This window comes from Schistosoma mansoni, assembly GCF_000237925.1.
Source record: "Schistosoma mansoni, WGS project CABG00000000 data, chromosome 3 unplaced supercontig 0105, strain Puerto Rico, whole genome shotgun sequence".
NCBI lineage: Eukaryota > Metazoa > Platyhelminthes > Trematoda > Strigeidida > Schistosomatidae > Schistosoma > Schistosoma mansoni.
The window spans coordinates 563677-635765 of NW_017386009.1; the positions used below are offsets into that span (position 1 = coordinate 563677).

General features: G+C 36.6%; 1 protein-coding gene and 2 non-coding genes across 3 annotated transcripts; all 3 read left to right on the forward strand.

Moving 5' to 3' along the window:
* Positions 1-12896: 12896 nt before the first annotated feature.
* Smp_131780 (bruno-like rna binding protein) lies at positions 12897-49771 on the forward strand. The gene is made up of 11 exons (XM_018791297.1): positions 12897-13196; positions 29410-29538; positions 31530-31609; positions 34507-34610; positions 36287-36657; positions 36937-37557; positions 38352-38423; positions 39820-39927; positions 41033-41176; positions 42914-43021; positions 49267-49771. Exons 1-11 carry the CDS (start codon positions 12905-12907, stop codon positions 49284-49286), a joined length of 2049 nt encoding a protein of 682 aa, XP_018645511.1. The 5' UTR covers positions 12897-12904; the 3' UTR covers positions 49287-49771.
* On the forward strand, positions 16485-16551 carry Smp_tRNA_02117_Pseudo_TTG.1.1. Its single transcript has one exon. It is a non-coding gene (tRNA).
* Positions 22143-22223, forward strand: Smp_tRNA_02244_Ser_CGA.1.1. The gene has a single exon. It is a non-coding gene (tRNA).
* Positions 49772-72089: the final 22318 nt, after the last annotated feature.

A 72089-nucleotide genomic window follows, 5' to 3' on the forward strand; every position in this document is an offset into this window, starting at 1 on the left:
TCTACTTTTGCTTGTATCTACTTTAACTAATATATTCTTGTAATAACATCCTTTGTGTTGAACAGTCTTCAGAGCATCCACGATCCCTTGATATGTCGATGGGGCAATCCACGTAAGGTGCTGATCGCGAGGTGTGAATTCCAAGTTAGCTTATTCGTTACACCGTTCCCGTCTACCTCGAGTAGGCCTCCAATCATTCGACATAGATCATCAACGTTGATGGTCCACACTATAAACCAACTTATTATTCAGTATTTTTTTTGCATTGAGGCAATAAGTATCAAACGTAGATATAGAATACATTGCCAATTTGAGTTGCAGTTGATCCAATATGGATGATGGTAACAACGATTAACGAAGTTGGGATCTTAAATGCAACTCGCTTATTCTAACATAGAAGATACCATTAGCTGAATCAATCTTCAACACTCCTATCTCTTTTCCGAAATCGAAGAGAAACCTTAACTAGTTATTCTAAAACTGGAAAGAAATAAGCGAGACTATTAGTAATGATGACACTGAATGATAATCTCACAATTTTACTAACTGAATGAAATCCGAGATGTGAATCACCAGATATCAACTCATTCATCTAATGGCAGAGTGTTTGCTACGATGTCAAAAGACTTTAAGCTTAGTATCCAGTAGAAGATTGTAAATGCAAATAGCTCAGGGTTTCTTTAATAACATGGGACAGTTTACTGTTCATTCTTCGCTAACGTTCAATGGTTGTCTGTTTAGAGTTAGTCCATAATTAAAAGGAGTACCCACCTCATTAAAGAGAAGGAAGACCAACAGATTGAATTGAATGCAATATCGTTAACACTTGTGGCAAACAACTACCCTGATGAGCTTTCAAAGAAGATTGTTAAAAATGAAATGAAATCTTAATTAAAGTGTATACCGAAAAAATCGAAGAACATATGGCAATCCCATATCGTAATGAAACATCAGAAGAAATCAAGAGGATTCTAAACAAACATAACATAAAAGTGCATTTTTGGGCCAGTGACACCATATGATCAGCATTAGTGAAAGCTTAAGAAAGGTTTTCAAAGAAAGAACAACAGAATGTTGCTTATGAGATCAACTGTCATGATTGTAATTCAGCTTGTATGGAAAAAAAATCATCCAGAGAGTTGAATATCAGGTTGAAGGAACACAAATGATGTTTGAAACATGTTACCAAATTCTCAGTCGATCTGAAGAAACTTGAGAATAGATCGACTGTAGCTTCACATGCGTTGGAAATAGAGCACAAAATCCACTTTGAATGGACCAAAATAGTTCAGCAAAAGTTTTGAACACATAAAGAAGGATTGACAGCAGAAGCTCTGTATTAATGGGTTAGTAAGAAGTCTGAACAGAAACGATGGTATTCAACTAGTTACCACATGGTAAGTGTCCATTAACAAGTAATTAGACCCTAAATCTATCCAAGTTGTTTATTTCGTCTGCATCGTTATTCTGAGAGAAATTAATTAAGATATTTTAGCATTACGATTATATATTTAATGATTCTTATTTTACTTGCACATCGACGTTTCAAAAAAACATTTTCAATTTACACTTTTATTTTTACTTCTAATAAAGTGACACACATTGAGGAAATCACCCAACTGCGTCACAAGACAAGCCCTTACATGGAGTCCTGAAGGCCAAAGAACACATTACGTCGCGAAATGAAAACAGATGTGAGAAGAATGAACAAAAATTGGATAGAACTAGAAAGGAAGGACCAGGACAGTGTGGGTTGGAGAATGCTGGTCGGCGGTCTATGCTCCTCCACGAGGGGTAACAGGCGTGAGTAAGTAAGTTTATCTTTACTTCTAATTGAAAAAAATTAACACCGAATGTCAACTATTAATAATTCTAACTTACACATACACACACACAATCATTCATTCATTTATTATCACATTGTTAACTGTTCACATGAGTCACATGTAACTAGCTCAAGTTATCCTACTTACTAAAGTCAACGTCTGATTTGATTCGATTGTTAAGCGCTATATATTTCTTAGATAATTTTGGTTTTTAGATTGATATCATCAACAGATGAATGTTAGGTCACCACTGAAAAATTGGAAGCACTAGACGGCCATTACGTTCTCATGTGGGACTCCTCAGCAGTGTGCAGTGTTAGTCTAACATTCATCCATTCATTATATCAATTTAAACTCAACAATCTCCAAAACCCTATACTGATAATTATCATGTACTCACTAGTGACTGACTTCAAGAGATTTTTCCTGGAGTTCTAGTGAGAAGCAGTGAGCATCGGAGTTCAACCGGGTCTGTTGTGAGATAGTAACTCACTAAAGACAATAGTGGACGGTTGCTCAATTTCGTGGATTGGTTAAAATTAGACATTAACACCTCTGGATGCCGGCTCAGTGATCTAGAGGTTAAGTGTTCACTCACAAAACTGAAGGTCCTATGTTCGAGTCTCATGTGGGGGATCGTGGGTGCTTACTGATGAGTAGTCCCATACTGGAACGAAACGATCGTTCAGTACTTCCAGGTTTTCAATGGTTGTCTAACATTCATCGATTAATGATCTCAATCAAAAACTCACAATCTTCACCACCTTATACTGAGGATTTCGATTTTCATCATAACTCTGAAGAAGTTTAGACAAGTTTTCTGGACGAAACGTTAGAATTATTTATATTCGAATTGCTGAGTTTATCTAACAAATATAATTTTCACAAATAATGTCTTCTTCATACTCGGTACCCTATATCTATCAAACTATTAGTTCAAATTTTGACGAATATTCGCATGAAATACTTTACTATCCTTACACAATTGACTAAATCTTCATTGTTCCACTAGAAACTAGATAAATTAGACAGAAATATCGAACAATTGACCTATGTAAGATACGCCGTTCAAATATATGAAATAAACTAAAATACCCGGACGTACATATATACATATGGGGGGTGAGAGATAGAGAGAGATGGAGAAACAATCAGCCTTTAAAATCAATAACTGAGTGTATTATTTGCACTTAAATTATCGTATGATTTACTTCATAGACAATATGACTAGTGTATTTACTGACACAGATCAGATATTTATTAATCCTAAGGATTAAAAAAAACACTAGTCCACCATAGATTAGATTAGAGTTTCATTTGTTTATTTAAACACATAAATATTTGTACAAAGGGGCACCAAATACATATGCGTCACACAAATCAAATGAGATTTGTGTGAGGGCTGTGATACTACCTATGTGCCCTGACCGACGCAGGTGGTTTTCTTAGAGGGACACAGCCGCAACCTTTCACCTAAAGATCTGATCCACAAGGCAGTGGAGCATCGTGAGGAGATGCAGTAACATGGTAGACGGTGACCAATGATTGATTCATACGCCATTTGTCGCCTCAGAATACTGGAGCCCACGTACACCATTGGTTTGGAATCAGGGTTTTACAACTCCCCTAGGTAGAATTTCCGTGTCCACTAACCCGGTTAAAGTGCCGGACATTCGCTCTTCGTCCTCTCACTTTCGTAAACAACAGTAATGCCAAGAGAAGGCAGTGAGTAGGTCTTCCCTGACAGAGGCTATATACGCGTGGCCATGTGAGAGCATTTGGAGAGGGATAGCGGACTCTCCCCACTCTCGGCCGTACCAGGGCATTTGGGGGCTTTATTATATACCATTGACTATATTACTGAACAAACTTTATTGCATCTTAAATTATCCACTTTAGAAAAATGAATAAGAGTTGAATTCCGCAAAGTTTTTTTTTAGATGAAAATAGTAAAGATTAGTAATGAAAAAACCACGTTATATATTTAATTGATTGAAGTGGAAAGTGTAATAAAGGGAATCGTGGTTCTGTGATCTGAAACGGTCAGTTTATCACTAGATCAAAAGTGAAGATCTTTGATTTCATTTTCAGTTTGGTCATAAGTGTTCATTGACTTGGAGATATTGACTCCTACGAAAAGGTATTTCAATGCCATTCGGTTTATTAGATGATGTCAATCAGTGATGGATATCATTTGTAAACTATAAAATCTCTCTACAATACATCTTAGCAAATAATAATACAGTTTTTTATTACTTACTTACTTACTTACTTACTTACTTACTTACTCCTGTTACTCTCAATCGAGTATAAACCGCCAACCAGCATTCTCCAACCCACTCTGTCCTGGTCCTTCTTTTCTAGTTCTATCCAACTTTTGTTCATTCTTCTCATGTCTGTCTCCATTTCTCGACGTAATGTGTTCTTTGGTCTTCCTCTCCTCCTTTGGCCTCGACGATTACATGTGAAGGCTTGATTGGTGACGCAGTTTGGTGATTTCCTCAATGTGTGTCCTACCCACATCCAGCACTTCTTCCTGATTTCTTCCTCCACTCAATGGAATCTGGTTCGTTGTCTCCCATAGTAGGTTGTTGCTGATAGTGTCTGGTCAACGGGTCCGAAGTATTTTGCGTGGACAACTGTTAATCAACACCTATATCTTCTGGATGATGGCTTTCGTTGTTCTCCACGTCTCTGCCCCATACAGTAGAACTGTCTTGACATTTGTATTGAAAATTCTGATGTTGGTGTTGGTTGACAGACAATTGTTTTGAGTTCCAGATGTTCTTCAGTTGTAAATATGCTGCTCTTACTTTGCCGATCCTCGCCTTCACATCTGCATCTGATCCACCGTGTTCATCGATGATGCTGCCTACTTATGTTAATTTGTTTCCTAATGTTGATTGAATTAAATCAACCATTTAACGATATATATCCACTAATCTACCTGATTCCAATCTCTTTTTTTTAAGTTAGATAGTTTAATACAAAAAAAAACAGGAAGTTCTATTTTTTATCTACATTTCATGATTTATCTATAATTTTGATAGAAATAATACACCCCCCCCCCGCGGTGGAATTCGAATTCCTTTTGTTCATTTATCCAATGTCTTAGATTGTTTTTTTTTCTTTTTTAAAAATACTCATATGATCATTCAACCTTATGAAAAGAAAACTAACCATAACTAACCGTTATGTTACCTCTCATTTTAGTCACGGTTGATATGAGTAAGGACATGTACTTTTTCCTGTCATTATTTTATAAGTACACGTGTTGTTTAGAAATACCTCCTTATTTATTTTGCCATTATTGTTGTACTGTTTATATATTAGGGAAATCTTTATATATATACCCTTATTTTATCATGTGTTTATAATCAATAATCATTGAGTTTGTTACCGCCTTCATTCATTATAATTCCCTAAAAGTTTATACTGACAATCATTTGCACTTTTAGTCTGTTCAGTTATTTTTGTCCTCCAAGGTTACTGAATGGTTTAATAACAATATTTGAACTTTCTTGTAAAATTCCAATTTGTAATTGTCATAGATTTGAACTTAATCAGAAGGGGTTTTGTGGAGATTTCAGTATTTTTCATAGTTGAAATCATGAATCAATTGAAGGTAGACAACTATAGAAAACCTAGAAGCACTGGACGGCCGTTTCGTCCTGTTATTCGAAGGTAGGGTCCTGGGTTCGAATCTCGTGGGGCGAGGTCATGGATGCGCACTGCTGAGGAGTCCCATGACAGGACGAAACGGCCGTCCAGTGCTTCCAGATTTGATCTTAGTTGAGGTAAAAATTAAAACTAAAGAAAACTGAATATCTGTTTCGTTCTACTAGGGGTCTCTTCAGTTGTGCTCATACACGATTCCACATACCATCTTCAGATCTCACATTGAATGCTTAATCATTAAAACCATCGGATAGGTTTTCAAGGCTACGATCCCACCATCAGTTAATTTGTGATATAAAGCAGTAATCAGGCTCATTCATCTTTTTTCTTATTTAAGCATAAAAGCATAGGCAAAACGGGGCACTAAAATATATATGCGTCACGAAACAAAATCGAAGTTGTAAAGAGATTGTGAAAGGGAGGTGAGCATAATAAAAAAAGAATAAAAATGAAAGAAAATTTGTGTGGGGGAATAATAATAGTAATAGGAGAAGCACTTCAGCTAAGAAAAATACAATCAGAAAGGATTCTTTTAGTGAAAGAAGTTCCTCTCATTTATATAGAGAAAGTAAAAGAAAGTTACAGCAGGATCGTGACTGGTTTCTATTCTGAGACATGTCTGTTAATGTCTCAAAATACTGAGTTTTAATATCCCTAGGATCCTAACCAGGGAGTCATAAAGACGTAATTAAGGTTCTTGATCAACCATCTTCAACTAAGTTTCCCCATTAAAACTAGAAAAATCAGTATCAATGTCGAAAATCTACAAAACTATTTATTTTGGGGAGTGTGTTTTTTTACCGCTATATATGATTTCAATCCGTCATTCAACTTCTTTGATAAATATCAATGTGGGGTTGTGGAGATTGTTAAGTTTTTGATTGGATCATGAATCGATGAATGTTAGATCGCCATTGAAAAACTGGAAGTACTGGAAATCCACTTCGTTCTAGTAGGGAACTCCACATCAGTGCTCATCCATGATCCCGCACACGGGACTCGAACACAGGACCTATAGGTCTCGGGCATGAACGCTTAACTTCTAGACAACTGAACCGGCGTCCAATGGTATTAACGTCTAAATCCAGCCAATCCACGAAGGTTAGGATACCGGTTCAGTTGTCTAGAGGTTAAGAGTCCATGCTTGAGACCGATAGGTCCTGTGTTCGAGTCCCGTGTGTGGGATCGCGGGTGAGTATTGCTGAGGAGTCCCCTACTAGGATGAAACGGTCATCCAGTACTTCCAGTTTTTCAATGGTAATCTAACATTCATCTCAATCAAAAAATTCGTTGGTACAACTTGGCACTATCTTGATCACAAACGATTATAGGTATCAATACCAAGGTTGGACTCGATAGTTTCAAATAAAATGATCATTGAATAGAGTAAATCAACACAAGTTTAAAATTGTGTTGATTTAATGTTGGTCATTCATTTACTCTGAAGGAGTGGCTTTCATTGAGTCACCAAACGTCAGAAATACAATTTTTCTATATATTGGGATATAACAAAAGTATATGTTCCAAAAAAGATTACGTATATTGTGGTTCCCCATTGGGCTGAGATAATTGCAAATAAAGAACAACAATGCCCTGGTACGGCCGAGAGTAGGGAGAGTCCGCTATCCCTCTCCAAATGCTCTCACATGGCCACGCGTATATAGCCTCTGTCAGGGAAGACCTACTCACTGCCTTCTCTTGGCATTACTGTTGTTTACGGAATTGAGAGGACGAAAAGCGAATGTCCGGCGCTTTAACCGGGTTAGTGGACACGAAATGTCCACCTAGGGAAGTTGTAAAACCCTGATTCCAAACCAATAGTGTACATGGGCTCCAGTATCCTGAGGGAACAAATGGTATATGAACCAATTGTTGGTCACCGGCTACCATGTTACTGCATCTCCTCACGATGCTTCACTGCCTTGTGGGTTAGACCTTTAGGTCAAAGGCTTCAGGTGTGGCCCCCCAAGGAAACCACCTACTTCAGTTTTGACACCTGGTCAGTATCATAGCCCTCACACAAATAAATGAAATGATGATTTCTACTGACAATCTTATTCATGTGCTTTTTATATGCCAGACAATTCACATTATTATTATTATTATTATCATTATTATTATTTACCATGTCGCTTATTCACTCCCTTTTATTCACAATTTGTGTATCCTTTCTTTTCAACCTATGCAGTAGCTCGCTCATGGTGGAAACTCTGTCCTATCTAAACGATCTCTAGTCGCTGTCTGGTTGAAAGTACATGCTTCCACCGATTACGAATACTGAAGCAGTCTTTCCGAAACCACGTACGCCGTTCAAGCTGGCTTCCTTCAACGTTCGCACACTAATGCAGATCGGACAACAGATAGGGCTGGCTATGTCTTTAGAAGGTCTTAATGTTGACGTTTGTTGTCTATCCGAGACCCGTATTCAAGACTCTAGTGAAGTACTACAAATTCGCTCTCCATCTGTCCACTCAAAAAGCTTGTTACACGTGCGTTTACCCTGTGGCATCTTCGTCTGGTCTTGCTGGCGTTGGTGTTGCACTAAGCGCTAGAGCTGAGGCAGCACTAATCGACTGGGTCCCCATTAACAGTTGGTTATGTGCTGTCAGATTAGAAAGTTCCATCAAAGTGAGAAGAAATCGGCGTGAAAAACGATGTCTTTCGTCATCTCCGCCTATGCCCCTGACAGATTGCAGCTTGGATGCAACCAAGGGTGAGTTCTACCACCATTTAACTGTTCTTCTTCAGAAAGCGCGTTCGACAGATATTGTAGTATTAGCCGGAGACTTGAATGCACAGGTCGGGCGTCTAGCCACAGAAGAGAGTCGTTTAGGTGGCCGATGGGGACTTATTGGTCGCAGCACAGATAACGGGGACCGTTTGCTGCAACTGTGCACAGACTACAACCTGTTTCTGGCTAGCACTAACTTCCGACACAGTCATCGCCGGTGTGCCACCTGGCGTCCTCCCTCTGCATCTCAAGCCTGGACTCAGATTGATCACATCGCGGTCAGCTACCGCTGGCGTGGTTGTCTACAAGACTGCCGCTCCTTTTGGAGTACCGATCTGGAGTCTGATCATGCCCTGGTCTGCGCCAATCCTATCTTACTTTTCAGTGGCCGAAAAATTGACCGCCATCAACAGATTGTTTGTGGTGCATATGTATCTGGTGCCCCTTTGTACCAATATGTATGTGTTTAAATAAATAAATAAATAAATGAATAAATAAATAAATAAATAAAAGAACAACTGAGCTATTCTAATACAAACAGTTCCATTGAGGATTCAATAATGGCAGCTGGCAAAAAACATTTCAATAGTTTCCTGCTAACACAAAGCGAGAACGAAGTGTAAGAAAAAAATGATATTCTAACAGAAGAACTTGAAACAGTATTTTCATAGTTGAAATCATGAGTCAAATGAAGTTAGACCACCATCGAAAACTTGGAAGCACTGGACGGCCGTTTCGTCCTATTATGGGACAGATAAGGCAATTAAAAGTAACGGCAACCAATCAGAAAATGGCATGGAAAAAATTGATCTAGAAAAAAGTCACTGGCGGTTAGCGTTCCTGGTTAGACTTTAATACAATCAATCCCATAGTAGCCTTAGTATAACTATATTCAACAATCGTTAGTTTTTTCCCAAATATTCATTTGAAAAATGTTTTTTTTTAATTATTACAATTCCTGTCTATTTAATTTAATGAAAAAAATCCTAAATGTTCCATCCTGTCTTCTCTCTCCTTTACCCTAAAAAAAAACTGATTACCTCCCGGCAATTTCATCAAAAAAAAACATGTTCAGTGAATCGACCAACTACCACTTCAGAAATTAGGAAATGAATGGAAAATTTAATACATACATAGTTCTCTTTATCATTTTGTAAAGAGTAAAAAACAGATTCTAGCGAAAATCTTTGTTCTTGGTCTTTTCAAAACATATGAAAAACATTCACTTAGTATTGTTTGTTTGAATCTTCCCATTGATGTTTAGGACTGCAGCTGGTCAGTCTCTTATTGGCCATATGTGCATACTGTGCGTATTGCTTCGATATAGCCTAAATTCACAAGCATGGTAAGCAAAGATGGATAGTGGCTAGCAGTGGAATCCAGGACGTGATGGCGTTTGAAGCGACTGGGTCCTAGTCCAGAAGTGAACATCTACTCTGAGATACAAGTACATCCAGCTGACGAGTCCCAAATAGCACGAAACGCGCGTCCTGAATTCCACTATTAGTCACTATCTATCTTTGCTAATCATGTGAAAAACACATAGAATATTTTCGAATTAATACAGATAATGAACTATCACGCTATATATATAGTTGAGATCATGAGTCAATTGAAGCTAGACCACCATCGAAAACCTGGAAGCACTGGACGGCCGTTTCGTCCTACTGTAAGACTCCTCAGCAGTGTGCATCCACGATCCCGCCTCGAGAGATTCGAACCCAGGACTCATGATTTCAACGATATATAAAAATTACTAAAAATCTCCACAAACAACCCCCTTATCACGGTATACGTTAATGTGGTCACACACATGTATGAAGAACACTAAACTAATCAAGAAAGTTTGTGATTGAATGATTGTAATGATATAGATTACATAAGGGAACACAATAAGTCAAAAGTAAACTATGATATCATAATTACTGAGAAAAAAATAGTTTACAAAGTTACTAATGGGATATCAATAAATTTTAGACAATTGTGAAGAAATTATGATAAACTAATTGTTTTGAAGCTTATGCTGAGGCCTAGGAACAACACTGAAAGTTTTATAATTAGATTCAGTCAGTCAGTCACAACGTAGAACTTCGTACGTACATACATCAGTTCGAGCTGCCATACCACATTAACACACAGATGCAGTTGTCGATTCAAACCCCATATTGGTAGAAGTAGTAAGAGTATAAACAGTAATCGGAAAGATTAGGGTTTGATGTTATTGAAGGAGTATAATTCAATGAAATAAATTTGAAAGAAGAAAAACGAAAGAGACATAAAGAATTCAGAAGATTAGAGTTTTTGGGAGAACACAATGAGTGGATACACCTTCGCCATTGCAAAGGATTTTGAGCCATGTCATTCAAGGTCTCTAACCATCGATTGCTATCATCTCGCGAATCCCAACCAGGTAGTCTACACCTACCAACATGACTCAGTCCACTTGTCTGTGACTTCATGGATTTATGCCATGTTTTGGTCTGGCCGCCCCTAGCTTTCTTCCAACCTACTCCTACACTATAAAACATTGCACATCGAGGCAGTCGGTGGTTGGGTATACGTAACACATGTCCCAGCCATCTCAACTGATGAAGTTTCACTACTTCATCAATCGATTTGCCATCCTTACCCAGTACCCGTTTCCTAACAACTGCATTACTTATTTGATGGTCCCAGGATATACGAGCAATGCGTCGAAGACACCTATGATCAAATACTAGTAGCCTACGAATATCCTCTACTCTTATCGGCCATGTTTCACTGCCATAAAGTAGGACGGAACGAACTGCTGCACAGTAAACCCATCCTTTTGTTGCTAGACGGATATCTCGCCTACGCCATAAATGACGCAAGTTGGAGAAAGCTAGACGAGCCTTCTGTATCCGTGCTGAGATTTCTTCACACACCAGACCACAAGGGCTGATGAGACTCCCAAGATAAGTGAAGCAGTCAACACGCTCAACTACTTCACTCCCTATCATTAGTTCAGGTGCCGATGCAACCCAATCCGGAAGTAACATTATCTACATGAAGTAGAAATGTAGGCTATGATTATTTCTCACTATCCTAAAGCTTATTTTATTTTAATCTTCGAATATTAATGAAGGTTACTGACCTCCCATTATTTATATTTTGAACTTTAATTGTTCATGCCTTCTTCCTATACGTGAATCTTGAGCGATTGTCTTGGCATACTACTATGTCACAAGTCTTAGTATGTATGCAATTTGTCATTTCGATTTTTGGCATATATGCATCCTGTGTGGATTGCCTCGAAATCACCATTAAGTCACAGGCATTATGAGCAGAGACGGATGGTAGCTAACAGTGGAACCCAGGACCCATGTTTCGTTCCGGATGTATCTGAATTCCAGAGTTGATGTTTGCTCTGGGACTTCATTTGTGATTACTGAGATTTGAAGCGATTTTATGTCATGCGTACTGGAACTCGTTAATTAGAACCACGAATACTGAGCAAAGGTCTCGCTTCACTACGGGACTAATCAGTAGCAGTACGCACACATGACCACGTCGGAGATCAAACCTATAACTTCCTGTCACGGTAGTGGTGTTTTAACATTTAGACTATTGTATAATCAATCCATGCTATTGTACTGTTGGGGAACCTATGAATTGAGTCGAACTACTATAGTAAATCGTTACAAGTTACTGCGTATGGCCAAATGACTCAGGAACTGTTCATACGACTATCATCAACATTCGAATTAATGGTTGAAATACGAAAAGTCGCGAACAGTTTTTTAGGAATAATAATAATCGCTTTATTACCAGAGAAGTAAACCATACTGCATACCTTTCAAACAATCAAATGCGTCCCCAGGAAAATAAACGTCTACACCTTTTAGTGTAAGTGGTGAACAAAGCTGTTATAACAAACTCGAATACTTGGACAAATGGTGGAAAGCACAGCACTATTGATGGTTAAACTATAAACATATGTTAACCTTATTCAACAAAGCATATAAACTATCGAAATTACGACCTAAACCGAGAAAACCACATTGGTGGGCCAATTCTTATGGACAATCACATGTAAATTACCATGCTGACCCTACATGATAATCCAGACTAACCAATAGAAATAATGGGCGTTACCATGACATTCATGACCCTTTTTTATTAACCAATAAAAACTCAAATTATATTGTGTGAGCTATTCGGATACGACAAAATGAACAATGAAGACACGCAGGCTTTCTTTTTGAGCTAGGGGAGTGGGTCAGATAACGATAATATGGGTAACGAATCAAAATTTAGAGTTGAGGGTACATGTTGTGCTATCTTCCTGTCTGACTACATATTTTGTATGTATATTGATATATGTCATGTATATATATATATCGACTATGTGTTTGTTTGCATGTGATTGTTATCTGTCTGTTACATGTGTATACATGTGATCGGGACAGTCAATTTGGCCTGTGAGAATTATTATCATTGTCCTGACTAAAGAATTTTTTGGGCGTGAAATTCTGTTGTTGTTGTTTGTTTTTGCGTCACTAAGGTGGTTTTTTGCTGTTTTCACATCTGCGACATTTTGTTTGTCGCCTCTCAAAATCTCATCTCAGGAGTAGTAATCCTTACAATTAGATTGTGAATTGATAATAATAATAATACAAAACCTGGGATTTAATTTAATCTAATAACAATGATGATGACGATGATGTTGGATCATCATTCCACTGAACATCATAATGGTTTAGATCCGAAATCTGATACAGATATTGGGATAGTTAATTCTAATATGTTATGTGAATCTAGACGACCAAGCTCTAATATACCTAAAGTAAATGGAGATTTCACACATAATACTTATCATTCTTCACCAACATATGTTTATCCAATTGATCGACATTCTGCTCCAGCATCTACAAATAAATCAATTTCACGTCAAGTTACACCAAATGATTCGTGTCATGAAAGTACTTTACGTTTACATGGTAAGTCATTATTTCAATCTTAGTTTTATGAGATGATGTACCTATTGTAAAACATCCAATTAAACCATTAATTTGGCTTATTTTTGGTGTTATATGACTAATTATTGGTCGTTCGGATATCAGTGTGTAACAGTGCAATTACGGATAAAATCAAGATCGGTTTTCGCTTTGCACTATAATTCAGATACTCATTGAGTCCCGATATCCGAAAGACTTAATGAAGGGACTAACTATTACTCAGTATTTGATTCCCACACGGCCACTCCCACAAAGCCTCTGCCAAGGAAGACCTACTCACTGCCTTCTCGCGGCGGTGTTGTTTACGAAATTGAGAGGACGAAAAGCGAATGTCCGGCGCTTTCACCGAGTTAGTGGATACAGAGGATCCACCTAGGGGAGTTGGATAACCGTGATTCCAAACCAATGGTACACATGGACTGCAGGATTCTGAGGGAACAAATGGCGTATGAATCAATCGTTGGTCACCGGCTATCATGGGACTGCATCTCCTCACGATGCTCTAGTGCCTTGTGGATCAGACCTTTAGGTCAAAGGCTCAGGGTGTGACCCCCTAAGAAAACCACCTGCTTCGGTCTGGTCAGTATCATAGCTCTCACACAATTAAGTGAAATGAATGTAGTTTATTATATTTTCTGTTTATAGTATGATTATTATTCCTGCAACACTTAACTACTAGAGTTGTTCACTAGTGATCACAATTATTCGGATTTTACAATGCTTATTATGTTGCACATTTGTATCAAGCTCTTTGTCGTTTATAACTGAATAACTCCAGATTATCCGTAAACTTCAAGTAACGAATATGGGACATATCCTATTATATAGGTTTGAATAATTTTTTTCCGGTTAACGTTTTTTTAGCGAGTTCGTTTTCTACAGGATGGGGTCGCTAACCATATGCCTAACCCTCCTCCTTTACCCGGGTTTGGGACCGACAGTAGCTCCCTGAGGAGCTACAGACGGAGTTCCTATTATATAGAATTGTAATTAATGACTAATTAATTTGTTGTGAAGATGAATTTTTCAGGGTTAATCGAGTACGTATCTATATTCAATGTAGATCGACAACCATCAGTCAAGTACCTGACTGAGCTGGTATACGTCACATTATTACAGTGGGAGCAAGTATTATTATTTATTTCAGCATGGTAGTTACATAGACGAAGGGATAAATCCGGTTAGTATGAAATAAACTGAAGATAAGGAATATCTAAAACGACTCCACTTACACCAATTTCAAGGGATAATTGAATACAAAATGACCAATTGCAGTCGTTCATAGATTTATTTATTTATTTAAAAACAAATATTGGTACAAGGAAGCACCAGATACATATGCGCCGCACAAATCTCATTCGATTTGTTTGAGGGATGTGATACTGCCCAGGTGTCCAAACTGAAGCAGATGATTTTCTTAGGGTGCCACACCCGGAGCCTTCAACCTAAAGGTCTGATCCACAAGTCAGTGGAGCATCGTAAGGAGATGCAGTCCCATGGTAGCCGGTGACCAACGATTGATTCATACATCATTTGTTCCATCAGGATACTGGAGCCCATGTAGATTATTGAAATGATGTGCTTATTGCATGATAAATGCAGTACATCTCCAAATTTAAAACATTCATAGGATAATGTGTCCTCGTACAATCGATTCGTTGTAGGTTTGTTTTAAAATGATATTTTAATATGCATACAAGTTTTCAGTTTTTTTGAAACCTTGTTTGTTTGTCTTGTTCTCTCATAAGCAAAGGAAATGTGGATTACAGTCGTATACATAAATCTATAGGTGATAACAGAGTTAAATGAATTAGAAATTCTGATAGATCATGTACATTTCGGCTAATAATGTATGATCTATGTTATGCAGGAAACATACACTTCCTGGGAAAGAACTGTATATACACTATACGTAAAGTGGTAACTTGTCACCAAAAATTAAAAATTCTAATATAACTAGCTATTGGTTGTGTGTGTGTGTGTGTGTTATCGGTATGGTCGCTGGAAGCAAAATTTATTATCAATAGGGGTTTTGTGGAGATTTGGTATTTTTCATAGTTGAAAGCATGAGTCAATTGAAGCTAGACCACCATGGAAAACCTGGAAACACTGGACGGCCTTTTCGTCCTATTATTATCAATAGTTTACTCACTTCCAATCTCATAAAAAGGCTGCTCTGTACTGTTGATGATCATAGTTGGCTTTTAAGAAACTCCAGTTATTTGTACATACTAAAATGTAAATAGTTTGTTATTTTCAGCTTTGTTTATCTATGTTGTAGTTTCTGTATTCGCAACCGTTAAATTATGCTCCCTGACTTCACTTCAGTGCTAAGTGGTTGTAGGTAGTGGGCAGTAAACCTTGAATGTGTAGTTTTATGCTAGCTGACATTCGTCAGCATAGCGTAAATTGTGTTCTCAATGGAATTCTTAACCTTGTCACTTAGTTTTTACAATCTGAGACGTTACTCTTGTGATATTCTCCCCACGAATGACTTATAAGATTAGGGTATTTAGACTGATTAGTCACTGGCTTCACTTCAGTTGTTTTTGACTAAGTGACTGGCTATTTTATAGATTCATTCAAATCTTTAAAATAAGTTGTTTTTAATTATATCGTAATGAATGCTTTATAGGGTTTGAAGTAATTGATAACTGCTTTGTGTGTTTGTGTGATAAGTACCGGTTGTTGGTTGTTAGTACATACGCAGTATTATGTTAGTTAGTCGGCTTAAACCAAAATCCTAATCAAGTTTATCTTAATATAGCTTGTAATTCGTTTATCACTTTTGCTTGTTTCTTTTGGAGCTCTAGATTCATACTTGTTCTATATCCATCATTTGTTTCAGACTCGATTTTTCTTGGTAGATAATCGTACTCTGTTTTGGTTTGCATAAGTTCAGTAATACATCGATGGTATAATAGTAGTTCTAGGGTAGGCCAAAACAAAACGTGGTAGCAATTCATTTAGTCATTGACTGTTGATCTGAGCTAGGTTGTTAGATACAGGCTACTTGCTTGTGGTCTGTGATGATTGTTATGGATGACTGAAGATGTTAAGTGACATTACTGAGAATCAGTCTCAATTAGGGAGATGCATTTACTTTTTTATTCTCATTTAGATGTCTTGTTTCAAAATAGTCTTACGTCATTCCACAAATTCATTCTTTTAACCAGTTGCAGTCCTAACACATCGATGGGTAGATTCAAACGAACAATACTAAATGAATTTAAACTTCACCCCATCTCACAAGCAAGTGGCTATCAGGACTCAGTGGCCGAGTGGATAACGCGATGGCGTTTGAAGCGAAAGGTACTAGGTTCGAGTCCCAGAGTGAACATCAACTCTGAGATGCAGGTACATCCAGCTGACGAGTCCCAAATAGGACGAAACGTGCGCCCTGAATTCCACTACTTACCATATTTTTGCATTCGTTGAATATTTCTATATCCTTTATCATAATTCATTCGCTATAGTTTCAATATAGTTTTTGCATACTCCTCCATTGACCTGAACATTTACAGGTCATATGCAAGGGTCTTATTCATTATTCATAAAGATGTTTCTACAATTTCTGATGTGTTGACCGTAGTCCAACCTTATAACCTAACCATTTCAATATCTTTCATTCATGTGCGTTTCTTTGTTGTCCCATTTCTAATTTTTGCCTCTTCCCCCTTTTTGTCTTCTTTCTGGTGACTGATTTCTATTTATTTTATAAAATAATGTCTTTATTCATTTGAACTATGAATAAAGTGCCTTTGTTCGTCATTCTATCTATCTATCTATCTAGGAGGAATCTTTGTTCTTCTAATTCTCTACCCTGTTCTTTTTTTTTCTCTTCATTGTTGAAGTGCTGAATTAATCCACATTGGATTGTATGAGTCAAACGGGTTAATCAAATCCTCTGCCCTCAGAATAATCAATAAATTTGTGTGTATATACATATATATGAATGTGCGTGTGTACATGTGCGTGCGTGCATGCATTTACTAATTTCTATGTGGCAATTGTCTAACATTGTAATGGTGTTGTGATACAGTCATAGGTTGAATCCTATCAATTGAGGTCAAATCCACCATCTGGTGAATGTCAAATGTATATTTGAGACTGAACTGTTATCGTTTTTATCGCCATTGTGGGTTCAATGTTAAGCTTGAAACTTTTTAAGATAACATCAGCTGGAGAATTAGGAAGAGACGTACGGTTGATGTCAGTGTATTATGGGAATATCCATCAAGTAACTTGTTTGCCTAGTACGGATTTATTATGCACGTTTTAGTGTAATTTTTGTGAGATGAAAGCTTAGTAAAACGACTTGAGTGAATAATTCGACATAGTTATAGTGTAGATCGCTAAAGAGGAAAATGAGAAAAGACACTGGAGATGAGAGGACATTCATTAAGGAAATCATTAAATTACACCATGAGACAAAACCTGACTTGGAATCCTGAAGGCAAAAGGAAAAGTGACAAACCTAAAACACATTGCGTCAAGAATTGGAGGAGGACATCAGAATAATAATGAGTAGTGCTTGGAAACATTGGAAAGAATGGGCTAAAACAGAGTTCGTTGAAGAACCCTGGTCGGCAGCCTATAATTGCGTAGATCAGTTCCAAAGCATACCCAATGAATATAGAGTACCTTGACAATTGAGTCATTACCTATTCAATACATATTGTATTTATTTATTTAAACACATAAATATTGGTACAAAATGGGCACCAGATATATATGCGCCACACAAATCTCATTCGATTTGCTTGAGGGCTGTGATACTGCCCAGGTGCCCAAACTGAAGCAGGTGGTTTTCTTAGGGGCTCACACCCAGGGCCTTTGACCGAAAGATCTGATCCACAAGTCAGTGGAGCATCGTGAGGAGATGCATCCCCATGGTAGCCGGTGATCAACGATTCATTCATACGCCATTTGTTCCCTCAGGATACTGGAGCCCATGTGCACCATTGGTTTGGAATCAGGGTTTCCCAACTCCCCTAGGTGGATCCTCTATATCCACCAACCCGGTTAAAGCGCCGGACATTCGCTTTTCGTCCTCTCAATTTTGTAAACACCCCGGCCACGAGAATGTAGTGAGTAGGACTTCCCTGTCAGAGGCTATATATTCGCTGGCCATGTGAGAGCATTTCGAGAGGGAGAGCTGACTCTCCCCACTCTCGGCCGTACCAGGGCATTTGGAGGCATATTGTATTTAATGATTGATGTAATGTATCAATCGGACATTAATTATATATTCTTATCTTTTTGTCTAAATGGGGTTTAATGGTGACATTATCTGACCGAAAAGGTTACATACCTTAGTTTTCTACCACTATTTTTCCGTGTACGTATTCTTTTCCTTGATAGTGCTCAACCAACTATTAGTATCATATGCGACAGTGCTCTTTTTTCACTGAGTTTATTCACTGATTCTGTCTACCATGTGAAGCAAGTTTTATCTATTTATTTATTTATACACATAAATATTGGTACAAGGGGTTACCAGATATATATGCGCCACACAAATCTCATTTGATTTGTGTGAGGGCTGTGATACTGCCCAGGTGCCCAAACTGAAGCAGGTGGTTTTCTTAGGTGGCCACACCCTGAGCCTTTGACCGAAAGATCTGATCCACAAGTCAGTGGAGCATCGTGAGGAGATGCAGTCCCATGGTAGCCGGTCACCAAATATTGGTTCATATGCCATTTGTTCACTCAGGATACTGGAGCCAACCCATGTGCACGATTGGTTTGGAATCAGGGTTTTCCGACTCCCCTAGGTGGGCTTTCCGTGTCCACCAACCTGTGAAGCAAGTAGAGCGGTGTGTACAACTTCCATAATGCCTATTATATAATTATGGTCTATTTCAGAAAAAATTCTTAGATCATTCGATGTCATCAGCCGAAAATCATGTTTCTCACTCAATAATGAGTATTCCTCTGGAAATGTATGGAAGCTGTTTAAAAATCTCTAGTTTCAAAGAAACAACAACAAAACAAGTCCATTATAGTGTACACGCTATTTTTATAAAATAGGTCAACGCCCTTAACTAGTGTGACGAGAAACTGTTTTGAATACTTTTCCTTTTTTCTCTCTCTCCATATTTGGTTCTTCGTAATCTGTTAAATGAAAATGCATTTGTGTAATTTTACGAACTTCGGCTGTTCTCAGTGAATGATTTGGACGACTCAATACATGAAGATTTATACTGAGTTTGTAAAATACACCTAATTTAATGGGTTGTTCATAATTTTATACCTTCAGTTATCTCAGAAAATTAATGGATCACGGGTTCCTACCGCATTTTTTCGGACAGTTATTCATGTAGTATGTTTAGTCCTCACACAGAAACTGGCTGAAATTCGGTTACATATACCTGTCATTAGTAAATGAGTGATATGCTTTCACATGGCCACGCGTATGCAGCCACTGATAGGAAAGTCCTACTCACTGCCTTCTCGCGGCGGGGGTGTTTACGAAATTGAGAGGACGGAAGGCTAATGTTCGGCGCTTTAACCGGATTAGTGAATACAGAGGATCCAACTAGGGGAGTTGGAAAACTCTGATTCCAAACCAATAGTGAACACCGGATTCAGGATCCTGAGGTAACGAAAATCGTATGAACCTATTGTTGGTCACCGGCTACCATGAGACTGCATCTTCTAACATTGCTCCACTGTCTTGTGGACTAGACTTTTATGTCAAAGGCCTCGGGTGTGGCCCTCTAAGAAAACCACTTGCTTCGGTTCAGGCACCCAGGCACTATCCCAGCTATCACACAAATCGAATAATTTATGTGGCGCATACCTTTTTAGTGCCTCCTTGTACTTATGTTTATGTGTTTAAATAATAATAATAAAACTTATGTATTCTGAATGAAACAATTGTAAACCTCTCGCTACCCTTGTAACCTCTATATCTCATTGTTCAATTATGTAATACTTGATATTCACAATGACAAGTTCCTTTTTTATTTTTACGTGTTTTTGAGTTTCACTCATATTACTATGTTATTCTGTCAAATTTTATGGTTGTTATTACGTAACTTCAATACCCATTCTATAGAGACGTGTCTCCATGTGTTTTAAATTTTTTTCGGAAGTTCTCACAATAACAATAAATAATCCACTTTTTCACGATACAATTCTTCCATACATGTTTTCGTTATTCTGTGATCTTCATTAATATGATATTCGTGGATCAGTTGAAGTTAGACATCAACACCGTTGGATGCTGGATGGCTCAGTGGTCTATCGGCTAAGTGCTCCGGTGCGAGACTGGTAGGTCCTGGATTCGAATCTCGCGGTTGCCGGATCGTGGATGCACACTGCTGAGGAGTCTCATAATAGGACGAAACGGCCGTCCGGTGTTTTCAGGTTTTCGATAGTGGTCTAGCTTCAATTGACTCATGATTTCAACTATGAAAATATGATATAAATTATGTAAATCGATTGTAAATAATCATCTTTTCTAGTCTGTAGCTAAAGCGAATCCCCTTATTCTTGTTTTATTCAAACTATTTGCGTGTCATTTTTTTATTTGCATTTGCTCACTTTTGTTCATGAACTGTACCTTTATTCTTTGAACTCACTGTATGAAGAAACAACATTTTACTGCATATTTACTACTATCGTACTCCACTTTACCTATCTTAGATTCTGACAGATTCACTGTACAACTTTTCACAAAATGAAGTAGACAGGTTTATTACTTGATGATCGTTAATTGTGATTTATCAAGGTTATAATTCCTTTCATACTTTGTCTGATACTAATATTTTCTCAAGGGCCCCAAAATGCCCTGGTACGACCGAGAGTGGGAAGAGTCCATTCTCCCTTTCCAAATACTCTCACATGACCACGCGTACACAGTCAGTACCAGGGAAGGCCTTCTCATGGCACTACTGTTGTTTACGAAATTGAGAAGACGAAAAGTGAATGTCCGGCGCTTTAACCGGGTTGGTAGACACGGAAAGTTCACCTAGGGGAGTTGGAAAACCCTGATTCTAAACCAATGGTCCCTCCAGTATCCTGAGGGAAAATGGGCTATGAATCAATGGCTAGTCACCGGCTACCATGGGACTGCATCTCCTCATGATGCTCCACTGCCTTGTGGATCAGCCCTTTAGGTCGAAGGCTCCGGGTTTGGCCCCCTAAGGAAATCACCTGCTTCAGTTTGGATATCTGGGCAGTATCACATTCCTCACACAAATCAAATGAGATTTGTGTGGCGCATATATATCTGGTGCCCATTTTGTACCAATATTTATGTGTTTAAATAAATTTTCTCAAGTGGTTAGTAAGATAAATAAGTTTGAGGAATTTCAAGTGTTCCCTAACTAATTCGTACAATCAATAATTCATATGTATGCATTAATCAATAGGGTTGGTTACACAAATAGATAATAGATCAGAGGGGGGTTTTGTGGATCAATTTTTTCCATGCCCTTTTCTGATTGGTTGCCGTTACTTTTAATTCGCTTATCTGTCCCACAATATGATGAAACGGTCGTCCAGTGCTTCCAGGTTTTCCATGGTGGTCTAACTTCAATTGACTCATGATTTCAACTATGAAAATAGATAATAATCATTCACAATTCAATTACCTTTCGAACTATTTTGTATGATGTCATGTTTTTTTTTTAATTTTCGAATCCGTGATTTGTATTCACATTGCACTTTGATTAAAAAAAAAAAGAAAAATAACGATCGATATTATGAGTTTAATCATTTTTAGTTTTTTTTTCTAATGAAAAAACAAGAAAAAAAATGTTTTTCCTATTGTCATGTATTAAGAAAGTAATTTAATGTCTTATTTGTACTCATTGAAGATGTTTACTTTTATGTGTATAATCAATGATCGATTTTTGTTAGTTCATTTTTTTGAATGTAACTATATCAGTACAATATCACTATAACAACGTAATGGCGGTCACGATGGCCATGCGGTTAAGGCGTTGAACTCGAAATCGAATGGAATTTCCCCGCGCAGGTTCGAATCCTGCTCGCGACGAACAATACCTGCCTCAGTTTGGGCACCTAAGCAGTATCACAACTCTCAAGCAAATCCAATGAGATTTGTGCGGCGCATATGTATATGGTGCTTCCTTGTACCAATATTTATGTGTTTAAATAAATGAATAAATAATGTAATGGTATATGTTTACTAACTGTAATAATCATCTTCGAGTTATATGTATGTACGTATGACTACCATGCACGATTAGAGACTTAGGTATTTCATCTCAATATGGAACTCGTCCAATAATGAGGTTACATGACTGATTGGACACTGAGTCGAATCCAAAACATTCAGGTTGTACACTGACCACCTAACCTGTAGATTATTGTGTTGATGATATACAATGATATACATTGTTAACTTATGTTAATGTGCGATGAAATTGATAAAAATCTGTAAACACCACTAAATAAATGAACTACACTAGCCCATTCATAACAGTTTACTATTATTATAATTGTTCAATCTACAACCAACGTGGCACAAATCCATGAAGTCACTGACCAATGGACTGAGTCATGTTGGTAGGTGTAGACTACCTGGTTGGGATCAGCGAGATGATAGCAATCGATGGTTAGACACCTTGAATGACATGACTCAAAATCGTTTGCAATAGGGAGGTGCATCCACTCTTTGTGTTCTACCAAATTCTAATCTTCTGAATTCTTCATGTCCCTTTCTTTTTTTCACTTTCTATATTTATTTCACTGTATTATACTCCTTCAATAACATCTTCAAACCCTAATCTTTCACATTAATGCTTATACTCTTACTGCTCCTACCACAATGGGATTTGAATCGACAACTTCATCTGTGTGTTAGTGTGGTATGGCAGCTCGAACTGATGTATGCATGTACGAAGTTCTACGTTGTGACTGACTGGCTGACTCAATCTACAATCACAAACATGACTTTGACACAAGAGTGAATGACTAGCACACGTTTTGTAACAAATGACTGCAAATATTAGTTAGCCATGTATTAATTTTCTAACGACTATAACTGTCCATGTTGTTTGTATTATCATTATGATGATGCCGGTTGATCAGTACTATTAATGACACATTTGAATGCTTTACATAATATCCATCATAATTTATTAACCAGTTTGTATTGTTCATCTTTTATGCATACTGTCTCCAAGTTGACTGCATAGTTGTACTTTAAGCAGCTTTTGTTCATGATCTCAGCTCATCATCGTTACTGTGAATGGATTTTACTTTGAAAATCAGACGACCTTAGTTATATATAACTTTGTCCCGTTTCCTGTCAAATGACTTTTTAATGGATAGACATTAGGCTTTTTTTTCGTAGTTACCTGATCTCTTGTTTTCTTTTGTTGAAAGATAATTGTTGTCTTGTTCCCATATGTTTTGTACGAACAATCAGCTAGAAAGTAATGTCTTGTACCTCTGTCATGTGAGAAAAAATCATTGTAAAACAACATCAAAAGTTACTGACTTTATTCACATTAGCTTAGTAAGTAGTATCTAATTCCATTTTGTCTTGTTCTTACGCTAATCGGATTCTGTAGAATACAATACGATACAATTAGTAACCATTTCTGCGAATCATTTACCAAATACATAGGCATATAATCGGTTTTAAAAAACCACTAGGGATATGAATCATATTTCCGAACTGGAAGTAAGTTTTACGAGATTGAAACATCAGTCAACCCCAGGCAACCTAGAACTGGACACATACATGGATTAGTTCAAGTTACCACTTCATATTACCACAGTAAGATGAAACTATCAAGATAAATCCCATAGAAGTAAAATTAACAACAGTGTGATAATAGAAAAGACTACTTACTTACTTACTTACTCCTGTTACCCCCTCTCCATCAAACCCTGTCTCTGTCAATCCTTTCCAGTTCCTATTCATCCTTTTCATTTCTGCTTACAGTTCTCACACAGTATGTTCTTCGGCCTTCCACTTTTCCGTTTACCTTCATGATTCCAAGTTAGGGTTTGCTTCGTGATGCAGTTTGGTGATTGCCTCAATGTATGTTCTACCCACTCCCAATGTCTTTTCTTAATTTCCTATTCATCTCGAAGTTGGTTTGTCCTCTACAGTAGGTCAACGGGCATTCAGTATCTTATGTAGACAATTGTTTATAAATACTTGTATCTTTTTGACGATGGGTGTAGTACTCGAAGTTTCAGCTCCATACAGTAGGACTGCCTTGATATTGGTTGACAGTTGTTTTGAGGATCATATGTTCTTCAATTGTATAAATACAGCCCTTGCTTTGCCACAAAAGATTAACGATAGACAATATGATTCAAAAGAAATGAATAAACTAGCGGAATAAAAAGTATAAGATGATACTGTAGTGTCGGTTGATATGTTAAGCTCATATACCTACCTTATTCTAGCTTCAGGACAAGTCAATTTACCTATCCATTATGAGTCACGTTTTGACCTTGTTAATTGCTCACTTATTAACCCTGACTATTTTCATATGAGCGTATGTGTGTGTACACTTATTATCGTATTTATTACAAGTCTGCCATTTAGTTTTATCTGAGTATAAATATTGATTAACTCTTGATAAGAGTTGGCTTACCCTCTATCTCCAATGCATGTCATTTTCGCTTCGCTCTCCTCTATTCGCTTCATCCCTCTGATTTCCTGTCTAGATCAATGCGTGTTCAAAATATATGTATTCAAAATCTATTCTCGTATTTGACTTATTTAACTCCGTTATTCACCAACACGGATTAAGTCATGTATTACATACGAGGATAGACTGGATGTATATTTCGACAACAGTCATTCATACGATCTATTTCGAGTCAGATTTAGGTCCAACAATACATTTGAAGTTCAAGATCTTAGGGAAAACAGAATGAATGTATCTACGGCATTGTGAACTTTTCTAAACCATGTCACACAAGGTATCTTACAATTATTTACAACAATTGCTATGACTTAACCGTCTAATCTGAACCTACCAGCATGGTTTAGTCCAATAGTCAATGACTAGATAGGTTGATGTCACAACGTGGCTTAACTGTCCGTAGTTTTGCTTCCAACCTAATCCTAGAACGGGCAAATTCTCACGTCGAGGTAGTAGGTGGTCGGACATACACAGCACATGTCCCAACCAATTCAGTTGGTGAAAACTCATTACCTCATCAAACGTCTTGCGGTCTTCATCTATTATCCTGCTTATAATCTCAGTATTACTCATTCGATGCTGCGCTCATATGTGAAATTACTCGTTGGATGCCGAGTACCGTTACCAGAAAACTTACAACTCTACGTTATTAGTGTAGTGTAACTGCTTATACTTTAAATGATGTCAGATTAATAGGAAACACTGGGCCTAGATTTTCTGATGGTTGGTACTAATTAACAAGATCGATTTTTGCACTATATGGAGGACTGGTTTTATATGTGAATGAAACATTGTGTTGTATACAACTATCTAGGTAGGTGATTGGTGAGATACTTGTTAAAACATATTTCTTGCGTTTATCATTCAAAAAATCATTATTCACTATTTAAATACATAAATATTGGTACAAAGGGACACCAGATATATATGCGCCACACAAATCTCATTTGATTTGTGTGAGGGCTATGATACTGACCAGGTGCCCAAACTGAAGCAGGTGGTTTTCTTAAGGGGCTACACCCGGAGCCTTTGACCTGAAGGTCTGATCCACAAGTCAGTGGAGTATCGTAAGGAGATGCAGTCCCATGGTAGCCAGTGACCAACGATTGATTCATACACCATTTGTCTCCTCAGGATACTGGAGCCAACCCATGTGCACGATTGGTTTGGAATCAGAGTTTTACAACTCCCCTAGGTGAACTTTCCGTGTCCACCAACCCGTTGGTAACACTACTATTCAACCAGTTGAAGTATGAACAAACCAAATCAATAAAGCACCAAATTATGCAATCTGAAACAAAAATTAGTTGTTAACTAGCAGTAATTAATTTGATCATTCAATGCACATTAAAAGCATTAAGTATGATGTATTGTATTGGTGAATTCAGTTACTACATAGTAACAATGAAATAAATAAGCAAAATCCAATTTGTTAGTTTTATTTATTATTCGATAGAAAATAGACTTAAATCTAATCTGCCTTGTGCATCTTCGCTATTTTCTAAAATATCCTTCCTGTTTTTATTGATTTTGTTCCCTTATTCATGTAGCTCACTCTCCACCATTAATTTGTATCCTCTAAAGATATATATGTATATATATAATCATACGTGTGTATAAACATGATCAGATAGATTTTGCTCAAACGCATTTTTCCATGGCTACAAGACATGTAGTCAACTTTGTTATTTGTTTGTATGTGGTTATCACGTTTGTTTTTTTCGGCGATGTATTACAGAAAGCTAAAATATGAAAAAAATAACCTACGTTACTAAATAATCACTCTCCTCATTTTTGCCTGTCCGTATGCCTTCTAATATTGTATGTTTCTAATGTAGACATTCGGTGATCATTTAATTAGTCTCATTAAAAAAATTATGAAAAAAAGTGTTTAAGGTTTGAGGATATATTAGATGAATGAGGTTTGTAAACTTTTTTTTGGATTAAATGAAACACATCAACTGTTACTTTGTATTATCGTGTAGCCCCCAAATGCCCTGGTACGGCCGAGAGTACGGAGGGCACGCCCTCTCTCTCGAAATGCTCTCACATGGCCACGCGTATATAGCCTCTGCCATGGAAGTCCTACTCACTACCTTCTCGTGGCGGGGGTGCTGTTTACGAAGTTGAGAGGACGAAAAACGAATGTCCGGCGCTTTACCCAGGTTGGTGGACACGGGAAGTTCACCTAGGGGAATTGGAAAACCCTCATTCCAAACCAATGATGTACATGGTCTCCAGTATCCTGATGGAACAAATGGCGTATGAATCAATCGTCGATCACTGGCTACCATGGGACTGCATCTCCTCACAATGCTCCACTGCCTTGTGGATCAGACCTTTAGGTCAAAGGCTCCGAGTGTGGCGTCTTAAGAAAACTACTTGCTTCGGTCTGCGCACCTGGTCAGTATCATAGCCCTCACACAAATCAAATGAGATTTGTGTGGTGCATATATATCTGGTGCCTCTTTGTATCAATATTTCTGTGTTTAAATAAAAATAAATGAATAAATAATTGTGTGACTGATTTATTATTCTCGGGGATCTTGGATTAACAATACGGTTCATTAATGGTCAGTATTTCCATGAACTGATGCTATCTGTTGGTTTGATTGTCCGTAGTTTTCTTACAATTTATTCCTACTCTATCTAAGATTCTTTGTGTAATGGCTAAGCACAGGAAACATTCATGACCACCCTAGTCAATGAATGTACTCAGTTTCACCAACCGATTCTTCAGATATAACTAGTACCTCATTGGTCACTCGATGATTTGAGCATACTTGAGCAATGCTTCGAAGACATTTATGATCTACTTTCGTAAACCATGCTTTACAACTCCAAAAAACAACAGACCAGACTGCTATAAAATATAATTTGTTCTTTGGTTTGTAGGCGGACATCTCAACTACACTACGAATCAATAACATCACAGTTTACAATAAGTTTTTTCAAAAAAAATCGAGTTTTAAGCACTTAACATAGATCATTAACTTTTCATAACATCACTCTATGATCTGTACTAGAAACTATAATATACTTTTCAAACTCTTATCACCCTGTCCCGATAGTTACCTTTTCTTCGATATTCATTCTGTCACAACAAGAAATCGATTTCAGCTTTGCTTTTTTCTTAACATTTTTCTGACAAGTTTATTTATGACTGTTGAACTTTAACTGATGATATAGTGGAATTAAATCTTCGGAATTTCATAACCACTTTTCTTTTTATCGATTGCTTCTAAAAAGCAAAACAACACAAAACCAACAAGACAAAGCTGTTCATTTCTTTCTGAATTGTTCAGTTAGATAATTCCCTTGAGGATTTGAATGTAACCAACTTGGTCTCGTTTGCAGTTACGGGTATGGGGGCTAATATCACTTCCCGGCATCCCACACCGTGGAAGGGTGTTTCCCAAGGGAGCTGAAAAGAAAGTTGGATTAGTGTTGCTCTTAACGACCTGGGAGCGTGACCGCAGTGCCCAAGGGACAACTGCTTGAGGTCGGTCACGCACGGCTTTTTTGTAGGGGATTTTTGACGTGTTAGCTCCGTCATTCAAAGGTCCTTACCGCCGGAGACGGAAATCCGTGGGATAAGGCGAGGTGTGCATTTTTAGGGTCGACCTTTTCTAACCCCACCCCTCCTTGTGGGAAGGCAGTATCGCTGTTATGCTGGTTGTCTGAAGGAAACACCTTACTGCCGTCAAACCTCTGTACAGTCGGCAGTACGACTTCGCCTTCGGACCTAGAGATTGCTGCTTTTAGTCTTACTGCTCTTCAACCGACCTGTCTGGCATGGTAGGACGTTGAGGAACGATTGTTCCAGCCAGTATAACTCGATTGGTTCATCACGATAGGCAAGCCCGACCACCACGTCAAGGTAGCAGTAACGGTCGGGAGATAATTCCAGTGAAAAGTGGTTGTATTCTAATTGTGTTTTGTGGTTTGCACAGCTTTCACCTTGTTTTCATGTTTCAAGAACTTTTTTTTATTTCGAACTTTTCTTTGACAAAGCAGACCTTCAAGCAGAATATTTGTTCTTAATTATCATTCAATTCACTGCAGATCTGATTCGTGTGATAGAATATGAAATTCCCGGTTCTGTCTCACATACTGACCATGGTCAGCAATTAATTGGAGATGTTTGTTGACACTTTTTTGAGGAGTTAAGCTTTTCAATTTCATTGATATTGTTATTTCCCTTATCTCTAGTCTCATTAGTTCACTGATTGTTATCTGTAAGGATTGGTGAATCGTATTGATACAAATTTGTATCGTAACGCTTAAATGTATGTCTCTCATTTTGTTATAACTTAACTGGCTGGGCTAGGCAGAAAGCAGGGCCGATACGCACTCTAGACTGCTCGTACGGTTTTCTTGTATCACTGTTCCAATTGATAATTCGCTGCTCTCTGATTGGCGGTCTTATCACGTCATACATTAACTGGGCATCCACTCGGCCACAAGTTATAACACATTCTAACATTTCACTAGATTCATTGTAATATTGAGATACTTATTTATTTCTAATATTTAATCTTTTACAGAAGATCGTAAACTATTCGTTGGTATGTTGGGAAAACATCAAACAGAAAAAGATATTCAAAATTTATTTGCACCTTATGGACTCATCGAAGAATGTACAATTTTACGTGATCAAAATGGATTGAGTAAAGGTAATGTTTTGTCCAAATTATTGAATCTTATGCTTTGATAAGTTTAAACAAAGCAAAAACAACAAGGTTTACAGGATAAAATGATTTCGTCCCTATTCATGGATCCTCATCAGTTGCAAACAGCTTGTAGTTACAAGGGATAAAATAATTATAAACAAATGGTAATTATGCTTTAGTTAGTCAAGTTGAGATGAATGTTTGAAATGCAACCGAGAATCATTCTTATAGGAGTAGACCACACAATGTAATTTAACATGGTTAAGGTTGATGAGCACTTATGTTCTAAAATTAGTAATACAAAGTAGAGGGTGTGAGCTTATTAAAATGGAGGGGGAATGTAAACGTAACAGAATCAATAAAAGGGTTACATAACTGACCCAGATTATTAGAACTAACATCAAACTCATCTATGAGTGTAAAAAAAGATTATGCAAGATACATGTATCATTTGATTGCAATCACAATCTCAATCTTCCCTGTGTACGTTGATCACGTTGGAAATGTCTGATAGGGATTGTGTAGTAAACGATTGATAGTAATGGTAATAATGCTGTTGATGAATTAACCAGATCAATAAAGTGAAACTACATCTACTATGTAATCCGCTGCAGATTGCATATCTGTCCAGGATATTCTTCCCATCTCTTATAGTGTTAAAATGGGTGGTTTTTATTTCAGTTTTATCTCAGTAACCAAGTACAGAATTCGTTTTTAGCCATTTTTTCGAGTACTCAAACTGAATTAGGCGGAGCAAATATGAAAAAATGATTGATACATACTCTTTGGATATCGAAACATTATTGATATCTTCATCCACTACGGTCAAGATTGTTTTCTTCTCTTGCCTACGCTATTAAGAAAAAACAGCAACTTCGTTATTGTATTCGTCAAATGGTCGATAACCCACGTGAATTCCCACATTCTTAAACGTCCAATCAAAACACCAGAATACTCATGACTATTTTTACTATTCATAACTCATGTCACCGCACGTATAATAAGAGAATTTTCAATCCACGTTTAACTAACCGATTTGTAGTTTATTGGCGGTCAAAGATGTAACAATAACTAATAGTTATTTATTCATTTGAATATATAAACATTGATACAAATGGGCACCAAAATATATATACTCCACACAAATCATTCGATTTGTATGATAGCTGAAATACTGTTCACGTGGCCACTCCACAAGCCTTTGCAATAGAGGACTAATCCACAAGGCGGTCCCATGGTAGTCATTGATCAAGAAGGGATTCATACACCATTCGCTCCCTTAAGATGCTGGAGTCGATGTGCACCATTGGTTTGAAGTCAGGGTTTTGCATCTCCTCTAGATGGGTCTTCCATATCCACGAACCAGGTTAAAGCACTGTACATTGGCTTTTCGTCCTCAATTTGATAAACAACATCCGTGCCACGAGAAGGCAGTGATTAGGACTTGTCTGACAGTAGCTGTATACGCGTGGTGACGTGAGAGCATTTCGAGAGTGTGTGTGTGAGAGAGAGTGGACTCTCTCCACCTTCAGCTGCACCAGGGCATTGGGGGGGGGCATGTAATGCAACAATAACTAATATGTGACAAGTTAGCCTACCGATCAGAAGTATATGAAAAGTTTGATAACCAGTCGACTAAGGAGAAAGAATGGACTACCTACCAAAATTTCATATTTTCCTGCTTTTTTTTTCACTTCATCTTTACAGAGGAAAAACAATCATAGCTAGTCAAATATACCGGATAAACTAATGAATATTTCATTGTTGTTATCACACATTTTATGTGTTTTGTTTACAAGAAGAAGAAGCTGAAAAAAATAGACCATCATTCAATTTCACCTAGATTATCAGACTAAATCTCTATAGGAATACCCCCTGTATTGTTTTTCGAACAGCTAGCTGACTGTTCGATGGTATCACTTTTCAATTGTTTCGTCATTTGGTTTGTTTGATTTTTTTATTTGTGTTACTATTGTTTTTTTTTGGTTGTACAGGTTGTGCTTTTGTGAAATTCTCCTCGAGTACAGAAGCGGCTAACGCTATCGATCATATGCATAATAGTCAGACAATGCAAGTAAGTTTTGTATCCATGGTCTTTGTTTTATTGTTTTTTTTCACTTCATTCCGTAATTAATCAGTCGGAGTGATATATTCCTATGTGTGATCATTAATATGACATTAGGTGATTGAAATCGGATGCTCCGTTTTAGTGCGTTGTATAATTGTGGATCCATTTAGTGTTTAAATCTCTTTGAAACGCAATGGTGAATATGGTATTATGATAGAGTCAGTGGAGTGGTGTTGTAGAGATAGTTGCTAATTACTATGTTGGGTTTATCATTCAATTGACTATGTTTTCAGAAAATCATTCCGTTAATTTCAATGTAACCAATTGAATCTCGTTATGATTAGATCTCTTATGCACGCACACAAGAAATAATGATCAGAGTTGAGTATTGAAGCCCCTACTTGGTAGAGGAGTTACAGAATAAGTAACTGGGAACGATGTTTTTTATGAAATGTCAGTCAACCAATTATTCACTCTTGATTATAAGTGAAACTTCGCCTGTAGTTCTTCTAGAGTTACTGCCGGTCCCGAACCCGAGTAAAGGAGGAGGGTTGAGCATGGGGTTAGCGACCCCATCCCGTAGAAAACTAACTATAACCGGAAGAAATAATTTAAACCATTTAAATTCTGTCCTGGGGGTTGAAAGAAGAATTATGACGCCTCATAATGAAAACTGACATCATTCAGCTTGCACGCAACTTAACGATTCGGATTTCGCAGATCACCTAGCCCTCCTATCCCATACACACGAACAAATACATATGAAGATAACTAGTGTAGCAGCAGCCTCTACATCAGTACACCACAACATATACAAACGAAAAAGCAACATCCTCAAATACAACACGGAGAACACCAATCAAATCAATCACACTTGGTGGAGAAACTCTGGAACAGGTGAAAACTTTCACGTACATGACATGGTCAGCATCATCAATGAACAAAGAGAATCGGATGAAGATGTTGAAGGCAAGGATTGGAAAAGCAAGGACAACATTCCTACAATTGAACAACATATGGAACTCAAAACAACTGTCAACCAATATCAAAGTCACAACATCAAGGCAGTCCTACTGCAAGGAGCTTAAACCTCGAGAACTACACCCATCGTCAAAAAGATACAAGTATTTATAAACAATTGTCTACGCAAGATACTGAATCTCCGCTGACCGGATACCATCACGAACAGCCTACTATGGGATATGACAAACCAACTTCGAGCTGAATAGGAAATCATGAAAAGACGTTGAGAGTGGATAGAACATACATTGATGATATCACCAAACTGTATCACGAAGCAAGCCCTAACTTGGAATCATGAAGGTAAACGGAAAAGTGGAAGGCCGAAGAACACACTATGGGAACTGTAGCATACCTGAAAAGGATGAATAGGAACTGGAAAGGATTGCCTAGAACGGGTTTGTATGGAGAATGCTGGTGGGTGGCCTGTGCTCCTTCACGAGGGATAACATGCTTACGTGAGTAAGTAATCACATGTAGCGTTTTGGAAGATTTGCTACTAAAGGGAAGGGTAAATTCGTGGAATAGGAATGTCCAAGATAATTTTGATATTTAAGATCTAGGGAAAAACAGCCTTGTGACAAACAGTGATGAATACAATATATTGATAAATCTTGAAATTAAACTATACGACTACCTGGTTGGGATTCGCGAAATGATAGCAACCGATGTTTAGAGACCTTGAATGACATGGCTCAAAATCGTTTGCAAGGACGAAGGTGCAACCACTCTTCGTGTCCTACCAAATTCTAATCTTCTGAATTCTTCATGTATCTATCTTTTTTCTCTTTTCATATTTATTTCACTGTATTATACTCCTTAAATAACATCTTCAAACCATAACCTTTCACATAATGCTTATACTCTTACTACTTCTACCACTATGGGATTTGAATCGATAACTGCATCGATGTGTTAATGTGGTATGGCAACTCGAACTGATGTACGTACGTACATACGAAGTTCTACGTCGTGACTGGCTGACTGATACGTTTGCCTCATCCATTTTTGATTTTTCAACTGAATGGTAAATTTTACCTTTTATCATAGTTACTAGCGTTACCCTTTTTAATACAAAGAAATGTGACGTACTAACCAAATACCTAGTTTCATTTCCTCTTCTACAAGTCAATATTTATTGTACCTTTGACTACTACTACTAGGCAGTCCAAATTACAAAATATGGTATATTGAATGTCCAATCTTAATTTTGATATCAATACACATAATAAATGATTACGTATGTCTGTCTTCATATGAATCTGTAACTTTGATTACATCATAAAAACGTGTTGAAAAAATCAGTCTCAATGTTATAGTTTATCATGAATGAATCGTTCATAGTATTGCGGTCTAAGTGACATCATGTATATGTATATTCAAATGTCCTATAGTTTGCTGGTCATCAGATTTCTGACCTAGTCTGGCGTTGTGTGTGTGTGTGAGCAGTTACTTATGATCTAATCATGTCATCGATATTATTATACTTAGTATCATTCAGATTTGGTGACCTCAATGCACCACTGTTATATTGATTAGCGTTCAGTGTATGGATTTAGGGTGTTTGTTTAAGGATACAATCAGTTTAAGCAAAGTAATTTTACGAAACGTGCTAATTCTGAAACGTGAATATCAAATATTTACGGAATTCTAGCCCATAAGTTGATGGGTGTCCAACTCACCTTTTTTTTAATTTTTTGTTTACAAAAAATAGATACCAATTGACAATAAGGAGGGCTATCGATAAGACTATTAAACCTTTTTTTCTTATTAAGGATTGACCTAATTATAACAGTTATCACGATAATGTTTAGTTATGCAATCTGAAATGTTTAAGTATATACCTTAAATTGTCATGCTTGTATTTTGGCCACTTTTTTCAGGGTGCTTCTTCTCCGTTGGTTGTCAAATTTGCCGATACAGAGAAAGAACGTCAAGTACGCAAACAGCATCAGCAGAGCACGACAAACGGTTCTTGTTCTCCGGCGTCAGGACATTCTACCACGACAGGGATGACTAATGGTCACTTAGATGGATCTCATACATCAATGCAACAATACAATCAACAACAATCTCTTCGAACTCCACTTACGAATATCACGGAGGCATCTAATATGGCGGTGGCAGCGGCCGCTGCAGCAGCCGCGGCTAACGCATTTCAACAATCACTTGTTGCATCTAATATCCCGCCAGGGTATTTACAATTCCCAGTAAGCCATATATCTTTTATAAATAGCATTGTTACTTTCACAGCTAGATCACATAAAAATTTTTTAGAAAATATATCGGCTTTTAAAGATGTGAATGAACTTTAAAATAAAAGTTTTACCGTTCATTTTCCGGGCGAAATTCCACCCAATCGTTACAGAGGCTGGATTTATGCTTATATGTGTTCTAGGAGTACATGGGTCCGATCTTTATATTTTAGGTCTGAATGTAATGTATAATTGTTTAACTGGGATTTAATACTAACAGGGGTGGAGACCATCTTGCCCTCCCAAAACGACATCTGTTTGTTTGTGTACTATGGGATGCATAGATCGATTGAATTTATGTTCCAGATGTTCATTCAGTGTATACTTATCGAAAAAGATCGGTTTTTATCTGACTTTTAGGTCTAAATATCGTGAGTTCCAATCCCTGGTGGAATGAGTGGCGATAAAATGACACTATTGAAGTATTCTTTAGTGTTATGAAACAGCTGACTTACTGGCCGAATAGTTACTTAGGCTTGTTAATTTGCAATTCATCATGATTTTTGCAATAATTACTAATGAAACTGATAGAATCACTCACCAACTGCAAGCATATGTAGTCATCTTTCACACTTGTATCAGATTCTCCAGCCAAAACTGAAACTTATTTTGAACCTACAAAATTGCTACATGAAAACCGACTATCAACAAACCATCACTGTACAGTTGGTATGTGATCTATGCAATTAATATAATGATTTTGTTTGAATTTCATTAGAAACTAGCTAAGTCAAATAATTTAGTTTCATAGTTATTTATTTTAAACACATAAACATTGATACAAAGGAGCAGTGGAATATGTATGCGCCACATAAACCTTTCGTTTTGTATGACGTCTGGAATACTGCTCAGGTGCCCAAACTAAGTGAAATGGTTTTCTTGGGGAGCCATCCTCCAAACTTTTGACCTAAAGGTCTAATCGACAAGGCAGTGGAGCAACGTTGGGTCGTGCAGTCCCATGGTAGTCGTTGATCAAGAAGGGGTTCATACACCATTTGTTCCCTCAAGACGCTAGAGCCGTTGTGCACTATTGGTTTGGAGTCAGGGTTTTCCATCTCCTCTAGATGAGTCCTCCATACCCACGAACCAGGATAGAGCATTGTACATTGGCTTTTTGTCCTCAACTTGATAAACAACATCCGTGCCTCGAGAAGGCAAGGATTAGGACTTGTCTGACAGTAGTTGTATACGTATGGTGACGTGAGAACATTTCGAGAGTGTGTGTGTGAGGGAGAGTGGACTCTCTCCACCTTCAGCTGCACCACGAATTCTGAAGGCAGCAAAGGTAACTTACATAATTAAGATGTTTTATGTTCTATGTTAAAGTTCGTTTGAACTATATTTGCATCGATATATTGTTTTCGTTTATGCAGCCCGGTTTATTTCCTACCGCTTCATCAAATGCTAGCCCTGTTCCTAATGGTTTCCAAAATTCAGTCACTCAATTTACACAACAGCAACAACAACAACAGAGTCAAGTAGCCCAGCAAGGATCAGCTTCGGCTTATTTTAATCCTATGGCAGCTTTTATGGCGGCTGCAGCTGCAATGCAATATGCCAATCCACAATTATCAACTGGTATAACAGAAAACCAATCAAGTCGTTCAACATCTATTCCACTACAACTGAATACGATTGTTAGTCATCCTACAATGGGTGTTGCTCATCAACATAATCCACTTACAGGAACTAGTCATTCAGTACCGAACGCTTCAGCGTTAGCATCATTGGCTGCCGGTTGTCCAGCCACTACTTTACAAAATAATACACTTCCTCAATGTAAGTTGTTCGTGGTTTTTTTCCATTTCAAAAAAGATATATAACACTTACTTTTGTGTAGCAACCTAATAGATGACAAACTATAATAGACAATTAAATCTGGATATTTTAGACAGCTATTAGCTGTCAGATTCACCATTAAGATATTTCCAGTGTTTTAACTTAAATCTTGGAAATAGTCATATTTGAGGTATTTACCAATTTAATGTGTTTCACACGACTTTGTTCTTCATTGTTAAATAAATAAATCCTATTCTTTTTTTGTCTTCTTTCAAAAAGTAGCTTCATTGTTCCCGTTGACAGATGTCGCTCTATTATCTCCAGCCGCTTTAGCTGCTCTTACTCAAGTTGGCGCGGGTGCAGTTACTGGAGGTTTATTAACTGAAGCTGGAGTGTCCGGTAATAACGAGTTTAACAATGCATTTGGTACTGGTTTATTAGTTTCTGCTTCACCATCCACAATATCACCGTCAAGTTTCGCCAGCATAGGTAATGGTACTAGCCAAGGTCAGCAATCAGTTTCTATCTCTTCATCAACTGGTAGTGTTTTACCAAATGTTTCTCTTGGTGCAACTGCTAATATTTTGGTCTCATCTCCAGGAATGGTTACTCCGGTTGCTTCTACGCCTCCTACCGTTAGTCCAGCTATTTTACCATCACCAATAACAAATGAGCCTGTAGGTTTGTATGCAGCCGCTGTCGCTTTACAGAATCCAACTGCAGTAGGCCATACAAATCCTAATGCATTACAATTTCCTCAACTACATCCATCGTTTGCAGCTGCTGCTGCCGCCGCCGCTGCTCAATCAATGACACCATCTCCAGTGAACACTGCACTCAATTCGTACTTGACGGAAAATGCAGCGCTACAAGCTGCGGCGTTAGCTGCTGCTGCAGCCGGTTAGTTTCTGTGCTCTTTTTACTTACATTGGTCCTATGTTTTATGAATAGTTTCTTTTGTAATGAGATTGAATACTTACATACCAAAATATAAACACAAAATAGATATGATAAATTATCAATAGGCGATTGAAGGAAATCAGCTTGTAGTTCACTCAGTTTTCAGTCAGGTCTGATTATTATTATGCTCAATCTTTAGGTATCGTGACATGTATGTATTGTTTGTGTTATATGTGTTCACACATACATATTGACATCTCCAGCCTAATGATTGCGAAATTCGGTCTTTGACAACTATGTTAAGTCAGTCACAGTTTCGAACCCTGTTCCATCCAATATAGTTTAGACAGCTGTCACAATAAAACAGTCCAGCTCAAAAACTTGACTATATTACATGTTTACATTGGTAGAAGATCTGTTGTTGTATCGTTTTTTCCTTTTTTTACAAAAGAAGATAACATTGTTGAATGTACCAGTTGTTAGGTTTATGTGTAACTTTTCCCAGCTTATAATTATTGCCACTCATTTATTTCCTCATTCACAAAGTTTGTGTTACATTTGGACAATCACTGAGAAACCTATGGAGTTCAATGTCTAGTTAACAACAATGTTTTTTATACTTATCTCAACCTTTTAATATGAAAAGATTTATGGTTTAAAGGGGTTGTGTGTGCGAGCATAAGAACCTGCCCCATCTTTGTTACTTACTAAGTGTTACGTGAACATGAGAATATAGTGGTTGATTGCTTTTTGACTTTATTAATCTATGTTTTATTGTTTTTGCATTGTTACAGCATCTGGTCAGTCGTTTACTAATGATCCTATCGTTCATCAACTCTATGCTGGTCTTCAAGCCTATGGGTTAGGTTAGTTTATAACCAATTTCTTGCTAATTAAATGTGGATATCATTTTATGATTTTTTAAAATGATTCGAGTACGTTAAACATATCCTGTCTTTTTAAACTGATGTTTTCCTAATGTTTTTTATGCTGATTGAGTCAATTGAAGCTAGACTACCATTGTTCGAACTCAGGACCTACCAGTCTCGCGCCAGAGGCGGGATCGTGGATGCGCACTGCTGAGGAGTTCCACAATATGATGAAACGGGCGTCCAGTGCTTCCAGGTTTCCCACGGTGGTCTGGCTTCAATTGACTCATGGTCTTAACTATATAAAATTACTAAAATCTCCACAAAACCCCCTTGTGATTCCATTAGTTGATTTGCATCATTTTCCTGAAGATTATTGATGAGTATCAACTAGCGAGAATCTTAAGTTATTGTTTCTCGGTTATTACATCTAACCATCTGATATCGGAACGTTGTGACTTGGTTGATAGAATCCTATCACTACTAAAAATGACTTGACAAACATATTGATTACTGATCAGTGATCTGTGAAGTTAGGTGAATTGGATTCGAATCTCTTAGGGTAGCATCAATTCCATCAAGATTTGGTGAGTGTTAACTAGGATGAATCTATGTCTCAGGGTTTCCTGTTTATTTTCTCCAATCACCCTACATGGATAAAAATATTTTGTACTGTTTAAGCTCCTTAAAGGAAATGTACACATATTCACAGATATTCACGGATAAGGCATAGTGCATTTGGTAAATATTGCAAATGTATTGATGAGGTAGTGAATCTCCATCAAGTGAGGTGGTTAGAACATGTATTCTCAACCACCGTCTATCTCGATGAGCAATGTCTAATGTAGGAGTAGGTTAGGCGAAAACTGGAAGTGACCAAACTAAAACGCAACATCAGTCCATGAAGTCGTTGACAATTTGATTTGAGCCTTGTAAATAGTTTGGATCCTCGTGATTGTCGTAACCAATAGTTAGATACTGAGTACAGTGGCTCAGAATCATTTTCAATTCCATACTCTCATTCACCCTTTGAATCATCATTAAAAAAGGGCTGTCTGTCTCGTGACTATGCTTTGTACAATGTGTTCACTTAAGAAACAATGATAGATCTCGGTTCCCAGTGTAGACATCAAATATGAGTTTACTACCAGTTGATTAGGCAAAACACATTACCAGAATTCCACTGATCTAGCCATTGTTGCTAAAATTTTTTATAAAAATCATATGATTGCTAATGAAAAGATTTGTGATGATACTTAACTGTCCAGTCCTCCCAAGTTATATAACTCTGATGGGTTACATAATTCACTTTATATGTATGTAACTATTATACTAAATTTGAACGATGTTTTCAATGCTCTTCCTTTTTTCTTCTGAAATTCCAACCTTTCAGCTTATCCTACTGGAGGTGGCGCATATACTACTTTTCCTAATTTACATCATCAAGCTTTATCGATGCCTGTTCAACAGAAAGAAGGTACCAGGGAACTGATATTAACAGGTAAATTTATGGGTATTATTAAATTGGAAACGTGTGATGAAATCGGTTTTTTTTCTTATTACTACTCAATTGATTGCATTCACATAAAGTTTATAAGATTAATATTTTGAGAGGAACGTAGGACCTCTTCTGAACTGATTGATCACCGTAACACTATTTAATTCGCTCAGCTTCTAAACATTCTGGAAGAGATTATGATTATATTTACTTACTCGTAATCTTGCCAAAGACTAATGTCCTTGAGATCAGAGTTATTGATGGTTGAGCTGAGTATTGTAGGTAAGCCTATACTACCAGGTTGTAATCTTCACGATGATTATAAACAGTGTTTAGAGGCGTTAAGTAATATACCTCGGAATCGGTTATAATGGCGCCGACGTATTCACTTTCTGTCTTCATCTAGATCTTTATCTTTGAAATTACTTCATAATTATTCTGTTTGTTTATTCTTCACTGGAATAGTTTATTTTCTAGATGATGTTCGATTTTTCATCTTTCGTCCTTCGGTTTGAATAGGATTGACTGAAGAGATTTTGCTGATTTGTGTGCTACACCTACTCCAAACGACTTCAGCACTCACTTAATTTCTGATGTCATTTACATATGGTTGGATGATCCGTTTTTTGGTTTCCGTACCTGATTTCGTTTCTGCTGATGAGTTGGGTTTATATTTTTCGATGAAGTTGTGTGGGTAGCCATTCTTTTCAAGGATAGTCTCTGGATATTTTTTCTGTCATTTTTCCGCGCTGCAAGCGTGATGGAGTGTGTTCTTATACTCCATTATGAAAATCACATCAGAAATATGAAAATGTCTTTAGAACATGGTTATTATTTGCGTAAGAGGGCTCCCTGGATTGTTACGTAATCACGGAATTTTATGTTTATTGTTTAGTGAATTCTTTATACTGTGAAGTTATTTCTTGGCGTTACCTGTATAAAGTATCAGTTCCCTCAAGATTGTTGGTACTCGATACTGTTTTTGAATGCCGACTGGTATGATGCCTCGATCCAGGAGTTACTTCTATCTTCTTTCAAGTGTCTAATATGTTAAGGTTATTTCACTAAGAATGAAGATTTGTTATCTTATTTATATTTTTCCTTATAGGTCCCGAAGGATGTAATCTATTCATTTATCATTTACCGCAAGAATTCGGTGATAATGAATTAGCTCAAATGTTTATGCCATTCGGTACAGTGATCAGCGCTAAAGTTTATGTTGATCGAGCTACTAATCAAAGCAAGTGTTTCGGTAAGTTCTCAGGTATCTATCACTAACCAGAGTTCCCTATGTGTGTACTCATTTTGTCTAGTCAATCTGTTTATCTGTTGGGGATTTTATTTGAAAAATAACTCTGTGACTGCCGAAGTCTTAAGTTTTTTTGTCGCAAAAATATGTAGCTTCAAAATTCCTAGAAACTAAGTAATGTTAACTGAATATCAGTGGTTGTCATTACTAATTTTTGGATACAACATTATTTCACGTCCTGGTAGTTGTCAGTAGCAATGACATTTTCAATTCTGTTGTTGTCTTCAGAATTTGAGTTGTTTACTAACTCATGTCATAAAATCGTTATCTTTTGCGTGTTTCATCCAATATTGACTGTATGAACATGACATGTTAACAGGATACATTTCGTTACATAAATGTGTAATAGTCTGTTTGAAAATATGGTTCGTCTGTCAAATACTTGGTTTTGAGGCAAATTTTATGTTTGGCTGCACCTATCGAAGTAAGAAGGGCGAGACTCCATTCTCAGTTTATTTTTAAGGTATCTGAAAACAAAACTGAAGTAGTAACGGTCTTGGTGACCTGGAAGCATGATAACTGACCTTTCTAGTGTGTTAGAGGACCTAAAGGAAGAAGTGGTCAAGTGAACGTAGTTGGATTTAGTTATCATAATCTGCAACCTCGACCATCGCGTCAGAGGTATGGCAGCTACAGCCGAGAATTGGGCACTTTGTTAGTGGAAGATTTGGGTGCTAACCAATCAGTTAACAACAACAAAGAACCTGGTACTCATGTACATTGGTTCCGGTTGTCATATCCCGTTAGCACAAAGAGATGAAATTTTCATGCCAAATCACAGAATAGTTGAGGTAGTAACAGTATGAGGTTGGATATCGAAGATACGAATCTAAAAGAAAATATAAACTAGTGAAATAAAAAAGTGGAGAATTCAGATACTTAGAATTTGGAGGAATACATACACCTCCACCACTGAAGACATTGTGACTGACTGACTGAAGACGATTTTGAACAATGTCATTTAAAGTCTCTAACCATTGATTATGATAATCACCAAGTCGTCTGCACCGATCAATATGGGTAATTCCGACTGTCATTGACTTAATGGACTGATTGGTTTGACTTCCCGTGGTTTTCTTCCAGCCTACTGTTATATCAAACATCGTGTTCTGTCGAGGTAGGTGGTGGTTGGGCATCCATGACACATGTCCAAACCATCTGACTTGATGAAGATTCACTACCCTATCAATCGATTTGCCATCCTTAGTTAGTACTGTATTCCTAACCTAAACATTGTTTACTCGGTAGTCCGAAAATAAACTTGGTTCACAATGTATGCATTTATCTTGGAATACACTGTATAAATGCAGTGATTTTATGTAATTATACCTTACATCAGCCAGTTACAACGTAAAACTTCGTACGTACGTACATCAGTTCGAGTTGCCAAACGACATTAGCACAGATATCTAGTTATCGATTCAGATCCCACAGTGGTAGAAGCAGTAAGAGTATAAGCAGTAATCGGAAAAATTAGGGTTTGAAGATTTTATCCAAGGAGTATAACCCAGTAAAATAAACTTGAAAAGAGAAAGAAGATAGGGACATGATGAATTCAGAAGGTTAGAATTTGGCAGGAAACAAAAAGTGAATGCACTTTCACCATTGATAAATGCACTGAAACTTATATATTTTCATTTTCGAGTAACTATCAATTCATTCATTTATTTTTAAATTTAGGTTTTGTCAGTTTTGATAATCATACAAGTGCTCAAAATGCAATTCAAGCAATGAATGGTTTTCAAATTGGTATGAAACGATTGAAAGTACAGTTGAAACGTCCTAAAGGTTAGTTAGTTAGTTAAAGCTTTGTGAAATGTTCTTACTTCACATAATTCCGTCTTAGTAGGGTCGGAAGAAAATATTAGAGATAACGCAGTTCTTATTAATCAATCTCCTTTTATGTTTATGTATTTGGTTCATCTGTTTGATGAACAAAGTTTCATTAATAGGAGTATATCCACTGTAAATGGTCACTACTGCTATCTCAATCTGACCTACAAAGCATTTTTATGTTACTTACGTCTGCTCATATTGTCTTTCAGTAGTAAATTTCATCATTGTAACTTTTTTTTTAAAAAAATGTTGACATTTATTCCAAAATCCCATTGTTCTTCATTTATATACTAACATGTATACATTGTTAGGCGGTAACACTTCATCAACATCATCGTCAAATACAAAATCTTCTCGTGATACTACTATTACTACTACTACTACGCATAATGGACAAAGACAAGACGCTGATTTATCACTTCCTTCACAGGACTCTATATATTCTGAGGTAAATAATACAACAAACATAGACGCACATACTATTCACTCTGAACAGCTGATCGTTAATTAATGTTGATCTGATCTTGTTATCAGCTGAAACTTGATTGTACATGTGTGTGTATGTGTGTACGTGTGTGTGCAACTATTAATTGTATCCTTTTATGTCGATATATGTGTTGTTGTCGTCAAGTTGATCAGAATATCGTGTCAGTGTATATACCTGTCTATTTATCTATCCCTATCTACCTTATATATCTAAGTATATGTCTATCTGTCAATCTGTATTTCCATCTAATTTATTAATATTTATCATTGTCAAGTTAATTAATTAATTAATTATTTATGAAATTGTTCCTCATTCCTAGTTGTCTGATACATCGTCATCATCATCATCATCATGATTGTTTATTTGCTAATTTTGTTTATCATGTTTATTGATATTTAATGAACTTGGGTTACCTTTGTTGTTGTTGTTGCTGTGGTGGTGGTTGTCGCGGTTGACATCACCATAGCAACAAAGTGGTTACAATTTATCTCAAGTACATCTAACAAGTATTTATTTTCAATATAACAAATTTGATAGTAACAAATGAATAAGTAGAATAGAAAAGCTATAGTAAACACATTTTAATATTCTGTCAAGAACCAAAATCTCAACGGACATGTAAATTTTAACTGGGAATGTAATTAGATTTTCCTTATTACTGTTTGTTATTCTTATGCAATACTTCCAAATTTTTGTAAGATTTTCACGCCTGTTACTCCTCGGGGAAGAGTATAGGCCACCCACCAGTATGCTTCATTCAACCCTTTTCTGGGCAATCTTTTCCAGTTCTCTCCAGTTGTTATTCATCATTTTCATACCTGCTTCAATCTCCCGACGTAATGTGTTCTTTAGCCTTCCCCTTTTCCGCTTCCCTTCAGGATTCCAACTTAGGGCTTGCTTTGTGATGCAGTTTGGTGATTTCCGTAGTGTATGTCCTATCTACTTCCAACGTCTTTTCTTAATTTCCTCTTCAGCTGGAAGCTGGTTTGTCCTCTCCCATAAAACGCTGTTGCTGGTAGTATCCGGCCAATGGATGTTGAGTATTTTGCGTAGACAACTGTTTATAAATACTTGTACCTTCTTGACGATGGTTGTAGTAGTTCTCCACGTTTCAGCTCTGTATAGTAGAACTGACTATCTTGACGTTCGTATTGAAAGAAAGATTCTGTAGAAGAGATTTTTGGATTTTGTTTTGTTTATCCTTCAACAGTTTGATGGAGTCAGAGCAATTAGTTAATAGGTGTTACTAATCATAATCTAAACGATATTTTTAAGTTAATAAAAAGTCAAATGGACATAAACCTTAGTACTTAGGTATCAAAATTATATTAAATATAATTGTATTTATTGTCATATTTATTATGCATTTTTATCACAAGTGGATTACTCAGTCAGTCAGTCAGTCAGCTACAACGTAGGACCAGGCACATTTATGCATCGGTCCAAGTTACTATACCTTGTTAGCACAACAACATGAACACCGGATTCATAGAAGTAGTTAATTTAGTGGTGGTAGTATATAAAAGATAGGTTGTATAAGGATACTATAAGGATATAGTATAGGAAGTTGGTTACTGCAGTGATGTCATAATAGTTTGTTCTCTTTAAATCATGTAGTCAATGTGTAATATGAACTTGGTGTCAAGATCTCTCAACTGCTCTTAATAAATTAGCTATATATTCAACAAATCGATTCAAACACTAAATGTTTGCCCATTGTTTTCTCAGTTTTGTCATGTGAATTTCACCACTGTAAAATATGAACAGAAAAAGCTATAAACGTTTGAAGGTCTCCTTCTTTATGATCATTGTTACATTTCTAAATACTAAATGAATAAATTTGTGTTAATTTTTTTTTTCATCTTTCCCCCCCTTTTACCATTATCACTGAAGATTCTTGTGCTCTAGAGGGTCTTGTATTTAAAAGGTTAAGTTTCAGAAAATCAATCAAATGATTAGCACAATTTCACATTATATCTTATTTGTTGTAATCACTGGAAACGATGAACTTTTCACAAAAAAAGAGTTATCGTTGTCTGTCCGACAGTGTCAATGTTTAGTAATTACGTCAAAACATTAATATCAAGTCGGTAATACGTAATGTATATATGTGTGTGTGTGTTCATTTGTGTGCATCACCAACTTATTTTTTTCTGGTTAGCGTTTTTTTAGCGTGTTGATTTTCTACGGGATGGGGTCGCTAACTCCATGCCCAACCCTCCTCCTTTACCCGGGCTCGGGACCGACAGTGGCCCCCGGAGGAGCTACAGGCAAAGTATCCAATGCAAATCACTCACGGAAACATTCTGTTGATGATTTCGACTTTAAGTTTCAATTTATCGAATGTGGGTTATTATGTTGCAGGTTGAAAGCTTACTGAAAACCTCTCGGTACAATGTGTACTTGGTAAATAAATAAGGTTACTTTCCCATTATTACGTAATATGTTCAAGTAACAATCATTTACCGTGTTACATAGGCATCGTTTCAGTTAGAGATGAAAAATTGATAATAATTCATGGTTCCGTTTTTCATTTATCATTTTTCCTTTTGAGGTTGTTTCCTTGATTGTTGTTCTCATCTATTGTTTGTCATCTCAACCGCAAAACTTCATCTGTGTTGTTATTGTTCTTAGTCAATTTTTTTTATTGGATTACCGGTTCGTGGAAAAGTCATGGGATCTTCCGTTTTTGTGTGTGCTTGCTTTATATGAACTATTCTTGTCCAGTATCATTTTGTCTTGAAATATCTCCCTTATGTCATACGTATCTATCTATCTATCTATCTATCTATCTATCTATCTATCTATCTATCTATCTATCTATCTATCTATCTATCTATCTATCTATCTATCTATCTATCTATCTATCTATCTATCTATCTATCTATCTATCTATCTATCTATCTATCTATCTATCTATCTATCTATCTATCTATCTATCTATCTATCTATCTATCTATCTATCTATCTATCTATCTATCTATCTATCTATCTATCTATCTATCTATCTATCTATCTATCTATCTATCTATCTATCTATCTATCTATCTATCTATCTATCTATCTATCTATCTATCTATCTATCTATCTATCTATCTATCTATCTATCTATCTATCTATCTATCTATCTATCTATCTATCTATCTATCTATCTATCTATCTATCTATCTATCTATCTATCTATCTATCTATCTATCTATCTATCTATCTATCTATCTATCTATCTATCTATCTATCTATCTATCTATCTATCTATCTATCTATCTATCTATCTATCTATCTATCTATCTATCTATCTATCTATCTATCTATCTATCTATCTATCTATCTATCTATCTATCTATCTATCTATCTAATTTTCTCGACTGAATACAAATAATGTTAATGTATAATGATACTTATTCTGATAAGTTCCTAAATTGCCCCCCTCTCAACTGCTTTGAAAGGTTGACACCATAATATGGCTTTAATTAGTGACAATGAGATTTTGGGTTGATATATGATTCAGAATCAAACATGACGGCTCAATTCTGTCTGTTTTAGTGTACGAATAACGATAGTGGAAGGTGTGATATGTAATGTAGATAGATGGGTGGTTTATGCCCTGTTCGTAAAATCATTATCATTACCTACTAAGTGTTTCTTTATCATATTTATATAGAATGAATTTCATGCTGATGAGTAGCTATTACAACATTTCACCACCATCAGACGAAATCGGTCAGTGATTACCCTTCCGTTGAAAAGTTGACTAAAAATTTTCCTGTTCAAATTTCTGATAACAGTATAGAAAATAAGGTTGATGGTATTGTCCAGAAGCTGGTTTAAGTCACATTTTAATATTAACTAAGAGAGGTAGAGAATTCTTAAGAAATTTAGAGATCAGTAGATGAAAGCTAACTGTGTGGAACTCTTCAACAGTACATACTTATATTCTTGGCAGAAATTGAACCTTATCAGCGAGCATATTTTCTTTTTCTCATTTATCTAAAATCCTGTAACTTCCACACTAGAATAAAACAGCTGTTCTTACTTACTTACTTACTTACTTACTTACTTACTTACTTACTTACTTACTTACTTACTTACTTACTTACTTACTTACTTACTTACTTACTTACTTACTTACTTACTTACTTACTTACTTACTTACTTACTTACTTACTTACTTACTTACTTACTTACTTACTTACTTACTTACTTACTTACTTACTTACTTACTTACTTACTTACTTACTTACTTACTTACTTACTTACTTACTTACTTACTTACTTACTTACTTACTTACTTACTTACTTACTTACTTACTTACTTACTTACTTACTTACTTACTTACTTACTTACTTACTTACTTACTTACTTACTTACTTACTTACTTACTTACTTACTTACTTACTTACTTACTTACTTACTTACTTACTTACTTACTTACTTACTTACTTACTTACTTACTTACTTACTTACTTACTTACTTACTTACTTACTTACTTACTTACTTACTTACTTACTTACTTACTTACTTACTTACTTACTTACTTACTTACTTACTTACTTACTTACTTACTTACTTACTTACGCTTGTTACTCCCAATCGAGCATAGGCCACCGGCCAGCATTCTCCAACCCACTCTGTCCTGGGCCTTCCTCTCTAGTTCTATCCAATTTTTGTTCATTCTCATGTCTGTGTCCATTTCTCGACGTATTGTGTTCCTTGGTCTTCCTCTTTTCCTTTGGCCTTGAGTATTCCATGTGAGGGCTTGTTTTGTGACGCAGCTGTTCAGTACTTCCTAATTCATATTGTAACCTCGATCAAATTGTTAATGAAGGTGTTGAGGTAAATGACATAACTCAGAATCGATCACATTGTCACAAATTTCTTCACTCTATTTATCTTTTCTCTAGTAGTTAAATAGTTAAGTCTGACTACCATGTTTCCTTTTTTGCTTCCCCTTATTCTCCAATCTTTTTCAGCATTACTGTTAGCGAAATAATCCAGCTAATTTCGATATGTTGCTCTCCAAGTTGATTATATATTAGCTAAGATAAATATCCTGTCATGTTTATTGATTTTTCATAAAGCGAAAAAAAATACACCACAAAAAAAACACATAAAGTCTGGACACACCCCTCTTTTATTGTTCATATACAGATTAAGCTTTATTTATTGTAACCATGCCTAGTTCCTGTTTCACTTCAAATAATTATGATTATTGTGTTTATCGTTCAATCACATTTCATTATAAGTCAATATCAATTGAGGACTAATCTTATTCATCATGTGAACAACTGACAACGAAAATGTGACATCCACTTCTTTTTAGCTTCCTGTATATAGATATAAACATGTTTGATCACGTTTTTTTGTTCCACTGGTTACTACTATAACCAATACTGTTTTAAATGTTGCATGTGTCTACTCCCTGTCTAAACTCTTTACTCTATTTTGTTTGCATGTCTTTACATGTCATTAAAAAACAATACATTTGATAATGACGCTCTGCGTCTGTTCTCTATTGGTGTGATGGTGATGATACATTTTTGTTACTGCTGTGAACAATGAATACAATTATTGTGTTTCTATCCGATATAAAGCTTACACAATTGTTTGTTATATGATGAGTGTCATCTTTTACAATCATAATACTACAACAATGGTATTTTGTATTCATGGTATATCTTTGTTTTCTGTGTTCTTCTTTTTTTTTGTAGATAGTCGTAAACCCTACTGATGAAACAGTCTCAGTCGCTCCGGTACCTGCTTTATGAAGTGTATGCAATCGTTTGTTCCTCCCTAATTTTTTTCTCTCTCTCTTTATTCCTGAAAAAAAACTCAACCATTACCACACAACACAGGTTAACTACATTTTTGTTATCATACTCTCTTCATCTATCGGCTTCCATCTTGAATCTTATGATGGTAATTACGTGTGTCCATCCATCTAAGTTATGCTTTTATTCTCTGCATATGCTCAAATTTCTCCTCGTAAATTATTTTTGCTAACTTCTGGAGTGCATACATTTGTCTCTCTCTCTCTCTCACTCTTTCTGCCTCGCTCCGTTATTCTTTAACATTATTCTTTACCATGAAATCTACTGTATGGTCTATTTTTGTTATTACTCTAGGCGGTCTAGATTCTTCTTGGTTTTGTAGTTTTTCTGAAAAAAGAATGAAACTGAATTTTCTCCGTTTTCCTTTGCTTAGATGTTGTGCTCTCTCTGTGTGTGTCTCTCCTCATTCAGTTCGATGAATCGCTGCAATACACTAAAGTAAACAGAAACAGAAAGACAAACACAGAATGTAATTGTAGCGAAATAAGAGCAGTCTCCATTCACAGTATACATTTCAATGGGTCTTCTTTATCCATTATTTATTGACCATGAACGAAAAAAAAGACGGAGGAACTTGCATTATTATACTTGATATTTACCATCATTACGATGACTGTTAACCTATGGTTTTTTTCTTTCATGCAGCTTCAGTGTTGTTTTTGTGGTTGTCGACGTCATATGAGGAGGTTCTTTTTCCTCTTTCTTGTTTTCCTCCATCTTCCACGGCTTTTTTGCTTTCTCTTCGTCTCTGAATATATATCGCTATAATGATTGGCAGTTTGTTCGGCTCTTATTCTTTCTCTTTAGTTCATTCTGTCATTTATACATTATCTGCAAGATTCATTATTTCTCTTTCTACTTCGATTTTCACTGCAACACAATAGATAGGAAGACACACGTATATTGCATATTTTTTTTACATGATGAATGGAATCCTTCTTCAGATTTTGCTTAATGATCTTTGTTGTTGTAAATGACCTATTGTTGTCATGACTACTGTTGTAGAGTTTTGTTACCCTTATTGATAAAACACTTTTTTTTTCCATACGGCATATCGTTTCATTATGATTGAATATTTTTCAAGGAGAAAAAATTGAAACATTCCGCTTACTTTTTTTTCGGCGATCTGGTTCTCTCTATCGATTTATGAGCATTCGTTTATTTGTCCTCGTCTTCATCATGAGTTCCATTTTGCATTTTTTTCGACATTTTTCATACATTGTTGCTAAGGTGTATGGTCTCTGACATTTTCATTACATAACAATAGCACTTCTATTTCGTACGGTGCGTTTATAATTTATACATTTTGGTTACTAACCCATCCATTCGTCATATAAACCACTTAAATGATCTATTTTAATGAATAAATAGTAAGTTGATTATCATTAGTATCTATGCAAAAATTAAAAAAAACACACTCAACAAATGAATAAACTAGATTGTTTTTGACGATTTTTCCTTTTTTTTTGTTTGATGACCAGTTATTTACCTCTGTTATATATATGAACATATGCATTATTCTTTCAACATATTTTTCAAAATATAATTTTCATCCACTTGTCCTTGCTACATATACATTCCTTAGTTTGGTTATAGAGAGATAGAACACATTTTATGAGATGATGTTTTGATCACACTCATTCATGTTAAACGCTTCTCCCTCATATCGATCACGATGGTGACAATAAAAATAAAGATAGGGGTGAAATAAAAGAGGAGCGAAAGAAGAATATTTGCAGTCTCAATTTCTGCTGTTGGTGGTGGTGATGATGATGGTGTTTTTTATTGTCGGTAAAAACCATAGACATATTTCTCTTATTTTTCTATACCATTATATTACTTCTGATAAGCATATTGTTGTTTTCTTTCTTTCATTCACTCGCTCTCTCTCTCTCTCTTCATGTTTTTACTATCCACGTACCCTCATTCTCTTATCCACATGGTTACATGATCCATACACAAAGAAGAGCTTAGAGAAAACTTCTAATTTCACTCCTTGAAGAAAGTAGACGGGACATTATTATTATATACAGCGCAATGCAACAAACACACAAATGGGATGCTTCAGATGAATTAAGCTAAACGAATGCATTTAAATTTATTTTTGTGCTGTAATTTACTTAGTTTTTGTTTTGTTGTTACCGATGATTATGCTGATGAGACTGTATGATTTACATCGATACCTCTTTTACTTCTCTTTTCTTCTAATGAATATACATCATGCGATTGTGCTGTTTCCATGTATGCGTATGGAATAGTCGGATATACACTGGACAGTAATGTGCTGCTGGTTAATAATGATATTAGATTTATCGGTTTCTTTTTCATAGATATATCTTCATAAACCGTCTACTTAACCCCGAAAATTGATAAATGAATGAATAATTGGGCATGTATACACTATGATATATACAGAAATGAGACTGTTTTTTTACACACACATACACTCAGAGTGTTATTTCATTCTCAGTTTTCTTTATTACGAAAAAAAGGTACACCATTATTGTCTCCGTCTGTTCTTTCCCCCCTCTTAGGCGTTTTTTTTAAAAAAAAACACATATTAGCCAATCTTTCTCTCCATCTTTGATTCTATCAATTTTTACTACCATAATGAATATATGTAGTGTATAATGTTATATATGCCTCTCATTTATACAATTTCTATGATTCCTATGTTGAACAACACTTTACACATCTATACACATGGATACAATTTTTCAAACAATCACTTACAAGCAAACTGTACGTGATAATATTAATTATATAATACTAACAACAATACTATGACTATTAATGATAATAATAATAATGATAATACTAAAAAGAATTCTTAACAATGAACGTGTTCTTTTTCTTCTCTCTGTGGATGGTATTGTCGAGGTATATGACTACAGATGGAATAGTGTTTATATAGGTATGTATATATATAGATAGTTATAAGGTGGGAGGAAAGTTACCGTTTTTTTTTAGATTTATTAACAATAGTTAGGAATATTGACTTATTGATTCGAACAGTTGATTTTCAATTTTTAAAAAAACGTTCCGGATTCAAACTCTTACTACTTTTATCACTATGGGATTTGAATGGATAACTGAATCTTTGTGCTAATGTGTTATGGTAACTCGAGCTGATGTACGTACGTACGTACGAAGTTCTACGTTGTGACTGACTGACTGACTCTGGATTCAAACAATGAACGTGTTCTTTTCCTTCTCTCTATGGATGGTATTGTCGAAGGATATGACTACAAAATGGTTGTATAGATGGAATAGTGTTTACATACGTATGTATATATAGATAGTTTTAAAGTGGGAGGAAAGTTACCGTTTTTTTGTTTTTTTTTAGATTTAATAACAATAGTTAGGAATATTGGCATATTGATTCGAACAGTTGATTTTCAGTATAAAAAAGACGTTCTGGATTCAAACTACCCTGCTCTGTCTACTTTGATAAGATAATAGAATTCGGTTCCAAATTTTTGGCTTAAATCTAAGAACGTAAGGTTCTTCATGGTGGCCACTAGAAAGTATTTGCCAAACTCACGTATATATTGACCACGATGTTTTGCACCTAGTTAGGCGGTTAGACTAAAAACCTTTGTATCTATGGTTTTCTACGATAACAGCTACAGTAAGCAGGCGATTTCAGTTTTAATCGACTGTGCTATCATAGGCTACAGTCGAATTTATAGACAGACTCAACTATCGTTCTAGCCACATTCTGTACCCTGATTAGCCTGTAAATATGTTGTCAGAGGTGTTAGTATTTTGGGATTAGATAGTTGAACAATCGTATTTATTTATTGAAGGATTCCGACCTCAAGTTGTGCACTCATATGTAGGATTATTTAGAATTCTTATCTTGGTATTTATTTCCTCACTGGTATATACCCTAGTTATTAGCATACTACTGAAAATATTTCAGCATTCAGTGCTTGTTAAAATTACACCTATGGAAAGATCACACTGAAAGTATTTGATTTTGTTGATCATGTCGCTCTCCTGAGGGAAGGATTGAAATGAAATGTTTCGTTGAATAATCTACCAAGGTCTCACATATTCTCTAGTAATTGTTTGCTGTTAACACTTACTTAAACCATCAATATACTAATTGCTTAATCATTTATATCCAAGTTCATAGGTTTCTGGCTCTATACAAAACATCTCATATGAGTTTCGCTAGAATTCGTTGACCTGATACTACAAATGAATTCATTTAGACCATATTTATTATTATCTGCTAACAAGCAGTATCCGTCTATGTGTATTCACATTGGTAGATGAAGATGACCCGGTACTTGCGACCGGATAAATGAAAGTGATTTTCACGTAGATGATAATTTATCCAACATGTAGAATGCGATAGATTTATAGTAGAGTGGGATATTTTTCCTATTCTACTTTACAATAGATGTCAATGTCAGAAATTAAAGTTTATTTATGAGTAAACTAATTACTGCGATCAAATCATCAATGTTCTATAATAAAGAGAGTAATAGTCAACTGAGTCTCAGCCACTGGTTATTTGGTTTCCAATAGCAAAAAGAATGGGGCGGAGACGTAAAGAACTACGAAAGCCATCATCCAGAAGATACAGGTGTTTATTAACAGTTGTCTACACAAAATACTTTTGATCCGTTGGCCAGATACTATCAGCAACAACCTACTGTGGAAGAGAACAAACCAGATTCCATCCAGTGGAGGAAGAAGTGCTGAAAATGTATAGGACACATATTGAGGAAATCACTCAACTGCGTCACAAGGTAAGCTCTCACATGAAATCTTGAAGGACAAAGGTTAAGAGGAAGACGAAAGAACACATTACGTCGAGAAATGGAGGTAGACATGAGAAGAATGAACAAAAAATGGATAGAACTAGAAAGGAAGGACCAGGACAGAGTGAGTGGGTTGGAGAAGGCTGGTCGGTGGCCTATGCTCCATCGCGAGTAACAGGCGTAAGTAAGTAAGAAAAAAGAATGTGATGGAAATTAATGAATGCCATTAAAACAACTGTGGTTCAAATTTATCGCTAACCCGCTCCACGTATTATTGAACAATTTTTCATCCTTCAGTATGCACTCAAATCTATTTCTTCATAGTATGAATAATTTTGAAATTATGATCAGTTGTTATTGTTTTAAGATAGATATAATAGCCACTAATTTGTCCAGTGATTATCATCTTAATAACCATGACCCCTAATGATTACGTTATTGCTAGTTTTTTTTCTTTAGCCTTAGCGGCAAATTTTTAGGGTTCCATTAATATGGAAAAAAACAGCGATTGGTTTAAGTGTTATAGAAATATGTGTCCAATATATATGTAGGTGCACATTTTTGCCCTGAATATATGGAAATATATCCTCATGAGAAAAAAATTACCTCTAGGTTTAATCACGTTCGAACTTAAATCTAAACTAGTGATAACCAGATTATTCTTATTAAAAGGATAATCAGAAGAGGGGTTTTTGTTGAGATTTTAGTAATAGGTTCTGGGTTCGAATCTCGCAAGGCAGGACCGTGGATGCGCACTTCTGAGGAGTCCTACAATAGGACGAAACGGTAGTCCAGTGCTTCCAGGTTTTCCATGGTGGTCTAGCTTCAATTGACTCACGCTTGCAACTATAAAGTGTATTCATTTGCTTTTCCTGTATGAAGAATAATAATGAAATTCTTTTGGATGATAGTCACATTGTCATTTATTTGGGTGGATAAAGCAAAATGTAAACTTGTCAATACTTCTGCCTCTGTACGGAATTATTGATACCATATAATGAAACAAAAAGGAAGTTGAATTCTTCATGTTTTTTATTTAAGTAATTTGAGGACAATCAGTAGGAGTCATCTTTGATGTTATCACTCGTCAAGAAGGTATGATCTATGGTATTGAAGAAGCTAGTCCTCTCCGTTGGATTCTATTCAAGTGTACTAATAGAAGAGAAGGAGAGTTCGGATTTCAAACCAAGTGAATTCAAATGGTATTTCAATTATTTGCCAATATTTGGGGATATGCAAAGCCCATTAAGTGTTAACTGATAGGTAGTAAAAAAGAAAAAAATGCAATAGAATGAAGATCTCTAGTTCATATTCTTGTCACTTTCATTGAAATCACAATTAGTTGACCAAAAGAAGGTAACATCAGCCAATGATAGTTGACTTCGACTAATATACAGTGAGGTTGGAACCTAAAAAATCTTGTTTATCTCATGTAGAAAAAAGGATAAACCAGTAGTGTAATGACTCTAGTAACCGACTTTCAGCTATTCTACTCATTTGAAGCAATTAATCCCTTTTGATAAATTTGTATGGTGTAATAAAGAAGACGAAGATTATCAGAACTATGTGATATATTGGCGCAATACATTTCGAATCAATCTGATCACACCCCCTTTGTGTATTCAAAAACAGTTTGTTCTCACCTTAAACCTACCCTGGTAATATTAGCTTATTATCCAGAATGATTAGGTTACAAATTGTTTTCACATTATTATTACTATTACTATCATTGTCATTGTCTCCTCTTACCTTCCATTTCCAGTCTAGTTGACCTCTTATCTTTATATATAAATGTTCTTAACAAGTATATGTGTGATTAGATTGTTCGAAAGGCATTGAGCTAATGTCTCATCACATAGTTCTGATAATCTTCGTCTTCTTATTCCACTCATGTTTAAAATAATGTTTTGACAACTTCAGTTCTAAGGACCATCGGGGTAGTGTTACTAGTCCTCTTAATCAAGCACTGTAACTCCAAAAACCCACATAAATTAACACTTGTATTTGGTATGAGTTTTAAGACAGTGAATAACTGTATTACTTCCAAACAGATGTAACAATACAGTATGTATAGGCTTAAAGTCATTTCTTCTAAATAGTTAGTGACCTGAAAGTTAAGTACACACCATTAGACTTGAAGATCAAAGGATGGATCCCTGATGAGGTCATGGATACGCACTACCGAATAGCTGTCCAGTACTTCCGTGTTTCCAGTGGTTGCCTGTCTAAAAACAAACTGATATAAACGGAAAAATTCAACAATATAAATTCCTATGCTAATAATAATGATATGTTCATAAGTGACTGATTTCGAGAGGTAATTCCCCGAGCTCTAATGAGAATCCGCAATATTTCGAATTGATTGAAGTTAAGTATGTAAAACAATAGTTGATACCTCAATAGTCCGAAGGTTAAGCGCAACTCTTGAGACTAGGCCTCGGTCTTTGGCGGGATCGTAAGTCATCAATTCTTATAAGTTCCATACTATTGTTGTCCAACTTAGATCAGTCCGTAATGTATACCTACATCTAGTCCTTGTTTGTTAGTCTACAAAGATAATCAGGAACTACAATTTGAACAGAATAACATGAATTTATTCTTAATTTAATCCAGTTCTCACCTCCATTGGTTACGAGTTTTAATTTCTCAATATCAAAACAGCAAATGGAACTAAACGTAAAACTTAAATTCACTTGGTATTATTTGTTTGAATCTTCCCATCGATGTTTAGGACTGCAACTGGTCAGTCTCTTGTTGGCATATGTGCATACTGTGCGTATTGCGTCGATATAGTCTTCATTCACAAGCATTTTAAGCAAAGATGGATAGTGCCTAGCAGTGGAATCTATGACGCGCGTTTCGTCCCATTTGGGGCTCGTCAGCTGGATGTACCTGCATCACAGAGTTGATGTTCACTCTGAAACACGAACCCAGTACCTTTCGCTTCAATCGCCATCGCATCGTTATTCACTCAGCTAATAAGTCCTGATCACGTGAAACTGTCCAGAAGTTACTCTGGAAAGCGTTTATTGCAACCATGTTGCACAATTTATCCAAATTTACTGGGAAAGAAAAAAGGATGAAATAGGTAAGTTTTTTATGAATAACTTTCCATGTATTTCCTTTTAAAATAGCATCTGGCCTAAACAGTTGGTGTTGTGGCATTTTTTTTCTAAAATATACCCCTAATCAATATATCTCATTATCCGTATATTACAACCAATAAATTATAAATCGATCGGTCAACCTTGAATACAAAAAAAATCGACCCAGTTATGTGACTTTTGAGTTTTTCAGATTATGTGATTTATTATGACCTTGAATTTGAAGGCATCCAATCACATGAGTTACAACTATGATTAAAGTATATAAAGTGATTATGACCATACTTCTAACATTCTGATTGGTAGTTTAGGATGGCGGGAATTGGCGTGGATTATCGATCGTATGGTGAAAAACAGCTATGAGGTTAGTAGATTCAAAGTTCATAATACCTTGGAGAAAAGTATAACCGTATGAAAACAATTCATCATACTTTATACATTTTGATCGTATCTTTAAAAGAAGATCTTACACCTTCAATTAGGATAACTACAAAAGACTATGTGATTTGAATTCACTCAGCTACAACGTAGGACCAGACACATTTATGCATCGGTTTAAGTTGTCATACCTCGTTAGCACAACAAGATGAACACCAGATTCATAGAAGTAGTTAATTTAGTGGTGTTAATATATAAAAGAAAGGTTGTATATAAGGATATAGTATAGGAAAGATGACAGATATGAAACAATTTTAATCTCAAAGTTTAAGGGAAGATAAAGAGTGTATAAAGTTGCGCCATTGTGATCGATTCTGAGCCATGTCACCTAGAGTCTCCAACCATTGGATACGATATGATTTGAATTAGGTGGTTATTTAATAAAATAATTGAACAAAGCTTTGTGATGAAGTGGAGTATGTTTGAAAGAGAGAGAAAGAGATAATCAATCAATCTTATCGATGATGACTGTTTCCCCTATGACGTGAATAAACCCCACCAACCGTATCCTCCTACTAGGATTTTCGGGAAGCATTTTGAAGTAAGTCACCAGAGTACTTATAATTATGGTTTTGATGTATAGGTTTTCTGCATGATCTGAAGGTGATGGTTTCGATTCCTGGTAAGGTTGTTGGTGCAAACTATTAAGGAGTTTCATATTAGGACGAAATAGTTGTACACTGTTCTGTAGTTTTCAATAGTTTTCCAAATGAAGTCATTCAGAAGAAGAAGAAGAAGAAGGGAATATCCCTTATGAGTTAAGTTAATTTCAACAAAACCTCAATCAATCAATTATAGACCAATTTCTTAACTAAACAAGGGTGTTGAACTACAGTTTAATCAGATAAAGTTTACAGTTTACCATTGGGTCTCGTCATCTGGTTGTATCCATACGTAGAATCAAATCCAGTACCTGCCTCTCCAAACGCTAAACCAAAAATTTACCACTAAGCTACTGAGTCGAAGGGTTGACAATCAATTGATCAGTGTGTATCAAGGTATTTGTTAAGATTTTTAAATACCCGTTGTTAGATATTCAGGACTGTGAAACCCTTAGAAATGTAAATTTTATTGTTTAACTGTTTCTGTCAATTAAACTCTCTTCACATCAATGAAAGTTCTCCCCTACCTAACTGAACGATCAAATATTAGAAGTACGACAGTGAATAAATCGGACTTCAGTTCATATTATTAACAAAACAGATTGATACTACGATGTATGCTACTTATCTCCACAGACGTAAGTAGTATGTAACACCAACGAGAAGAGGAATGCATAGCAGTAGAAGCATATGAAGTTTGACTTGAAGAAAACACAGATGGAATTAGAAAGCAATTGTGAATCGGAAGAATCATATAGAATATGAAAGATAAATAATGAAATTTCACAAATGAAGTATTCAATGTATTATTTACTTACTTACGCCTGTTACCCCTCATCGAGGAGCATAGGCCGCCCACCAGCATTCTCCATTCAACCCTGTCCTGGGCAGTCCTTTCAAGTTCTTTCCAGTTAACATTCATCCTCTTCATATCTGCTTCAATCACCCGGTGTAATGTGTTCTTTGTCCTTCCTCTTTTCCGCTTCCCCTCACCATTCCAAGTTAGGGCTTGCCTCGTGATGCAGTTTGGCGATTTCCTTAATGTATGTCCGATCCACTTCTAACGTCTTTTCCTAATTTCCTCTACAGCTGGAAGCTGGTTTGTCCTCTCCCATAGTAGGTTGTTGCTGATGGTATCCGACCAGTGAATGTTGAGTATTTTGCTTAGACAACTGTTTATAAGTACTTGTACCTTCTTGACGATGGTTGTAGTAGTTCTCCACGTTTCAGCTCTGTATAGTAGAACTGACTGTCTTGACGTTCGTATTGAAGATTCTGACTTTGAAATTAGTTGACAGTTATTTTGATTTCCATATGTTATTCAATTGTAGAAATGCTGTCCTTGCTTTACCAATCCTCGCCTTTACATCTGTATCAATGTATAATTCTCATATTTTATCAAACAATTCTATAATTTGTAAGCAAAGATGTATAGTGGCTAGTAGTGGAATCCAGGACGCGCGTTTCGTCCTATTTGGGACTCGTCAGATGGATGTACCTACATCTCAGAGTTGATGTTCACTGTTGGACTCAAACCCAGTACCTTTCGCTTCAAACGCCATCGAGTCGTTATCCACTCAGCTACTGAGTCCTGATAACCACTTGCTTGTGCAATGGGTGAAGTTTAAATTCATTTAGTATTGTTTGCTTGAATCTTCCCATCGATATATTATGATTGCAACTGGTCAGCCTCTAATTAGCATATGTGCATCCTGTGCGGACTGCCTTGATATTGCCTGAAGTCACAAGCTTTATAAGCAAAGATGGATAGTGGCTAGCAGTGGAATTCAGTTTGACGCGCGTTTCGTCCTATTTTATATTATTTATATTAGAAACTCATTGGTTATCTCCACTTGTATTCTCATTCTTTAACAAGTCGATCAGTTTGTTTATTTATGACTGATTAGACATTGTTTATATCAAGTGTATTCATGTTTTAATTAAACTATGATTAGTTATTTTTGTTTAATAAACATAACCTCCTTGTTTATAACCGATTGTTAACAGTTCAGTAGTGACATTAGGGGTGACAATTAAATTGATCCTAAACATTCGAAAAAATTGTTTATCATTATGATGATTGAATACATTTCAATGTTACATAATAATACAAACTCTGTTTACATGTTTCTACATTCATTCATCCAATTGGCCATAAGATGGTTCAACTCTTATGACTGTATTGATTGATTGTTTACATAATTATACGGAAGTGAAAATTTACACAGAATGTTTATTTTGATGGAGTTTTATTCTCTGAGCTGGATGGTTTGGTTGTGGAGCTTTCATCATTCTTCTGAACGACATCATCAGCACCCGAAGTTTGTGCTCCACGACCAAACCATCTAGCTGAGAGAACAAAACTTTATCAAAATCATCCATCTGAGCTACAAATCTTCCCCACTATCTCAAAATCATATGAACATAGTTATGTTTATTCTTAAGTGATTTAATATAATCTTTAAGAAATCCTATTTGTCAGAAGGGGGTTTTGTGGAGATTTTAGTAATTTTATGTTGTTGAAATCATGAGTCAATTGAAGCTAGACCACTATGGAAAACCTAGAAGCATTGGACGACCGTTTCGTCTTATTGTGGGACTCCTCAGCAGTGCTGAATTTCGTGGATTGGTTGAAGTTAGACATTAACACCGTTGGATGCCGGTTCAATGGTCTAGAAGTTAGGCGCTCGCGTGCAAGGCTGATAGGTTCTGGGTTGGAATTTCGCGAGTCAGGATTGTTGATGCACAATACTTAGGAGTCTCACAATAGGACGAAATGGACGTCCACTGCTTCCAGGTTTTCCACGATAATCTAGCTTCAATTGATTCATGATTTCAAATATAAAATCTTGTTTGATTTATTTTAGGATTCATCAGCCAACTTGATTTGAAGTATTAGAAGGAATTCATATACTACTTGTATGATTCAAACGTGCATCATCTACTGTCACAGTCAGATATGTTAATAATGAGTTATATGGTTGGCGACTGACATGTTTAATTGAAGTATTTATACGTAATCCTATTACCTCATCCAAGATTTCAGATACTATTAGCTGTTCTATGTCAACGGGATACAAGACTACTTAACAATTGTCTCCAATTACCTACCGATATCAAAATAGAGTGTATATAGAGTAAGGTAGATTGATGACTATATTGGAATATGATCGACTATCACAAAGGATCAGACAAATATGGTATGGTTGCTAGTCAGTAATCATTTAGTGTAAGACATGTTCATTAATTTGGGTAATTTGAATCATTATATACAATTCAGAAGTTTGGTAACTTTCTATTTAAGTCTGTTATTAAAGTTTCCATGGAAGAGTTTCGTTCCAATTTTTGTTTTCTTTCAAAAATAGCAAGCTAACTATGTCATATGCACGCACAAATATGTTCAAAAACTCATCACAAACTACTTATTATCAGAAGGGGTTTGGTGGAGATTTTAGTAATTTTATAGAGTTGAGATCATAAGTCAATCGAAGCCATACCACCATAGAAAACCTGGAAGCACTGGATGGCCATTCCGTCCTATTGTGGGACTCCTCAGCAGTGCACATCCCGCCTCGCGAGATTCTAGAAGATTCAATTGACCAATAAAAAACTAAATAAGTAGTTCATTTCTATATTTATTTTGTACTGATTAATGTTGAGCACAATGAAATATTCACAAATAAACCACCCTGTACTATTTAGTGTTAGTAGACGCACATTCAAAGTGGTCTGAAATCCACCCAGTAATGCCTCCGACGACTCAGAAAACGTTAGAATTATTAAAAAATGTATTTGCTTGCCATGGACTTCCAGAGACTGTGGTCACCGATAACGGATCTCAGTTCACATCCCACACATTCATGTTCCCTCTCCATCATATCATCCACAATCAAACGGATAGACTGAACGTTCCGTGGGCACATTTAAAAGAGCTGTTTTGAAAGCAATAGGAGAAGGGACTGCGAAAGAAATAATCCAGCGATTCTTACTCAGATACAGGAGTAAAGCTAACAATAGAACAGCACAACAAAAATCACTGGCGGAAGCTCTAATGGGACGAAAGCTACGGACAGTAAATGACGCAATGAAACCAACTAAGAAGAAAGGAAAAAAATAAGATATCTTACATAAAACAGAAAAAGTTGTGTATGTCTGTGACTACAAATCTGAAAAAGAAGCTTGGGAAAAGGGAACAACAATAGGTCGAAGAAGAAGAACCATTTTTGAAGTGGCAGCAGAAAGAGAGAGATGAATACACCACATGAACCAGTTACGTAGATACCCACCAGAAGAAACTAGAACAGCCTTGGACATCATCCTGGACGTTTTTAAAAGTCTAAAAGAAACACCATAAATGATTCAAAGTAGAACAGAATCAGCATCACAAGGATCTACATAAAAATTATTATCACGACGAAGAGAGCAACAGAAAATTTCTCTATTGATCAGTAATTATTATGAGGAGTCTTTATTTTACTCATGAGTAGTGTAAGTAAAATTAACAATATTTTAGGGAATGGTATTTTGACGACTTTTTTAAAACAAATTTTAACTCATTATCAATGAACTACAAAGACATTAATAAGAAGTGCAATCCATTTTCTAACTTTTTGCTTTATATCACTTCAGCTACTGAGTCCTGAAAAGTGGCTAACGCAATGGCGTTTGAAGCGAAAGGTACTGGGTTCGAGTCCTAGAGTGAACATCAATTCTAAGATGTAGGTACATCCAGCTGACGAGCCCCAAATAGGACGAAACGCGCGTCCTGGATTCCACTGCTAGCCACTATCCGTATTTGTTCATAAAGCTTGTGACTTCAGGCAATATCAAGGCAGTCCGCACAGGATGCACATATGCCAACAAGAGACTGATCAATTACAGTCCTAAATAACAATTGGAAGATACAAGTAAACAACAACAAGTGAATTTAGATGCTACAGTGTTTTAGTGTTTCTTTTCAACCTACACAATTGAACGCTTAAACATATTCAAATATATTCGCTGAAGTGATTCGAAGCAAAAAGTTAGAAAACGGATTGTACTTCTTTTTAGTATCTTTGTAGTTCATTGATAATGAGTTAAAACTCGTCTTAAAAATTCGTTAAAATACCACTCCCGAAAATATTGATAATTTTACCTACACTGCTTATGACTGAAATAAAGACTCTTTATAATAATTGCTGATCAATAGAGAAATTTACGAATTAAACTTAGGTGGGTCATCTGATTGTTATTTAATACTTAGGATTATTTTTTTTATTATGGATTGATATCAGCGGCAGTACTATCCTAAAAAAATCAAGAATCTCTTAGCATCTGTCTTATCTTTGTTTTGAGGATGATTCATAAGTGTACCTACACATGAACTTAGTATATTGTGTCTTATTGGGATTTATTACAGCCTACGATGTTATGGGTCTAGGAACGAGAATGGCTGGGTCAATCTAGTGTGAAAGATTCTCTTCGGAATTGACAACAATCAATTATACCCAACACACCAAAACTCGACGGTTAACACAGAAAGAAGATAGAATTGCAGGTAACTTGATAATTGTGGTAGGACAAGCAACTCAGAAAAAATTGGTACAAAAGTTGTCACTATAGTCCACTAATAAACAATCTCTCCTGGTTGAACCAGTTTTATTATTATTACATATTTTAACGGATATTTCCAGTTTAATCTTATCTTGGAAATCGGTCAATAGGGAATTAAATCTAGAAATGATTAAACATCCAACCAAATGATAAATCTATCATGATTAATAAGAAGAACTCTCTTAAATATGGTAAAGAACATGAAGAATGTTCAAAGTATTATCCAATTGATGATAAGGATAAAACAGATTATTGTTAACAACGATGATTCATTAGTTAATAGTGAATTATTAATTAGACTATATTTTATTCAACTAATCTATTGTATATAATGATAATGTTAATTCTGTTCGGATCTCTAATCTTCATCCCTTCCTTATTAGATTATGTCTCGTACATTACTGTTTGCTACTTATAAATACTCAGTAACTAGCTTTATTTTCAATCATTTTGGGCTATCGTATTGCCAAGTGATTACTTAAGCTCGTAACATTCTACTTATTTATAATCGTCATTTCAAAGCCTTAGTATGTTTGTAACTCTAGTTTCAAACGTCTGTGGATTCACTGAACATTTGTTCGAATGTAACAGTTTCCGATTTTGTGTTTTTAGTCCCCATTCCGGTCGTCATATACTGATGGAGTTTAGAAAACAGCTACCAGTGGTAATTTAAGCTATCATTTGTTTTGTACCTAGCTTTTATGTAGGTGTTTCAGGACTCCTTCTTTTAATTACATATTGACTAGACAAGCACTGTAGACACCTCTTAAGCTGAAGTATGTAAGAACTTACGTATATTTAATCAAACATATTATGGTGTGGGTTACTTATATCCACATAAGTAGTATATGGTGATGGTCAGGTATAGTTGGTATTTTGGCAGAAGATCGATAAGGAAAGAACAGGAACGAGGCGCAACCAGTATGAAAATGCATGAACAATGAAATCAGAGAAGATGGACTGATATTTGCAGAAGGAACAGTGAAGATTGAGACAATTGATTGATAATTTGCAAATTAACTGTTTACTGTATGGATGTTAGATTTTATTCAGATATTCTGTAATTTTGTGCCTAAATAAATTTGATTGTCCCCACTCGTCTTCTTGTTCACTACAATGCTACCTCGGTTGGCTATGAACTAACGGAACCCATAATCTAACTTGCCCGCCTGGTGTGACTTAAAACACTGTTCTTCTGTCCTGAATACAGTCCTCGTTCACTGATGTTTTTATTTAACTCGTATATCTTTCATAAGAGAGGAGAAGTGATCATGCGGTTATTATACCAATGTTAGTTGCTGATGTAATTTGTAAAGCCAGGTTAATGGGCCAGCCCTAACAAATAGAAAAGAGACGTGAAGAAGATCGAATCCATGACCTCAACTGGAGATTGGAAAAACGACTCGAGAGCATCAATCAAAGAAACGTATAGTCACTTCTACAAGATATACAACGACGTAAGTGAACCCTGGAAAACTTGGACACTTCAAAGAAGAAAAAACTCAACCATCCCTAAATGAAGTATGAAATTTGCCGCTTATAGTGGCAAGGTGAAAAATGCCAAAGCGTGTGATGAGTAAGAGTATTTGAATAATTATAGGAACTAGGAATCCAAAAAAACAGTGCAATTTCCAACAAATAAAACTAGGTGAGCACAAACAAACCTATGGTACTTAGGATTAGAAATCAGGTAGTCATCAAGTACAAAAGATTCATTAGTTCGTACAAACACCACAGAGCGTCATCAAAAATTTCAGGACAGAAGATACAACGAAAACCAACAGACAAATTTATCACCACCATCCGTATAGCACTTAAAAACAGCATCAATAAAATTCTAGGTGAACAGTGCAGGCATCTGGTCAGTTGTGTAGAAATCGTAATAACAGTTCTTATTAAAGTGTATGCTGATAATTTTGTCAAGGAGGACAATGAAAACCTCACGGTTCAACTATCTTGTTCAAAGGATGAAACCTCAAAATCACATTCTGAGCTAGGAATATTTTCCACCATCTAAATATTCCAGTATTTTGCAATATATTAAAATGAAGCTTAACCATTCGTATCTTGGAACTTAGATTTTCTCGTCATTTTGTTAAAAGTTGAGAACTTACCAAGTGGTACTGTTTCACATAAACCAGAGCCGAGGTTGAATATGATGAATTTAGGTCCAGGTCATAAGTAAGCGCGTTTATCTATGCTACTAAAATATAAGACCTAAACCGTAGATTGTTGATTCACAATGGCGTGACTAAGTAATCTACAAGATTTTATAAGGAAGTCATATCGTCGTCTATTCTGACTCCTCCTATTGTGACAGTCAGAAATACGCTTTATATGCTTTCTGAAGAAGACATTTGGGCTGAGAATAGAATGATGTACTTAATATGAAGATGGATGGGTTATTCAGAGTGACCACGCCTTCAAGGCTGAACTAAGCCGTAATACTCGCTATTTATCACCTTCTCTATAATGTTAAATGTTGGATATACATCCTCGAGGTTATTATATATTCATCTTCAAGGATCGAGTAACTAGGAACCTATACCACTACAGATATGATATTAGAATGTTTGTTGTTCATACTTTATTTAGGTCGACGTTTTCGTATCGTCAAGTAACTCCGCCCGTAGCTCCTCCGGGGGCTACTGCTGGTCCCAAGCCCACACAAAGGAGGAGGGTTGGGCATGGGGTTAGCGACCCCATCTCGTAGAAAACCAACTCGCTAAAAAAACGCTAACCAGTAAAAATTATTCAAACCATTCAAACTGCCCTGGGAGTAGAAGGAATAGTTATGACGTCTCATGATGAAAGCCGAGTTCCTTCGGAAGTCATGAGGCCGATGCACCTTCTTACAACCAGAGCGACAATTTTTATAGGTACATGGAATGTCCGGACAATGTGGGAGACCGGCAGAGTCTTCCAAATTGCTGCAGAAATGAGAAAATACAACCTGGAGGTGCTTGGAATCAGTGAAACACATTGGACACAGGTTGGACAACAACAACTAGCTTCAGAACTTCTGTTATACTCCGGCCATGAAGAAGAAAATGCCCCACATACACAAGGAGTTGCATTGATGCTGTCCAGAAAAGCACAAAATGCACTTATAGGATGGGAATCTCATGGACCAAGGATCATCAAAGCCTCCTTCAAAACAAAGAGAGAGGGCATTACAATGAACATCATCCAGTGCTATGCGCCTATCAACGACTACGATGAAGACGCTGAAGACCAATTCTACGATAGGCTGCAGTCAATCGTCGACAAGTGCCCAACCAAGGACCTGACAATTCTGATGGGAGATTTCAATGCCAAGGTTGGGAAAGACAACACTGGATACGAAGACGTCATGGGACAACATGGACTGGGAGAAAGGAACAAAAATGGTGAGAGATTTGCAAACCTATGTGCCTTCAATAAACTGGTCATAGGTGGCACCATATTCCCACACAAAAACATACACAAACCCACTTGGATTTCACCGGATCACACTACACAGAATCAAATCGACCATATCTGCATCAACAAAAAGTTCAGGAGGACGATGGAGGATGTGAGAACCAGGAGAGGAGCTGATATAGCATCCGATCATCATTTGCTGGTCGCCAAGATGAAACTAAAACTCAAGAAGCACTGGACAACGGCGCGGACAACATCACAAAAGTTTAATACGCCCTTTCTTCGAGATGCTGACAAACTCAACGAATTTAACATAGCCCTCAGCAACAGGTTCGAGGCCTTTCATGACCTACTCAATGGAGAAGGAACTACCATGGAGAGCAGCTGGAAAGGTATCAAGGAGGCAATCGTTTCAACATGTCAGGAGGTTCTGGGCCAAAAGGAGCACCATCACAAGGAATGGATCACTGTTGGTACACTGGATAAAATTGAAGAAAGGAGGAACAAGAAGGCAGCAATCAATATCAGCCGAACAAGAGCGGAAAAAGCCAAGGCACAAGCCGAATACACAGAGGCAAACAAGCAAGTGAAGAGGAGCATCAGAACCAACAAACGTAAATATGTAGAAGATTTAACAATGATAGCGGAAAAGGCTGCAAGAGAGGGAAACATGAGACAACTGTATGATACAACAAAGAAACTTGCTGGAAATTACCGTAAACCAGAAAGACCAGTGAAAAGCAAGGAAGGCAAGGTAATCACCGACATTGAAGAACAACGAAACAGGTGGGTAGAACACTTCAAAGAACTCTTGAATCGACCAGCTCCACTGAACCCACCCAACATCGAAGCAGCACACACAGACCCCCCAATCGATGTTGGCCCACCAACAATTGAAGAGATCAGCACGGCCATTAGACAAATCAAGAGTGGCAAAGCAGCGGGACCAGACAACATCCCGGCAGAGGCACTGAAAGCAAATGTAACAGCAACTGCCAAGATACTCCACATCCTCTTCAGTAAGATTTGGGACGAAGAACATGTACCAACAGACTGGAAAAAGGGACTTCTGATCAAGATATCAAGGAAAGGCGATCTCAGTAAGTGCGACAACTACAGGGGCATCACTCTTCTCTCAATACCAGGAAAAGTCTTCAACCGAGTATTGTTAAACAGGATGAAGGATTCCGTGGACGCCCAACTTCGAGATCAACAAGCTGGATTTCGTAAGGATAGATCGTGCACAGATCAAATCGCAACTCTACGGATCATTGTGGAACAATCAATCGAATGGAATTCATCACTCTACATCAACTCCATCGACTACGAGAAAGCATTTGATAGCATGGACAGGACGACACTATGGAAGCTTCTTCGACACTACGGCGTGCCTGAGAAGATAGTCAACATCATACGGAACTCCTATGATGGACTAAACTGCCAAATCGTCCACGGAGGACAACTCACCGACTCATTCGAGGTTAAGACCGGTGTTAGACAAGGTTGCCTACTCTCACCCTTTCTCTTTCTCCTGGTAATAGACTGGATCATGAAGACGCCAACAACTGGAGGAAAGCACGGGATACAGTGGACAGGCAGGATGCAGCTTGACGATCTAGACTTCGCGGATGATCTGGCTCTTCTATCACAAACGCAACAACAAATGCAGGAGAAAACGACCAGTGTAGCAGCAGCCTCAGCAGCAGTAGGTCTCAATATAAACAAAGGGAAAAGCAAGACTCTCCGATACAATACAATATGCACCAATCCAATTACACTTGACGGAGAAGCTTTGGAGGATGTGGAAACCTTCACATATCTGGGCAGCATCATTGATGAACACGGTGGATCAGATGCAGATGTGAGGGCGCGGATCGGCAAAGTAAGAGCAGCATACCTACAACTGAGGAACATCTGGATCTCAAAACAATTGTCAACCAACACCAAGGTTAGAATTTTCAATACAAATGTCAAGACAGTTCTACTGTATGGGGCAGAGACATGGAGAACTACGAAAGCCATTATCCAGAAGATACAAGTGTTTATCAACAGCTGTCTACGCAAGATACTTCGGATCAGATGGCCAGACACTATCAGCAACAAGTTACTGTGGGAGGCAACAAAGCAGATTCCAGCGGAGAAAGAAATCAGGAAGATGTGCTGGAAGTGGATTGGGCACACCTTGAGGAAATCACCTAATTGTGTCACAAGACAAGCCCTCACATGGAATCCTGAAGGTCAAAGGAGAAGAGGAAGACCAAAGAATACATTACGCCGAGAAGTAGAGACAGACATAAGAAGAATGAACAAGAACTGGATAGAACTAGAAAAGAAAGCTCACGACAGAGCGGGTTTGAGAATGCTGTTTGGCGGTCTATGCTTCATTGGGAGTAACAGGCGAAAGTAAGTAAGTTTCGTATCGTCAAGTGGGAAACAACACGACCACATATGTCAACATACAAAGCGAACACGTATAAGTCGATGGTGACAAGATTTTGAAATCGCCAGTACCTTTAGTCTTGTCTCAAATGTTGTACACATATTACAAAGTCATGTACTGGCGATCATGAACCATCACCATTCAATTGAAGTTAAAGCGATCAAAACCTTATGAAAATGGAGACGAACACTCGCCATATTGCATTTAGATATGTCTACCATGGTGCGCCCTGTCGAAGTTAAATCCAATATGGAAAATTGCATTCAGATAATGAGCCACGCTTAAAAGCTAATTTGGATATCTTGGAAAAAGTACATCACATCATTATGTAACTTTGCTAAAGTTGAACGAGAATGATATGACTTCCTAGGTTACATGACTTTTTGTCGAAGTCATGTCACTCAACGATTGCCCAAACTAACTTGGTCAACCTAGTTCTGAGGCTAACATTTTTCTTAGTGTTTTTAAAGAACTGGTAGAAACTACCCAGTAAAGCGATTTGTTGAATAACACAGACTGAAGAGACTTCATAAAATATGCAGCCACAGCACACTGCACTTATAGTGATTGTACCACTGGTTGGTCAGTTCTCGTAAACCATTTATAACTGACGCAGTTCGACAAATTACTCAACTTTCAGAGACCAGTCTTCTATGGTATGTGTGTGTCCAGCTTGGTAGTATTTACTCGAACCTGCAGAAAATAAAAATAACCATATCCTTCTACAGTCGAAGACACTTTACTCCCACTCAGATACAGAACCCTAGGAATAAACAGTTCGCTAATTGTCTAGCAAAGTTTGAGGACTGAAAAATATTCAGCCCTTCCATTAAATATTTGGGTTTGACAAAACGCCTGAAAAGGTTATTATGAGAGGGGTTAAAAGTGATGTTAAGGTCTCCTGATAACAAAATCTGAGAAGAATTTATTTGAAAGACTTCTCTGATGACTTATTTACTAATATACGCCTGTTGCCCCTCGCGGTGGAGCATATACCGCCCATCAACAGTCTCCATTCAATCCTATCCCGGGAAACCCTTTCCAGTTGCCATTCATCCTTTTCATGTCTGTCTCCAATTCCTGATGTAATGTGTGCCTTGGTCCTTCGCTTCTAATTTTGCTTTCAGGATTCTAAGTTAGGTCTCTCCTCGTGATCCCCTTAGTTGATTTCTGTAATATATGTCCTACCGAATTTCAACGCCTTTTCCTAATTTCCTCCTCAGGTGGAAGTTGGTTTGTCCTCACCCCACAGTAGGCTGTGCAAGATGGTGTCCGGTAAACGAACATTTAGTATCTTACGTAAACAACTTTATAAATACTTGTACTTCTTCGATGATGGTTGTAGCAGTTATTCAGGTTTCAGCTCCGTACATTAGTGCTGTCTTGATGTTTAAATTGAAGATTCTTACTTTGAAATTAGTTGACAGTTTTTTTGAGTTTCAAATGTTCTTCAACTGAAGGAATGCGGCCCTTAATTTGCTAATGTTAACCTTCAGGTCTGCATCAGATACTCTTTTTTCATCGATGATGCTCTCCGGAAAGGTACATGAATGTTTCCACATCTTCCAGAGTTTCTCCATCAAGAGTGATTGTGTTGGTGTTCTGTGTTGTATTTCAGGATCTTGATTTTTCACTTGTGTATGTTCAGGAACATTGATGGAGAGTCTGCTGCTACATTATTTGCCCTCATATGCATTAGTTCGTGTGCATTGGGTAGAAGAGCTACGTCATCTGAGAAGTCTAAATCTTTTAAATGATTCCGAGTTGTCATTGTACTCCGTGCTTTTCCTCAGATGTCGAGATCTTCATAGTTTAGACTGTAGTGACCGGCCAGTCTCGATAAGAACACGATTGGAATAATAGAAACAATTATTATTATTGTAACCAATTGTACCAGAGATTGTTTTACTGTATTTGTTTAACTGTATCCGTTTCACTTCTTGTTCCATATACCGCCTGGTTTGGTTCGAGCTTGCTCACGCACTGCTTATTCGCTTGTACTCTTTGGCACGTCTCGGTATTATTTCGATACCACGAGATCGCCAATAAATATACTTGATCTGGACTAGTAAAGCCTTCTGGTTTACGGGCTATCAAGGGAACCAAGTCATATTTGTACGCGTAATCGAATAGTAGTGGTGATCATAGTCCGTCCACGACTCGACATCCACTACAACTGGTGAGCCGTTGTTGGAACACGCAATACAGCTGGTAACCCAATCCATCGAGCACAAGTCAAACTTGGCCAATTCTCCAAACCAGATCAATCCGGTGAGTCTATTTATCTATCCACATCTGTTGCATATATTCGTATTGATTCTTTTCAATATATAATATCTTGGCAACT

Coding starts and splice junctions, on each gene's coding strand:
- Smp_131780 (XM_018791297.1), top strand. CDS start 12,905: ATGATGATGACGATGATGTTGGATCATCATTCCACTGAACATCATAAT. Junction 13,197..29,409: donor AAGTACTTTACGTTTACATG/GTAAGTCATTAT, acceptor AATCTTTTACAG/AAGATCGTAAACTATTCGTT. Junction 36,658..36,936: donor AAATAATACACTTCCTCAAT/GTAAGTTGTTCG, acceptor TCTTTCAAAAAG/TAGCTTCATTGTTCCCGTTG.